At 56.2% G+C, this 50,778-nt stretch overlaps 3 protein-coding genes across 4 annotated transcripts; all 3 read right to left on the bottom strand.

The window, feature by feature from the left end:
* Positions 1-22,067: 22,067 nt before the first annotated feature.
* Positions 22,068-26,294, bottom strand: C1QB (complement C1q B chain). Of its 2 annotated transcripts, none has more exons than XM_090023382.1 (3): positions 26,195-26,294; positions 24,635-24,807; positions 22,068-23,975 (listed from the first exon to the last, which is right to left on the bottom strand). In XM_090023382.1, exons 2-3 carry the CDS (start codon positions 24,792-24,794, stop codon positions 23,404-23,406), a joined length of 732 nt encoding a protein of 243 aa, XP_089879508.1. In that variant the 5' UTR covers positions 24,795-24,807; positions 26,195-26,294; the 3' UTR covers positions 22,068-23,403. The 2 variants fall into 2 exon arrangements, with proteins under 2 accessions (XP_089879508.1, XP_089879509.1); XM_090023383.1 differs by lacking the exon at positions 26,195-26,294 and adding an exon at positions 25,828-26,175.
* A 1,955-nt stretch (positions 26,295-28,249) lies between these two features.
* C1QC (complement C1q C chain) lies at positions 28,250-31,125 on the bottom strand. Its single transcript, XM_090023380.1, has 3 exons — positions 30,945-31,125; positions 29,803-29,984; positions 28,250-29,359 (listed from the first exon to the last, which is right to left on the bottom strand). Exons 2-3 carry the CDS (start codon positions 29,975-29,977, stop codon positions 28,803-28,805), a joined length of 732 nt encoding a protein of 243 aa, XP_089879506.1. The 5' UTR covers positions 29,978-29,984; positions 30,945-31,125; the 3' UTR covers positions 28,250-28,802.
* A 1,574-nt stretch (positions 31,126-32,699) lies between these two features.
* C1QA (complement C1q A chain) lies at positions 32,700-36,406 on the bottom strand. Its single transcript, XM_090023381.1, has 3 exons — positions 36,256-36,406; positions 35,516-35,685; positions 32,700-35,256 (listed from the first exon to the last, which is right to left on the bottom strand). The coding sequence occupies exons 2-3, from the start codon at positions 35,676-35,678 to the stop codon at positions 34,688-34,690; spliced, it is 732 nt and encodes a 243-aa protein (XP_089879507.1). The 5' UTR covers positions 35,679-35,685; positions 36,256-36,406; the 3' UTR covers positions 32,700-34,687.
* Between the last annotated feature and the right edge of the window lie 14,372 nt (positions 36,407-50,778).

The following is a 50,778-nucleotide window of genomic DNA, read 5'->3' as shown; positions in this document are numbered from 1 at the left end:
GAGAACTAAATGGTTTTGTGCAGGGCAGCGGAGCAGCTCAAGTGTGGGGCCATTTTAGTTATCCTTGTACTGGGACTCTCATAGGTTTTACATTAGCTGCCTTTCTCATCGGTCCAGGTTCTTGAATTTCTGTAGCTCAGGTATTTATTTTTCTACACTGGAAGAGATGAATGCTCAGTATAGGAGAAGCTAGACAAGGCACATTGGGAGTGTCACTGGGAAAAAGTTTGACCTTGGTTAAACAGGGTGTTTTTGTGCAGCTGTCTTTGTACTGACTAAGGGCAGCCAACTCGGGCCTAAAACAAGATCAGAACTTCCTTTGTTTCCAGATAGGCTGCTGTGATGTGGGGGTGAGGGACCTCAGGTAGTAGCCAAGAGCTGAAGCCTGCTCCAAAAGACTTTCAGCTGTTGCTAAATATCCAGCAATTGGCCTCATTAGCTTCCCCCTAGCTAACTCCTGCTAGATTCCAGCAACAGAGGGAAATGCATGCACGCACCCCAAATAACTCGCATTGCATGCCTCCCCCAGCCTGCTCCAGGAGCATCTTGATTGATACAAGCTGTGTGTTGCTTATAGGCTGGGCTGCAGGGAGCCCGAACCTCACACAGGTGCTGCCCCAGTTTGATTGACTCCTTTACTCACAGCTGAGCCCCTTTTAACTGGAAAATTCCCTTGCATTCATCCAACCGCTGCCTCCTGGGCTCCTAGAAAAACAGGACTATGAGACCTGCCACAGGAGCTCACATCTAGTACACCCACCTGCTCAAGGCAGGATCATTCCTAACCCATCCTCCATAACACTTTTTCCATTGCAAAGAACTCAAAATGGTTTTGATACTGAATTCCTATTTGAAATCTCTGGGTTTACCTTGTGAATCACAGCTGTGCACTTAACTGTGCTAACATTATGTAGCAGCCCGTGGCACCTTGAAACCTTCTCAAAGAGCCCTGGATGGGAGTCATCACTGCGTCTGGCCCAAGAGTTAGGGATAAAAACATACATAACAACATAAGAAGTGCCATACTGGGGCAGCCTGCCTTGGAATCAATGCTTTAGGGAGGATAGCACTGAGTGATCTATCCCGTCTTCATTACCCCCTTGGGCATCCACCATCGTTGGTTTAGAGGTGCCAGAAGATCCACCTCTGACTGATCTGTTTAATGGCTGTTAATAGATCTGTTGTCCAGGCATTTATCTAGTCCCTTTTTGAACGTGGCTATACTATCTGCCTCTCCAGCCTCCTGTGGTAATGAGTTCAAGCAACACGCTGCCTGCAAAAGTACTTTCTCTTGTTAGTCCTGCTACTTTCAGTAGGTGCCCCCCCAGTTCTAGTGTTCTGGGACTGGCTTAATAACAGTGCCCTACTGGGTATATGTCATTGAGGAAGAATCTGGCCCATATCTCTTGTTGAAATCAAGGGCAATAAAACTCCCCATAAAAATCCATGGAAAAAAACCCAAGCAGTCATTTGGGACACAGTGGGGAGATGCCTGTCAGGAAATCTGCACCCTTGCTCATGTCTTTGCATGCAAAAAGAAAGCTTTTCAGCTTCTGGCTGAATCCCTTGGGCTCCAGAGAGCCTCAAGTGTCCAGGCACAGAGGCAAGATGGGAGGAGGAAAAACAAGTGTATTTTTACAGAAACCGGAGTCTTGCTACAGCAGCAAATCCTGTAAAAGCAAAACCCCAGTGAAAAGCAGTTTCAGCTGTTCTGGCTGTGCCTGTGACGGGCTTGGCCCCAGGCCAGCAAGTTAATTCTGCCTATTAACTAATAATACAGTATAGTCGGTGAGGAGTCTTCTGTTTTTAAGATATCGCTTATCATTTCAGCATTTAAGTCTTGGTCCTGGGACAGGCACAGATGCAGTGTGGCTCTGCAGCCGTAGCAGACAGCTACACAGTCACTAGAATAAGGAGACAAGGCAGGGTTTAACTCTTTCTTCCTTATGCGGTGTCTGAATTACCATGGCTATTTTAAAAGGAAAGCAGCTCCTTCTGTGCAGGATATTTTGCTCGCGTATAAACTATGGCAGCAGCATGTCCTGGACAAGACAGGCTGAGCACGCCCTGCTCACCTGCTCCGACAGGCATGCTCCAACTGCAGAGGCTCCCTGGGGAAGATGCTCTGGGCTGGGTGTCCCTTTGCACTATTCTCTGGACCTGTACCTAGGAGCGACCAGAAGGAAAATCCCGTATTCATAGCCCTTAACCATACCCAGTACAGCTTGGAGGGTGTCGGCAGAGCAGAAATGCAGCGATTTGCAGCAGCAGAGCTTTTTAGCTGCAGTGAAGGAGGTGCAGAAAACAAGACAATGATCTGAAGGACTTTGTGCAACACGGGATCAATGATGGCTGGGTTTAAGCAATACAGTCTTATAGCAGCATAGATACTGCGTGAGTGACGGGGATATGCCAAGAATTCTGGAGGAAACCCCTGATGAAATGTAACCTGTTTATCAAGCTGTGTTCCCACCCTATCTCAGCATGTGGTCTTATTCCACCCTTTCCCCAGGACGAGAACTGGGGGGAGTGGCTCCATCCTCCATAAGGACATGGTGACCCTGTTCTTCTGGGCTCAGGGTTTGTCATGTAGGACTGAGCCCAGTTGATGTGCCACAGGGCGATGGCAGACATTCTCTAGTCCATGTCTTGCCCTGGCCCTGGCAGATGGGACTTCTTCTTTCCATAAAGGGTTAAACGTGAAGGCCTGGCATAACCAAGATGTGGCTCAGTTCCAGCCTGAACTCCAGCATCTGTCTATTGAGCTCAAGCTGTACAGACTCGGGCTCTGAGCTCATAAAAGCTCCCCAGTTCAGCCCCTGGAGCTGGCCGGTCACTTTAGATGCCAGGGTGCTTTGCTTTAAGACAGGCAATGCCACGAGGGCACCCTGCACTCCCTCCTGCACTTGCATGGGTCTTGGTGTCTGACTCCAGTAGTTAAGAAGATGAGTGATGTCATGTCAGGAGAAGCCGCCTTTTGATCTGTTCACTGGCAACTGCTGCAGCAGTGACATGGAGAACCTGCCACAAGGATTACGCTGCAGTGATTTGCCCCCATCCTTGACACGGCGCTGCAGCCTCCTCAGATATGGCATCAGGTTTCCAGAGGACTTGGCAGCAAGAGGATGTTGCTGTGCCTACAGCTTCTACTCCCTTGCACAGGGCTTCAAACACAATGTGCTTTACTGCATGGAGAGATCACAGCAAGCACCACCGGGCAGTTTTTTGTACCCTCCCCACCTTCCACTTGCATGTCAGGTGTGTAGTCAAGGGCTTTCATGTGTCTGTAAGCATCAGGAAGGGTTGCAAACAGTTCATCCTGGTCTCACTGATAGAAATAGCTCTCTGCAGCTTTGCTGGACCCTTAGCCTAGTGCAAGCAGCCAGGTTTTGCACTGGGGTCTAATTCAGCTCACAGTGAAATATTATCCACCTTTCCATCGACTGCAGTGAGACTTGGATTAGGTTTTCAGCTTATCTGCCATACTGAAGGCCAGGCATCTCTTCCCACCTCAGCTGCTCCTGCAGTCTTAAGGCTGCACTTTCTGGGGTACTCCTCTCTGCAGGCAGGAATAGTTGGAGGAACCAATTTGTAGATATTCCTGCCTGGGAGCAGGGCTGGGTTTCATCTCCCTTAACCGTTATGTGGAGTGTGTTCAACAAACTCTTTGATTTTCTCGAGCTCCTGGCTCCCACCGGGGAGCTCTGGGCTGGTACTCACCGTACTGAACTACTGTATCATAGAAATAATCTTTAGCCCCAAGCCTAATTCAGTTCACGGGCCGTGCTTCTCCAGGAGCCTCAGCCCAGCCTTTAGAATTGGACCTGTAGGGTTTCTGTACCCATAAATGGACCTGTCCTGACAGTGTGACCCTGGACATGCTGCCCCTAACATGCACCGTCCTCTTCAAGCTGGCATCAGCCTGCAACAGCACTGGTCTTCCCTTCGTCTGAATTGGGATGTTGCTTCATCTGCCTTCAGTAAGCCCAGACCACCGGTTCTGTATGGCTGAGTTGGGACTCCTCCAGGACTTCTCAGCAGTTTGGAACGGGTCCAGAAACACTCCTAGTCTTTTTCTGGAAATAGTCTCCAACAGCCAAGGTCTGTGTTTCTATTGCTTGGCTTGGACTTTGAGGGGCAAACAGACACTTGGGGAAGGTTTCCTGGAGAGTGATCAGGGCAGCACCTCGGGGTTTGCGGGAAAACTCTGCAGACTAGCTGGGGGAGACTGATCTAGAGGTCCCAGGGCTGCCATGGGATATGGCCCAGACCACGTGGCAGGCGTGGCTTGTGGCCCCCAGCCACTCCAGAGCTGCCCAGTTCTGCTACAGGATAGTAAAGACAAAAACGTAACCATGACAATCACTTAGTGAATATGATCAGAGTTCATTGCAGAGGAATTGTTGTTAAAACAGGCCTGGCAGTAACGATCCTGGCTGTGCAAGGGAACTGCTACTAGATCCATTTTACGATTGCTCAGCACTGTATGCAGGCAGCATGAGACCAGCCTGGTGCTGGCTAGGGAGACAGTCACAAGTACCCAGAGACTGGAGAATGCACATAAAGGCTTTAACTTGCTGGAATTAGGCTACAAACAGTTGTCTCGTTTGTCCCGGGAAAAAACATTTTATCCCAGAATAAAGTGCAATAGTCAAGTTGTCCATGTCTGCCGTACTGGAATAAACCTTAGAAAGGTTCACAGCATAAGAAGTGCTGATAGTTTGTCCTGGGACATCCCAGAGTGCATCTGAATGTTTGCCCCAGACTGGCAGAAAAGCGGCAGTGTGTTCAAAACTAAACCTGGATTAGAAGGGCAATGTGTGTACATGCCAATCCAGGGACTTTTCTATTTAAGGGCAAACTTAGGCACAATTTGTCCCAGGACAAATGCAACATCTGTGCCTATCGTTAGTAAACCTTGTGCTAGTTTTGTCCTTGATGTGCTGAGGCCATGTCACTGTGGAAGGCTGGCACAGAAAGGCAACGCATGACAGCGGGGCTGCTTGGGTCCAGGCAACATCTGCAGGACTGAAAAGTAGGTCTGGCATGTGAGAAACCTGGAGTCCAGAATATGGGTCACTGCTGATCTCAACCTGACTGAGCTTGCTAGCGTGCCGGAGAGACCGGCAGGGGATGGCAGATCACTTGAGAGACGTCTGGCCTCCTACAGTCTACAAATTCAGTCCAGCTGGAGGGGGAGATGCATAAGTTGTTATCAGCAAGAGAGAATCTGTGCGCTTATGTGGCGCCTAGAGCAAAACTCTGCTCTCCTTTGGTCATCTAAGGGGCCCTTTTGGCATTCGCATGCTGGCAGTAACTTCTTCCCTGCAGTGTGGACACACGCACTCCATGTTCATGCTGACGGTGGTGGCAGGCTCAGGTGCTGATGCAGCAACAGCTGCGCTGTGCCCTCACCCCTGCAAAGGTGCTGCCCAGGGCTGCAGTCCTAGTCACCCCCCCCCGGGTTATGCTCCTCTGTGGATGTGGTGCCAAGCTTGGGGAGAGTTATCTACAAAGCGCATGGATTGCAAGGGCAAGGATAGCACAGGGTAGCACATGCATTACAAGCATTGCTCCAGGCAAATAAGGTGGTATTTCTGTGGGTGCAGTGCACCTAGGAAGGCCACACAATAGGGAAAGAAGGGTGCTCTGGGGCCTCTGAACTACAACTCCCGTGAGGGTGTGCAACAGCTCAAGAGAACAGAGCAATGTCAATCTGACTCAGCTCGGTAGTTGGATTTGTTTCAGTTCAACAAACTGAGCTCCGATTCCGACTGAGCCAGCCTGACCCGAAGAGATTTTATTTGGATTTCCCTTTAAAAATGGCAGAAAACTTCCAGTTTGCAGCAACTATATTTTGCCGGGGAAAAACAATAATTAAAAAAAAACCCTCTGCCCAGCTCTTTGGCAGTGAAAGACCCCAGTTTTTTTTTTAGCTGTGTACCTGGGAAAACTGGGGTGTCCTCTAATAAGTGAAGGCTGTTATCTGACAAAGGAGGATTATACTGTAGAAGCTCCTAGTTGTAGGCTGGGCATTAACAGGATACACTTAACTGTTTGTCAGGAAGCAATAAAGTAATTTGAAGGAGACCGGGAGAGAGTGTGTGAGTTCCTGAGTCTGTGTTAAATCAAAGCATTAGATAAGCAAACACAGCGGTAATGAAGCCCAGTGCTGGGAATAGCACTGCCAAGTGGGTATGGCTAAGGCAGAGAAGGGAGCCAAGAATCTCAGGGAGCTGAAGCGAGTCCATCTAGAAAGTGGTTTGGATTCCAGCGGAGGGACGCTTGGTCAGGGGGTGACCCTTTCGGGCACCTAAGACCCCTTTTTTGTACAGGCAGATTGACAGGTGGGCTCTTGGCTTGTCAGCCCATCTCTCCAGGAGAGCTGGGCAGTGGAACCAGTGCGTGACGTGGCACCTGCGAGAGATTGACCCGGGAGGTTGGTTTACAACCAATTAGTCAGCCTGGAGTAGACTCCAGCGACTGGAGATGGGGTGGAGAAGGGGTAGGGGTTTCAGCACAAGCAATACATGGTCCAGATAAGAAATAATGCTGAGACCCTTTGAGTAGAGTGGGGGACAGTGACAGCTTGGAGTAAGAGCCCTGGTGCAAGTCACTAAAGCAGACAAATAACTTCAGCTTGTTTGAAGCAAGTGACTTGTATTAAGACACAGGCCTGGCTTCCACCCATGGGAAATCAGCTGTTTTGTATGCGTTAATAATGACAGCACCTGGCACAATGAAGTCTTGGTCCGTGCTGGGATCCCCACCAAAGTGTGGCCATGTAAATCCCTAGACAGAATGAGAAGGGCTCCTCTCTTCCCTCCCTGACTCTGGCTCTCCAGCTGCTCTGAGCGGTTGTCATCTGTAGCATTAGCTTCTCTATGATGCAGGGACACATCAGTGCAAAACGGCACCCAAGGCACAAGTGGCATCGGTGACTGGAACAAGCCTGGAGACTCTTCCTCATGGGCTTTACAGATGAAATGTCATGTCTTCCCTGTGCTCATTACCTCCGGGCATTTGGCGCTGCTGGAGAGAGGGCAGACACTTATCAAGAATCACCTGGTTGCATGTCTGTCCCAACAGGCTGGGATTACTTGGGAATAGCTGACAGATAATTGCCCTCTTAAATGGCTGGATACAGGAGTGATTTTCTTTGCCTTGTGCTATGCAGAAGTCAGATGATCATCCTAATGGTTCCTTCTGTCTTGCTTGTGAGTCTAGCAAAACAGCTTGGTTCAGCTTCAAGAACAAGGTAGACTTCACCCATCCAGTCAAGAGAAGACCGAGGGGGTTTGATAGCAGCCTTCAGCTCCCTGCAGGGGGTTGCAAAGAGCACAGAGCTGGCCTGGTCTCAGTGGGGACAGATGACAGGTCAAGGAGCAATGGGCTCCGGTTTGCAGCAAAAGAGATTGCGGTTGGATATTAAGAAAAACTGTCTCAGGAGGAGGGTGGTGAAGCACTGGAACAGGTTACCCAAAAAGGCGGTGGACTCCCCATCCTTAAATGTTTTGAAGACCCTGGTAGACAAAACCTTGGCTGGGATGATGTAGCTGGGGCTGGTCCTGCTTGGAGCAGGGGGTTGGACTAGATGCGACCTCCTGAGGTCCCTTCCAGTGCTCATTTTCTATGATTCATACCCTGGAAAAGGCAGCTGCAAGAGATGGAAAATCACTGCACTTGGGATTTCCTGAAATAGCAGAATTAAGCAGAAAAGACCAGCAAGAAAATAACCTGCAAAGCTCTGAGAAAATCCTTGCAACAGGTAGTCCCAACTAAAAATAAAGCAGAACATCTTGCATTTCAATTAGATAATTTTGACGTAGAAGAAACAGAAATGGTTTTAATTTGACCAGAACTCATGCAAAACTCAGGCAGTTTATATAAAGCCCAACGTAAACAAACAGCTCCAGCTTTAGTCGAGAATGATGGATTCAGTAAAGTTGCAAATCTCCAATTAATTAGTCAAATATTGCTAGAAAACAGCAGTTGGCCCACAAGGGGAAGCACATTTCTGCTGACACTGCAAAGTTTCCATGGCAGTTGAAATCCCCGAGACTAACAAAACCTACATCTCCAAGGCAGAGTTCTTCGGGATGCTAAATCTAGTGTGCCACCGCTGGAGTGCCCAGCTTTGCTCAGATAATGCCACATGGGGATTAGAAGCTGCCACCTGCTTCCTGCCATGCCTCCTTCCGTTGCTGGAGTGAGGTGGAAAATCTGGTGGCAAAGAGCAGTAATTCTTTGAACAGCATCTAAGAAGCTTTGAAGCGCTCTGAGCTGCTGGAGCTGCAGACCCTGCTGGATGCTTCAGTGACTGGTGGTTGTTTCCTAGTGCCTAGTTCTACGGGCCTCCATACTCGGGCCGCGTCTACACGAGACACTGACTGCTCGGGAGCTTGTTACTATTGTGCATTTTATCCCCGGATAAAGTGCAGTAGTCTAGATGTGCATGTCCGCTGTACTGGGATAAACCTAAGAACAGTTTACAGCATAAGAAGTGCTGACAGTTTGTCCTGGGACAACTGGGACGCGACATGACTGCACGGTAGCTCGTTACTACTGCCCAGTAACCATCACCAAGAAGCCGTGCGGGGACACTACTGCGCAGCAATATCGGGTACTGCCCAGTCATTTAGTGCAAGGGTATGAAAGTATTAAATGACCGCACGGTAACAACTGTGTGCTCAGTGTCTCATGTAGACACGGCCTGGTTGTGCAAACTGTACAACTGCTCCAAACTGACCGTGATCTCCCAGGGTTTTCTCAGGGCCAGTTCCTTCCCCGTGCCGTCAGGGTGAGTGGTACTACTCAGTTGTGACTGGGGCCATAAGGAGGCAATGGTTTTTTCTGTGCAAGAAATGATCTATCCAGTGCTTCTTCCCCATCGGCCTCCTGCAGAGAAGGTGGTGCTCTTGCTAAAATTGCTTTCCCTACAGCTCCACACACGTGCTGTAAAGGTGCCTTGAGGAGGTAAAGGGAAAGATACTTGGGTATCCTAGTGGGAATAATTAACCTGGTAAAGGCCATCTCTCTACGAGCCATAATCAGGATAAAGTGCAATGAACTTGGAACAATGGGGTGCAAGCACCTACTCTGGACTCTTGCAAAAAACATTTGGATATTTTTTTGCTGGGATCACTTGATCCCAGCTGGCTTCCTGCCAATGGTGGGGGGGCTGGGTTTGATCTCACGAGGTCCCTTCCAGCTCCTAGTGTCTAGGCAATCTATGAAATGTCCCCAGTGGGCTGGTTACCAGACCGGCTGATGGACCGATCCCACCGGAACTGAAATGGTGGGACAGGGTGAGGGGCTGGACCTCATCTCGTGAGGTCCCTTCCAGCCCTAATCTCTGAAAGCTGTGAAATAGGTCCATGGGTAGGTGTAGATCCAGCCTCCATGACTATTGCCTGTCTCCTTTTCAAAAGTGACTTAGGTGCCTAGGATCCTAAATTCTGTTGACTTGCTAATGGGGATGGGCCACCTAATTTCTTCAGAGGCTTGAAACCCCCCACTCCCAGTATCGAAGTCACTCCGTAGGTGTTTTGGTGAATGTTCGCCCCGGGTCAGCCTGCTTTTCTCTATGGCTCAGCCAGCCTCTGTGTAAAGAGACTGTTAAATCTTATTCAGGGAGAGCATTTCACTGTGTTTCCTGGGAGTCTGGGCTGCAGCCCTTCAGTGTTGCTCTTCCATTGGTGCATGGCGCGTCGGGGTCACATGCTTTCTATTACATTATATCCTTCTGTAGCATTCGAGTTTCAGGGAATTTGCAAAAGAACAATTAAAAAAAAGAAAGGAAAAAAAAAATCTCCTGCTCCCTGAGCCCCCGCCTCGTCGGTCTCCTTTCACTGAGCCGTAGACACTGGGAACGGAGCTCGCCCGGCACCGCAGCGCTCCCTCCCTTCCCCCACCTGAACTGTGGGATTCCCCCCAGTAACCAAGGCTTTCATACCCCCCCGCCCCGCCACAGCCGTCAGCAGTGCTGTATTTACCGCCAGGATCTACAGGCCAATGTGGTGCGGCCTTTCTTCCTTTTCATCCCATTTTAATTCCTTGAATGCATTTTGCTTGTTTTAGTGGAACGGGAGGACTGACAGCCCCTCTTCCCCCTTGGTCTGGGGACCCTCTCCCAGCAGATGGGGCAGGGATAAGAGTATGCATACAGTGAAGGCCCCTAAGAGGATTTGCTCGATGCCCTTTCATTTCACGCCTTTGTATGCTTCTCTGCTGCTGCAGGATGCCTCCAAATTCCCTCTCTGTCTCTCCGCTTTCCACTCTAAAAGAAAAGAATGTGCCTATAAAGGCCGTGTTTGTTCGACTTCTTTAAGGGAACCATATTGCTGTAGGTGCCGAGGGCCCGGGCATGACAGAATCGCCCCTTTGAGAAAGGATAACGCACAGCTCCCTCCTGGGAGAGCGGGTGAGCGGGGTGGCTTAGCTTGGCTCTGGGAAAAAGGTTTCAGTTGCATTTCAATGTTCATTGAACTCTGAATCCAAGCCACTGCTTTCCCAGGTCTGCGCAGAGAGACAAAGCATCCCAGGGGCCACCGGGGAGGAGGACAGGGGGCTGCAGGACGAGGTCCTGTAAATCTCCTCCACCTTCCAGGCAGAAGCCCCTTTGCAAATGGACCGATGCACCCCATTTAGCACTGGAGCCTTGAAGCCACCGTTTGGCACTGTCATGCCCGCCCCGCCAGCCTCGGAGCAAGGAGCTGGCAGACCCGAGCCCCGAGGAGGGCAGGGAATGTTGTTTTTCCAATGACATCTAGCGGCAAAGCTTGGGAAAACCGTTCACTCTGTTTTTCCGGCCTGAGCATGGCCGTCCCCCGCTGGGACATTTTGCTCTTTGTGTTCCAGCTTCTAAAGAGCAGACAGCCTCCTGATTAAGAGGGAAGGAAAAATAAATGGCACAATAGCCGTGGCAGCTGAGAGACGTCAAACAGTCCACCCCGAAACGTGTGCTGCCCCTGCACACCCAGCCAGGCCGTGAGCCGGGAGATCAGTCCGAAGCGTCAAGTGCACCCGGGCGGCGTGTAGGTCTGAGTCCCGGAGAGCCGGTGCCCTCTTAGGACCCAAACGAGGGAGACGTGCAACTGCTCTTCAGCGGGGAATTGCCAATGTCCCTGCCCTCTTCCATGAGGCCTGCAGAGCTTTGGCTCTCCCTACACCAGTTGGTTTCCAGTGCATGTATTTTTCTGAGCTGACTCTGAACGGGGCAAGCAGCGTGTGCCCTCCCGCTCAAGCCTGCACGCCCGCACATGCCTAGCCCAGCCCTGCAGCCCACTCCCGCATGCAGATAGATGCTTGCATGCGCCTACTCTCTGTTCACATGCAGACACATGGATGCAGACATACGAATGCACAAGTGCACATTTCCCACCCTTCGTTCAAAACTCTGATGCAAAACACACATTGCACAATTCATAGTAACCCGGTGAGCAAGGGAACGGACAACGATTTGACTCCGACGGGGACAACGGGAGGATGGACATCCTGGAGGGAGATGTTTCTCCAGCGAAACTCCTATGGATCAGCTCCTGCCGACTGCGGATCTATTTTCTGTTAGCAACAACAACGACGACGACGACAAAGAAAGCAGAAAAATGAGCAATAATCCTCAATGTGCCCTTTCCAAAACTATTTCTTGCAGAGGATCACCTTAACATGGATGCCAGGGGAGAGGGCGGCATGCAGACGCACTGGGGGAAACAGAAATGCAGGCGAGAGGGGGAATTTGGGGTTTGTCCTGTTGCTGCATAGAGAAGGCTGAATTTGGAGATGCGGAGGAAAGGGGGAGGGGAGCAGGAAGAGAGGAGAGAGGGGAATGCATACTACAGTCTGCGCTGGCTGCTCTGCAGCTCTGCTATGGCACAAAGCAGCCAGGGCGAATTTGGCCCCAGAACAGACTCGATTGGAGCCTGGTCCTCTGTGTCTGCAATTCCTTAGAAATAACACGTGGGGACAGCTGCTTTGAGTTTCTTTCTCCTTGTTCATTTGTGATACTTTTAATCACAAAAATCCAAGGAATTCCTAGATAAAAACTGTATTAATCTGGAGTTAGAGTTAAGAATATAGCAATGATTCAGGGTAAAATAGATGAGAGGAATGCCACGGTTATCCACAGACCAAAAGCGAAACATCTCAGAAACCCAGACAGTCGAAAGGGAGAAGATGGGGGGGAAAAAAAGCCAGCGTGTTCTTAAAAGTTACTTTAATCTAGAGCCACAAATGCTGGAACGGCTTAATCGTGATTGCATGTTTACTGGCTGGTATCCCTACAGAGAGGAGTTAAGCCCATTTTGGAGCCCTACATTTGTATTTTTACTTTGACATGCATGATTTTTCATAATGTGGTTTTGCATGTTTAAATTCTTTCTGAGAAAAAAGTCAAAATTTTCCGGTTCTAATTAAAGCATTTATTCAGCTGAAAACCCAATTTCCAAAAAGTCCCACCTGTCCTCAGCCTTAGTTGCTCTTCTGTGTAGCTGTTGTCTGGGGGTATGGGCACGGGGAAAGAGGGGGGGGTGCTGGTGGTGTGGAAGTGGTAAGAGCTGCGTGCATAAGACCATAAGAGCAGCCATTTTCTGCAGCAGACCCAAGGTCCATCTTGCCCTGTCTCCCGTGTCGCACAAAAGCAGAAAGCGGATGCTGAAAGGGAGAGTGAACGGAGTATAAGCACGGATCACAGGCAGTTGAGGCTGGGAGGGACCTCAGGAGGTCACATCTAGCCCAACCCCCTGCTCCAAGCAGGACCAGCCCCAACTCCAGCATCCCAGCCAGAAATATATATCAGATACTACTATTTTGTTTGTTTTATGTTCGTTTGCTTATGCTGAATTACGGGTGTCCTCAAGGGAGGCAGGGCAGAGGATCTTTTGGGACCAGACCGTCTGAGTGGTCCCTGGAGGCACCGGGCATGAAGATATCCAGGATCCTCACAGCACGTGGCCGCTCTTGGGGTCCGGTGCTGGATTCCCTTGTCCTGCCTGATGACTTCTCCGGAGGAAACAGTCGCTCTGTTCTCCCAGCCCTCTCGGCCCCGAGCCAGCCTCAGAAACTCCTCCTGTGCCCACCTGAATAGGCAGAGTCGGAGTCAGAGACGCCCATCTGCTCCGAGCCTGTTCCACATCTCACCTTGGGGTCCTATCCGGACACCACGTGGCAGGATTTGCAGCCTCTCCCTTGGTGCTACAGCCTGCTGGGTCGTAAGCTGCGGGCTCCTCTTGGGACGGTGATCACAGGCACGTCCTGATGTGCTTCTGACACCCCTGGAGTTTGCTCCTTCTGAGCTGAGACGGGACCCCTGACATGTGCCTCTCCGCCCCTGCGCACCAGGCTGCAGCCCCTTCTCTAGCCCCTCCAGACCTCCTGCCTGAGATTTTTGCTGCATTTTTTCATATGCTTTTTTTGTTCGTGCTTTTCAAAGTCCAGCATCCTCCTCCTGGCGCTGACCAAGCTGGACATCGGAATCAGTCTGGGCTCTTCTGGGCTCTTCCGCTGGCTCTCCCATCACCTCTAACCATCCTCCTCCTGACTCCACACTTCTGATTTGCCTCCAGGAACCAGCTGCCCCCCCGCAGCTCCCCTTGCTAGAGATCAGATGGATCAATGGCTTTCACCAGATCGCATTTAAGATTGCATGCGAATCCACTGCAATGGACAAATTAATTCATTCAGTGTCACATCTGGAGCTACATGAAACTTGGCAGCTGCGAACTAAGTGAAAACATAACCCTTCAGTCCCCACCTACCTTCCCCCCTCTCTCTTATTCACTCTGCCGGACAGAGTGAATGTTTCCTTTAAATTGCTATCCAGCTTTATGGAATTAAATATGAAATATTATTAGCAAATTAGCGTGTGATCTAAAATTCAAACCAATCGGGCTTGATTCTACTATGGCACTAGGTTACCGTGGTAACAGACACCCTGGGGATGAATGGACAGGAAATGAGATTAAGAAAAGTTGGTCGCTAAGAATCGTGTTGATTCTTCTGGTCCAGCATCTGCTCTCAAGGGCGCAGGTACAAATCTGCAGTGGAGTCAGAGGAGACAGTCGGGCTCTGCCCGGATTTAACAGGGAGCAGAATGGAGATTTAAAAAAGGGAAAAAACGGATAGGCAAGCTACTCCATCTCCATTCCCCCACACTCATTCAGGATTATCTCCTCATGTGCACCCATGCTTGGGTGAACATCAGGGTAACCTGTGAATTTTCCCAATGGGCAGTCCCAAGAACTCTGCAAGGCCAAGCTTCAAGGAGGAAAATCACAAAGCTCTCGCATCTGGAGCTCGTGACTCGGTGACTTGTGTCTCTTTTATGCTACAAGAGCGGTGTGCAGGAACCCAAGCTAGCTTTAAATGCACCAGCTTGGATGCAAGATGCAGCCTAGTTATGCCAGCATGGAGCTCAGCAAGCTAAAATACACAGGGATGGGGATGTACCCAAAGTGAACTGGCTACTGCAACTAGCCTGCTTCTGGTACTGGCACTAGCTCGTGTAAAGGTTTCCCAGGTGCCTCCACACTGTGTTAAACCTACCGTAAGCCGATGCAGGTGGGGTTAGGTGCTTGGTTTGTCACAACTCTTGTTCACATTAGGATGCAACGGGACGAGCAATGGAAAATGGCCCTCTGCTTGCAGGCTGGCTGGGATCCATGCCAGGCCTCTTTGTGTTGGGAGGACGGATGGGGTGGGACAGCCTGTACCAACATGACCCCGGTAGAGCCATATGGGATGACAGCATCGATCCCTCCTACACACAGCCTCCTGTGCTTGGGTCCTGCTGCCTGGTACCCTTGGCCAAGGGGGTTGAGAGCCAGCCTAACAGGTTGCATAGGGATGCTTTGCTTTCTTTTCAGAGCTCTTGTCAGCTGCGCGCGGAAGTAGGCAGGCACCCTGTGCTGGTTGTGTTTGGATCCTATTTGCAACCTTTCCTTTCCGACTGTCAGGGCTAGAAATAATCTGATGTAATGAAAGCTGAGAGGCCGTGTCACCACGTCACTCCTGGCGACGGAGCCAAAGAGCTCTTCCACTGGCTTCGGCTGATGCTATTTCCATCCCCATGGGGTGAGGAAGATGAGCAGAAAGTGGCTCAAAACCACATCTACGAGGGCAGGATTCAGAGGGACGTTTTAGCCCTTGCCCCCTCACTCCAGTGACTGGGTGTTTCCACTATTTGTGGTGCTACTTGAATGGGAGTTTCAAGAAGGATAAAGAAGAAATGCATAAGTATCTGCAGAAGGAAAGGAAAGGCAAAGCTCTGAGTGCCCAGGAAAGGTTTAATGGCAGAAAAGCCCTGAGCCTTTCCAGTGGGAGCAGCCAGGGCACCGCGGCCGTGAGCCGTGAGCCGTGGGGGGGTCGGGCTTGTGCTGCGGCTGGTGCCATCTCAGGCGACCTCCCATCGACGGGCAGCAATCATCCCGCTCCTGCTGCATTTGTCCAGAGCTGTCACTCCTGACCTCCTGCTGCTCCTGTCTCCTTGGTGACTGCAAAAGCCAGTGTCTCGAAACAATCGCATGCAGAAGCTCGCGTGGCACATAATGAAAACCGAAGGGAGCTGCACCGCAGCCTCGGGGACTTGTTTAACAGGCAGCGGAGACTCGGGGAACGCCGTGTCGCCTCCGGCATAGCACCCCCGTCCTCCCTCCACCTGTCTGCAGGCCTGAAGATAAATCCCTCTCAAAAAAACACGTGGTTCTCCCAGGCCTGTCTCCATATGCATTGCACACATTTCCCAAAGGTCCCTTCTGGGCCTTAGTCGTCTTATCATGGCTTCACATGGCTGCGTTTCGTGCAGGCTGTGTGGTCCTGGTTTCCTTTTACGGGTTTTTTTTGGATATGTAAATGCCTTGCTTATGGAAGTGGAGGCTGCCAATTTGCCTAGGCTTCCCCCCCGCTCAGCTGCACCGAGCCGTGCACCGGAGCCCTGCCCTACCGGGCCCGCGCCTGTCCTCTCCCTGCCTCTCTCCTGAGCGCCGGGTGTCTGTTTTGTGTGTGATCTGTGCACTTTGTATGTGGCAGGGGTGCTTCCCGCATGCCCCAGGGACAGGAGGATGCTCTATATTTTTAGTCCACGTGAACACTCGCCTCTGGACGAGCAACACATAAGTCACAAGACTCCATATGCGATGAGAGCGGAGCTTGGGGCTTGTCTTATCATCTCACATCAGCTGAAGTTGCAGCTCATCTTCCCCATTCAGCAGCGTAGAATATGGATTTAAATGCCTGCTAAATCCTTGCACATAATTCATCTGCAAACATGCCCCTTATCTATTAGCATCTTTTATAGAGGGGCAAACTGAGGCACACAGAGGGCTGTGACTCCCCCGAGGTCATCGAGCAAGAATGCCATCGAGTCCAAGCTCCAGGTCCCCTGAAATAAGGCTTTACGTGTACTTCACACAACACAGGCGCCTGGCTGAGTAGGAGGGTGAATGCGTATTGCTCGCTGGGGCCTGGAGGATCCCGCCAGGTGACTTCTTGTGCGTCCTAAACCTGGGAAACCAGGGAAGCCATTGGCGATGCACGCACGTGCTGCTATTTCGTACATGGAAAGGGAGCGGACTCTTCCCAATGAGAGTTACTGCAGCAGCCTAGGATCTCTGGGGGTTTGATCATAGCCCCCAGGCTGGAGTCAGCCCCTAAGGGGCCACGGCCCTGTGCACGGGGGAAGGCAGCCGGATGGATGGGGACACAGAAAGCCCCCAGAGCCCTGACTCCAGCTTCATCCGCAGCCTGCCGTGGGGGGGCTCGTAGGCCAAGCCAAGCTGGGCCCCCGTCATGGCCATGCCCCTCGCTGCCCAGCTCGGGAGCAGAGGCTGCTGCTTGGAAGGGAGGCGCGCGCAGGCCGGAGGGCGGGAGGCGCGAGACGGAGCGGAAGGAGCTGAGGCTGACAGCGAGGCAGGCCGGACTCGCTCGCCGCTCATCCCCATGGTAACCTCAGCCCGGGGAGAGCCGCTTGCCCCCGCCGCCGCGGAGGATTCTAGGTCACAGATGGTCCTGCCGGCCCCGCCGGCGAGAAACCCGCCACCGCGGGCCCGGCAGGGAGAGGCCTGGCAGAGACCGCGAGGCAGGCCAAACCCCTGCACGTGCTCCGCGCGGCGGGCTCAGCGATACCCAGCACCGCCCAGCCGCAGAGGCACGGCCTCGGGGTCCCGGCCCCGCGTCCGGCTATCGGGGGTCAGCCCCACGCGTCCTCCCAGCTGGGTTTCCTCTCCCGTGCTCTTTTTTCCCTCAGCATGAGTCCCCTGAATGCTCCATTTGAAGCTAATTCCAGCTGAAATCTGGTTTGCTTTCCACCGTTGCCGCTTTAAATGAGAGAGATTGACCTTGTAGCAGGAGGTGACATGCAGATGCACATCGGCAGCCTGTCTGAGGGGTCGGCGGGGGCTGGGAGGGCTGCCGAGCCGCCTCAGGGACAGGCCGAATATTTTATGAGTAATTTAATATCTGGAACACAGACTTTTCATTCCCAGAGATCCGCGGAGGAAAGAAAGAACCTTTCTGCAGCCCGGCAAAGTCTGTTCCTCATAAGGAGGCAGAGCGCCAGGCAGGGCTGGGAGTTAACCTCGTCGTGGCCAGCCCCGAGCAGCCACGGGAGTATCTGAGACTCGCAGGACACCAGAGTCACAGACAATGAGGGTGGGAAGGGACTCGGGAGGTCACATCTAGTCCAGCCCCCTGCTCCAAGCAGGACCAGCCCCAACTACCTCGTCCCAGCCACGGCTTTGTCTACCCGGGTCTTAATCACCTCCAGGGATGGAGATCCTACAGCTTCTGTGTGTAGCTTGGTCCAGTGCTTCACTGCCCTCCTCATGAGAGTTTTTCCTAATATCCAACCTCAACCTCCCTGGCTGCCACTTGAGCCCATTGCTCCTTGTCCATCATCTGCCCCCACTGAGACCAGCCCAGCTGGATTCCTCTTTGCAGCCTGCTGCAGGGAGCTGAAAGCTGCTATCAAATCCCCTCCTCACCAGTCCTGTCCCCTAGCCCCCAACCATCTTCATTGCCCCCCGCTGGACTCTCCGTCTTGTCCACATCCTTTCTGTATGGTAGGTGGGGGGCACGGCACAGCTGGACACAGGACTCCAGATGTGGCCTCCCCAGTGTTGAATAGAGGGAAGAATCACTGCCCTCCATCTGCTGCCAGCGCTCCTACCGATGCAGCCCCGGATGCTGTTGGCATAGGCACATAAGGGGACAGGCAAAGCAGTGATTCCCTTTGGACCTGAAAGCAGGACACAGACTGGAGCAGCAGCAGGTATTTCGGTCTGTCCACAGAAAAAGAGAAATCCTCCCTGTTCAATGTGCAAGCGGCTCAGAGCCACAGATGGCTCCTGTTTCCATTACAGCCCCAGCCATCAGGCTTAGGGCAAGGGTTTTTTCTTTTTCTCATAGAATCATAGAAGTCGGGTCGGAGGGACCGTGTAGATCTTCAAGCCCGACCCCCTGCCTGGGTGGGAGAAAAGACTGGACTCAAATGAGTCCAGCCAGGTAGGCATCAAGCCTCTTCTTAAAGCCCCCCAGGGTAGGAGCCAGCACCACTCCCCTTGGAAGTTGGTTCCAGCTCCTAGCCGCCCTGACTGTGAAGTTGTTCTTGCGGATGTCTAATCTAAACCTCCTCTCCAACAACTTGTGGCCATTATTCCTTGTTATGCAGGGGTGGTGCTCGGGGAAACAAGGTCTCTCCCAAACCCTTCTGGTCCCCCCTAGTGAGTTTATAGACGGTCACCAGGTCCCCCCTCAGCCTTCTCTTGTGAAGGCTGAACAGGTTCAGGTCCCACAGTCTTTCAATGTACAGTCTGCCCTGCTGTCCCCGGATCATGCGGGCGGCCTCCTCTGGACCCTCTCCATGTTGTCCACATCCCTCCTGAAATGGGGCGCACAGAAGTGGATGCAGTACTCCAGCTGAGGCCTGACCAGTGCCGCACAGAGGGGGAGGATCGCCTCCTTGGCCCTGCTTGAGATGCATCTGTGGATGCACGACAAGGTGCGGTTAGCCCTGCCAGCCGTGACCTCGCTTTGTCGGCCCACGTCCATCTTGGAGTCAATAATGACTCCGAGATCCCTTTCTGCCTCTGCTCTCAGGAAGGGAGTTTCCCATCTTATGAGCGTGCTGCTGGTTACTACTGCCCACGTGCAGCACCCTGCACTTGTCAGTGTTGAAACGCATCCTGTTTTTGCTAGCCCACCCCTGTAACCTATCCAGGTCTTGCTGCAGTCTTTCCCTCCCTACTAGCGCGCTCACCTCACCCCAACTTTTGGTATCACCAGCGAATTTAAACAGGTTGCATTTCACCCCGTCGTCCCAATCGCTGATGAAGAAATTGAACAGCGTGGGCCCAAGGACCGAGCCCTGGGGAACTCCGCTGCCCACTTCCCCCAGGTCGAATATGACCTGTCCACCACCGCCCTCTGAGTGCGACCCTCCAGCCAATCTGCAATCCATCTGACTGTGTAGGCATCAATGCCACAGTCGCCTAGTTTTATAATGAGGATGGGGTGGGAGATGGTGTCAAAGGCCTTGCTGAAGTCTAGAAAGACTACGTCCACGGCGACACCTGCATCCATTGCCTTTGTGACCTGATCGTAGAAGGCAATCAGGTTGGTCTGACATGACCTGCCCCTAATGAAACCGTGCTGGTTGCCCTTCAGCATCATCCCTGAAGCCGGCCCATCGCAGATGTGCTCCTTGAGGATCTTCTCAAAGAGTTTCCCAAGGATAGAGGCAAGACTGACGGGCCTATAGTTGCCCGGGTCCTCTCTCTTCCCTTTTTTGAAGATGGGGACCACATTAGCTATCTTCCAGTCATCTGGCACCTGGCCGGAGCACCACGAGCGCTCATAAAGGCATGCCAAGGGCCCTGCAATAACCCCAGCCAGCTCCCTCAACACCCTGGGGTGGAGAGTGTCTGGACCCGCTGACTTGAAGACGTCCAGCCCCTCCAGAAGCTCTCTAACCTGTAGGGTTTAGGGGTGAGGATAAATCCAAGGAGATAAATCTCCTGTTCACCTGGAGGGTCTCTCTGGTCCTGGACTCTGCACCAGGCACCCATTTGCACTGCCACAGGCCTCCCACCACGAGAGGGAATAGGACTTGGCTCTCAGAGTCCCAAAGCATCATCTCATCCCACTTTGGTTTAATGAGGGGAATCCAGGGGCGTGCCACCTTCCCGGAGATGAAGCAGATTGAATGTGACCCCAGACCTGGAGGGAGCATCCCACGCGAGGTGCACTACTGGCATGCTGCATTTGTCCCTGGGGAGCACATGTTAGGGACGGGAAGAGGCTTTAAAACACATAGCTTTGCTGGCTCTGCTAGAAGTGGGTTTCTAGCAGGCTTGGCTAGAAGTGGGTCTGGACGACAGGTCTGTGGTAGCCTGTGCCTGCGCCTTGCTCCTGGAGACCAGCGCCTTCCCCGCTGAGCTCGGCTCCATCCGGCTGATCCAGGAACTTGTACGTGCACAGGGCAGCAGCCCGGGCCCAGGGAGCACTAGGGAGGCATTTGGCTTCTGTTGGACTTGCAGTGTTGTGTCTTGGAAAGACAGCGAGGCACCTATTCACTCTCCTCTGGGTGAGGCAGGCATGCACGGTGCCACGGCCTGAGCCCCTGAGATCCCCTGCCAGTCACTCCCACTCCTTGGATTTATCCTCACCCCAAAACCCCACCCGTTTGCAGCCCGCCTGCCACCCTGTCCCCGTCTTGTTGCCACCCGAGAGAGCCTGCAGCCGATCTAGAAGGTGTACCAGCAGCCTGTCCCTGGCGGGTGAGGGGACCAGGCACCCGTGCAGACGGAGGTTGCTTTGTGTCATTGCTAAATCAAATCCGGGCTTGGCCCGAGCAGACGAGCAGGACTCGGCGGATCCTGGGAGAGCGCACGTCTGTGCGGGCTGCGTGTGGCCGTGCTGCCGTGAAGCAAGCTCTCCGCGGTGTCCCAGCTCCTACCTCGCCTTCTGCTGGCAGCTGGGCCCCACGGCCCCGACAGCCCGTCTGTCCGATGGGCGACAGCTCCTTATCTTGCGGAGCCTGGCCAAGGACACGGAAAAGGTGCTGGGTGTGAAACGTGCCGCCCGGGCCCAGCCGCAGCCCGCCATCCCGGCTGTGCAGCGCTGGATGGAGAGGAGCAGCCTCCAGACTGACTCTCTGGTGTCACCTGCTGGTACACGGCTGAGAGCCACGCCGAGCCTTCGAGCTTTCTCCTAAGGGTGAATTTTTTTATTGCACTTGTCTTAGATCACACTAAGGGCACTTAAAATGCAAGCTGAGGCTCGTTTGCTCACGCTACGTGCACTCTGAGCATCTTAAACTTACATCACTTCAGACAAGGGTTAACTCTGGGTCATGGTTCCTAGGTTGTGTTAGAGTAAACTCAGCCTGCTGCAGAGAGAGAAGATCATCTATCTACCTATCTATCTATCTATTGGTAACTGTGCAAACCAGATCCGTGCTTGAGGAGTTTGATCTATGCTCTCAGTCCCCAGCATCCAGCTTATGAAGATCCAGACCTATTTCAGCACAAACAGCTTCACATAGCTCCCCAATCCCAGACCAAGCCAAGCCCTGTTATCACCAAAGGGCGTATGGGGATGGCTCCCATCTACTGCCCTCCTCCAGCCTCCAGGGACCCAGCTGTCTTGTTCTGACGTGCAGCGAGGTCGGGAACCTGTGTTTTCAGCAGTTTTAGGCCTGTTTGTTGCTTGCCTCAGAGACGGCTGTCCCCGTGTCCTGCTGGGGAGGAGGGGTGCTGTTTGCGGCCCCAGTTGCCCCAAAAAACCGCAGGTGCCGGGGCTGTCCGGGTCCATCTCAGCGGGGCAGGAGCACATCTCAAGCTCCCTGTGGTCTCCCAAGGTTGCAGACCCCAGCCAAGGACCCAAAGGGCTGAAGAGGAGTCGAAAGGGAGGCAGAGGCCATGTCTGTGGCTTGAGAAGATGGGCAGTCGCCCTGCGGGTGCACTCGCATCTCTGTTTACTAAGCCAGGTGCTAGAGGCTGTCCAGGACTTCCCCTCCCCACGGGTGCCCGCAGATCACAGCCGACGCGCTGTCAGGCAACCTGCTCACTAAAACAGAACAACAAAATCAATAGCAAACATTGCATTTATTGACTAGCTTTGCTCAGCAGGGGCCCTGGCAAAGAATGAGACCCACGTTAGCATGCACAACGCCCTGGGACAGCAGCACCAGCTGCAGGAAGATGGCAGGGACCCAGCACCGTGCTGGCCAGGGCCTACTTGTGTCCTCACGGACGTGGCAAAGCCGGAGACTTCCTCCCTCCTGCCGGCTGCAGCAGGGGAGCTGCACGGTGTCAGGCCCGCTTCATTCAGCATCTTCAGGTTCAGCTGATGAGCAAAATTGAGGTCTTTCCGAGTCCCAGGCCCACGTTGTTCCTGGGGTTGGTCCCTCCTGGGGACTGTGCCTTACACCTACTCACATCACTGCCCTGCAGCGCCAAGGCCCGAGTACATCACAGCCAGGTCTCGCTACATCCAGAGAGGCAGGGGGTGGAGGGGCCTCTAAATGTCCACCACGGGCTCTGACGGTGTGGTCTTTTCTTACTGTCCCGTGACTTGCACAATGGCATTCATGATGGGTAATCCCCATTGCCAGAAGGACTCCCTCCTGGCTAGACCTTCTGGGACCCTTTGCTGTTACTGGTTTTGCTTATTTGAAAGGGTAGCATCCGCCAGGAGCAAGAAGAAGCCATATGAAAGCTGCAGGCTGAGGACAGGGGCGGAGAATCCTTCTCTGGACTGGAGACAGGAGCCTCTCACAGCACTGCCCAGGCTGGCTCCAGGCCAGAGATGCCTTGACCTTGGTCAAGGAAAGTGCCATTTCTGCACTGCAAAGATCAGCATTATGCAGAGGGCTTGCTTTGAAGCACCGTGCCAGGCAGGAGCTCAGGGGAGTCCGACTGGAAGCACACCGCCGTGACTGCAAGCATGCAAGCATGAGTAAGGAGCTATAGTGGAAAAAGCAGCTGGCACAGCCAAGCGGGCCACCCCACCCCAACAAATGATGCACTCCACTGCACAGTGCCCACCGGTCCTGTTGAGATGGGCTGAGAGGATGAACCACCTCGGGAGTCGCGGGCATTGCGCTGAGACTCTGCCATAGCTCTCCTGGGGCTGGGCCTGGGCGGTGGTTTCCACAATCTCTGTTGTGAAGCTGCTTGCTGAAGCAGGAGCTGAGCCAGGAGCAAGTCCAAGCAGTGAGACGGGCACACAACACAACGCGATGCAGAGCCTGGTGCGATGGGCCTGGCAACGGGAGCCCCGCGCGCAGCTCACAGCAGAGCCTGCATCTCCAGCCTGCGCGGCGCCCGGCAGGGCTTAGCAGGCTGCAGAGCAGATAGTTTGGCTGATGCGTATGCCGTGGGGAGCCCGCGACTGACCCTCCCGGGGCTGCTAGTTGTCAGGGAAGAGCAGGAACCCCGAAAAGATGCTGTCGGCCCCTTCAATTCCCACCAGGGAGTTTTTCTCGGTGGGCTCCAGCCAGACGGACTCGCCTGCCTTCACCTTCAGCACCACCCCACCCGTGGTGACCTGGTAGGTGTTGTGCACGTAGTCGCAGAAGGTCACCACCGTGTCCCCCCGGGTCCCTTTGCCCTTCTTGATGTTGATGCAGAGGTTGCCCCTGGATGTGGCGTGGTAGGTGAAGTAGTAGAGCCCCGGGATCTGGCAGGTGAAGCGGCCGTACCTGTTCTCGTAGTGGCTGTTCTCATTGGTGATGATGCGGTCAAAGCGGATGGGCTGGTCCCGGCGGGGGAGCATGTTAATGGTCCTGGCGGCTGAGAAGGCCGATTTGAGGGAGATCTTGTAGTCCCCGGATTCACCCTTGGGTCCAGGGGCACCTCTGGGGCCTGGAGCACCCCTAGAACCAGCAGGACCCTTGGGGCCGACCTTCCCGGGGAAGCCCGGGAGTCCTGGGTCTCCTCTGTCCCCCAGCTCCGCTTGATCCTCCATCTGGCCAGGCGGACCTGGGGAGTGAGGAGACAGGAACCGTGAGTAGAAGACCCACGACAGCTGGTAGCTTCATATCGCCCTTTACCTGCCAAGGAGTGAGACGACCCCCAAGGCCCTGTCATGGTCCACAGCCACCTGCTAGGAGGGGATGGGGCAGGCACTCTCGGCCCACTTTACATCAGCATTTCCCCTTAAACCGGCCACTAGTGCGACCACTCCTGCAACCCCAGCACGCATGCCACGGACACCCCCTGGTCCTCCCATGTCCACCCTGTCTGCCACGGTTATGTAGCTGCTCTTCTTGCCCTTAGCCCTTTGCATCCCCTGTGTCCGGTGACCCGCATCCATTCCCCTCCATTGGGCAGCTCTTCTCAGACTCCCCACTTCCCTGCCTCTCATCCCCACCTCTTGGCGATCTCCCCAGAGCTGAGCTGGGGGTGCTATTCCTTGTCCCTATGATGGGCCAGGTCCTTTACTGGAAGGGTGCAAGCTGCCTGCTAACCAAAGAGCATCCAGGCTGGGAGCTGCTAACGCCCTGGATGTCCGGGAGGAAACCACAGCCCCAGCAGCAGGGCCTGTCCAGGGGGGCGAATGCCTGGCCCTGCACTTCACACCGAGGCTGCCCTTGCACGAGGTTGCAATACAGCCAACAAGTTCCCGGCCTGTGTCTTACCTCTCTCTCCCTTATGGCCGTTCTCGCCATCTCTGCCATTGGAGCCGGGCCGTCCCGGCACACCGGGGAGTCCTGGGATTGCCGCAAAGCCCTTGCAGGTACTGGCACTGGCCCCTGGCGTTGCAGCCAGGCAGATGAGCATCACCCACACCGCCCGCATGTTGGCCACGGTGCTGGAAGGCAAAAGGACACAGCAGAGTTACAGGGACTGTAGGAAGGCCCTAAAATTTGCTGATCCAAGTGCTTGAGGACGGCTCTGTCCTGTGCGATCTGTCTGCCCTGGCAGTTGCGTGCGCGGTGCCACGAGGAAATCCAGGGATGAGAGGAGGGGCAATGCCGGGGAGGATGTGCTCTGGGAGGGGAGGTGGGGTGCAATCCCCCCTGCTGCAGAGGGAGGTGTACCTTGTGTGCAGGAGAGGACTCAAACTCTCGCTCGGCAAGTCGGGGGTTTCCGAGCTCGGGCCCCAGTGTCGTTTAGGCAGACAGACAGAGCTGTTCTGCAGCCCAGGTGCCAGGGAGAGAGGAGACGAGGCAGCAGAGCCCTCTTCTTGTGCCACGTTTGCCCTGCCGAGCGGAGAGCACTAGGGGAAAGCCCAGCGCTGCTCTCCCCAGCACGGCTCAGGCCAGCGCCGCTCGTGGCTCCCACCGCCCTGGGCTCCAGTGACGACCTGGGCTGCCGGGCGGAGGAGAGCTCGGGCACTCGCGACCTTTAGCGCCAGCTCCTTCTCAGATTTACACCTTCAGCAACTACAGCGGCTGTACAGGAACTGCTCTGAGTTCACACCGGCGTAACTGGAAGCAGCATTCAGCCCTTGTGAACAGAAAAGACAAGCCCCTCTCGCTGCCTGGGCCCAGGGGCTGCCCCGGGGAGTAGCCACCATCTAATGAGCCTTGTCATCGGGGCACGTAGCTGATGCACAGCTCGGCTCTGCTGTCTCTCCCGCTCGGCCTCCCTGAGCCCTGTGAGCTCCCTCCGCTTCGGAAATCTCAGAAGTCAGCTCACCCGCTCCCTGCTCGGAGGCAGGATTCAGGGCGTGCAAACCGCCTCTGGTTCAAAAACCTCCGGTGCTGTGACTTGCACATTTCTTCCCGACCGGCTGCTCCAGGGCTTTACACTTCCCTACTATGCAACCCAAATCTGCCTTTGTGCCCCCCAGCTCCATCACCTCCCTCCCACGTGTGACCAGACTCACCGACGGGACGCAATAGGTATCTCCTGTTCCTACTGCACAAGATCCCGGTGCCCGCTGGACCCCAAAACACTGCGGCACGACAGACTGCCCCTCAGAAAGGCCGGCCCTCGGCAGGGCAGCGTCCTCGCACCCAATCAGACACCCACCACATTGAGGACCACCCTGCCCAGTGCCAGGCGGGACCCACTGGGCACAGCGTGTGCCTTCGAGGCTGAAGTGAAGGCCAGTTGTGGGGCCCTTTTGGGGACACCGGGTTCTGGCACCCCGTGCAGCCCCGTAGGGAGACGGCTCTGCGTAGCCTTGCTGCTTCCAAGCACGCAGCTTTCTCTTGGCTCTTGGAGCATGGTGTGAGGGGTCCGGCACTTACCTTGCGGCGTCTGCAGCACTGACGGGGAACCGGGCACGGGAGGCGTCACCCTCCTGCTTGGAAATGGGGAGGGGGAAAGAGGAAGTTTGCTGCAAGCGGGAAGGCCTGAGCATTGGGACAGGGCCTGGTCACATCCCTTTTTCTTATCTTTAGCTCCTGTCCCCCTGCACAGACACTTTCGCTTCCTCTGTCATTCCCGGCGGGCCGCAAGCGCTTTCTGCAGGCTCAGCAGAGCACCTCGTGCTCGCGCGGCTGCTCAGCATCCTTTGTGCATGGGTTTGGGCCCCTGCCCGGAGCAACGCATGGCCAGGAGATGCCCTGGGTTGTCCCCTCCGTGTGCCGCCAGCTCGTGGCCCTGGCCAGGACAATGCTGCCCACCGCCTGTCCTTTCCCACCACAGCACACATGTTCAGATGCTGTTAGGGTGACAAGGAGCCCTCAGACAAGGGACCAGGCTGTTCTGCACCAAGAAGCCCCAGGGTTAAATCCAGATTTATCCTTCTGTGGCATGGATAAAAGAGCCCAAATCTGACAAAACAGTACGGGCAGAGCTGCTGTGGCATCAGCCGCCAGGGACTGGCGGGTCGGTCCGTCACGGGTCGGCCCCGTGATGTTGCAGCCAGTCTGTGTTCAGCCAGGGCTGCACGCCGGACCAAGGTGGCAGGCTTGTGGGACCGGCTGGTTCACGTCCTAAAACGCTCCCTGCACGTTCTCATGTCTGGGGGGAAAATTAAGAAGCCGGCTCAGGGCCTGGGGCTGCTGTTACCTACTGTTCTTGCTGGCTGAGACAGCCACCAGCTCCTTTTTCCAGTAGGAGCCATGCCTACCCTGTCACACGCAGCGCTGAGTGAGCACCCTCCGCCGCGCTCAGGGTCTTTGGGCTGGGGGAGGCCGCGAGACCGGCAGTGGGTGCAGGGAAGCAGCCCAGGGTTGTTGGTGAACGTCCCCCCTCCGGCTCTGGGTTCGCTCATCCTTCCTCCCGGCCTCTCGCTGTGTGCAGTAGGGCAGAGATGGCGTGAGCCGGGCTAGTCTAAAGTCAAGCAGATGTATAGATCTGGGGGAATATTATTTTCTTTTGGCAAATGGCTGAAAAATGCAGTGTTGGCTCCCCTAGGACTGCCAGTTTGGGTCCAGTTTGGGAAATGGCTCCAGGTGAAGAAACAAGGGAGCAGCATCCTTTGGCCTGCTGCTGGGTAGGGATGCTCTGTACCTGCATGAGGACCGGGTGCCTCTCTCTTGCAGCAGGGATTTGAGCTCAGTTGCCCCCATGCAGTGCCCGAAGGGAGGCATCTCTCTCTCCTAAGCTGTTCCACTTAATACCGAATGGTGAGAGATTTTGTGGGCCAGATACAGAGCGAGGGCACGTGCCTGGCCAGTGGGACATCTGGGCTCTGCTCTCTCAACTGATGATTATTTTATGCCAGATGAAACAGTATCAGTAGGAGAGGCTGAGAGCAGCTCATCCTGGAGAGCACTGAGTCCTCCAGAAGGTAAATCTGCCCCAAACAATTGGAGATACATCACGTTGGCCTGTGTTCACTACTTGTTTCTAAATCAGGACAGCCAGACTTGTCCTGGATCCACTTGGTCACGTGCCCTCGGCCTCCTGCCCCTTGAGAATCCAGCTCTGTGTTTTTGTTTAAAAATATATACATATACATAATCCTGAACATGAAACAATTTGCTTTAGGTTGAGTGAAAGTTTTCTTGCACCCAAAACAAATAGGTTTTGATTTGCCAAAAATTCAGGACAAAGAAATGGGTTTGGTTTGACCTCAAACACGGCTTTTTTTTCTTGGATTTTCAGTCTTGGCTCCCAGCTGAGTAACTGGCCTGTTACAGGCTGCACCACTGTCCTGCCCACCCTCAGCTGCACTGTTTTTGGCTTTGAAACAAGGCGGTCTCCCCCAGTTGTGCCCACCCACCCCTTCAACCACAGGTGTCCAGCAGCTGTGGACACTGGTGCCACCACATGTGCACAAACATGCATATGCACATGTAACGTGTGTACGTGCACACACACATGCTGGGCTCAGACAAACACAAGATAGCAACTGCCGGGTGCAGAAAAGGATTTATTCAGCGCTTGCGCGAATGAACCACGGGAAAAAGTTTCCTCTCCAGTTCCCCCCAGGCCGCGTCTGGTTGTAGTCCGTGACCCTCTCGGTTAAGTGGAGAGACCGCAGGGTGGCTTCAGTGCTTGAAAGAAGGGGGGTTAATGAATGCAAAGAGCACAGTAGTAATTAGGCATGGGTGGATTTAGCAGTAGCAATAGAGCTTTTATGGGCTGGCCTCTTGCTAGGCAGGGCCAGAGACTCACCCCATGTGTCACACCTGATGGCCCTCGAGCTACCCACGCTCCAACCCCAGGGCCTTGGCTTGTTTCTGCATTTGGGCAGGATTGTTCTGGGCAGATGCAGGGCTCTGAGCCCTTCCCAGAGGCTGCCAGGCCCTGGGTAGAAACCTGCAGCCCGCAGGCCCTGAGCGGAGACCTGGGTCCACTTCCAAGACAGCGCGGGGCAGGGTGTGAGCCAAGGGGTGCGTTGCAAGGCAAGGAGGCTGGCATGTTTGCAGTCCGCCAGCATCTACCCGGGCTTGTCCAGGCCACCTACTCTGGAAAGAGCAGGAAGCCAGAGAAGATGCTGTCAGAGCCACCAATGCCCACCATGCCATTGTAGTCGTTGACGGCCAGCCACGTTTGGTGCCCAGCCTCCATTTTCAGGAGGATGCCTCCAGAGCTGACTTGCTTGCTGTTGGAGATGTGGTCGCAGAAGCTGGCCACCTTCTCCCTGTTCTTGTACAGGATGACGCAGAGGTTGGCGGTCTGGGAGGCATGGAAGGTGAAGTAGTAGAGGCCTGGCACGCGGCAGGTGAACTTGCCGGTGGCGGTGTTGTAGTCGTCGTTGATGTTGGTGATGACGTGGTTGAAGACCACGGGGGTGTTCTTGGCCGGGTGCTGGGATGTTTGCCGGGTCACAGAGAATGCCGCCTGGTGCCTCTGCCGGTAGCTGCCAGGATCGCCAGGCTCTCCGTCCAAGCCCGGTTCCCCGGGGTCTCCCGGGGTGCCAGAGGGGCCAATGGGACCAGTCTTCCCAGGCAGGCCAGGGATGCCGGGGTCTCCTTTCAGCCCCTTGGGCCCCTGGCTCCTGGAAATGGCTGGGATGCCTGTGGGGGTCCAGAGGACACGGTTAGGACAAAGCAGCAGGACCAGAGGAAAGGCCCTGTCTGCTCCATGCACTGGGACAGGATGTGTGCAGCCTCATCCCCCATTGCCTGGGGCAGCTCCCTACTGCTCCCGGGTCTGTAAAGGGCGGATAACCCGCCCAGCTCAGGTCCAGCACCCGGGGACTGAGCACACCTCGTTGCAGCTGCTGGGCCGCTCCAGGAAGGACCTGGCATGGAGTTGCTGGCACTACTCCTATCATGCCTGCCCCGTGCGTGGGAGTGCTGGACGGTAGGATTGCCCCCTCCCTTGGCCCTGGGCTTTGTTCCTCTGCGTGTGTCTGACCGGAGGGATACAGACCTCCCCTGCGGAGATCGGTGGGCCTCAAACAACTTCTGAGGCTCTCCCAAGTGCTCCCAGGTGAGTCTTGCCACAGGGCACTTACCCGGCTCGCCTTTGGCTCCTTTCTGTCCATCTCTGCCATCCTTGCCTGGCAGGCCGGGATTGCCGGGCAGCCCAGGGGTCCCGTAGCAGTTGTGGGGAGCCTCCGCTTCCATCTCCCGAGCCAGGAGGAGAAGGGCCAAGCCCAGGCCCATGGCGTCCCAGAGACCCTTACCCATATTGCTCCTGTAGAGAGAGGAAAGAAGACGGGTGCTGGGGTGCAGGACAGTGGAGGCACCGGCAGGCTGGGGACGTGGCTGGGAGATGCACCGCCAAGGCACCCTGCTGTCAGCCAGAGAAGGGCCACCCTTGGGAAGCGCTCTTGCCTATCTCTGCAGCCTCTTCCCTCCTGTCGCTTCAACTCCCTGGGCATGCAACCACCCGCAGGCAACGTGGAAGAGGCCGGAGGGGCTGGTCTGCCTGTGGAGAGGGGTGCAGCGATTGCGGTGGGCCAGGTCATGCACACTGGGATCCAGGGCCTGCCCGGGGCTCCTCCGCATCTGCGTGTTCCCAGTTGGAATTGGTCTGGATGCACTGAAATGATGGAGGCCGGTCCCAGGCCCTAGGCCTGAGCCTTCCCTGGCCAGAGCACCTTTGCCCCGCTGTGCTGTGCTGCACCCCACAAAGCCCTGCCAGGACTCTGGGGGCAGTGGGTCTGGTCCCGTGGAAGCTACGCGGCGGCGGTAGAGCTGAGGCCGCCAGCGGCATTGACCTTGGGGTCACAGAGCTGGTCTTCCTGGCACCACTGCAGTGGTTGGAGACTCCTCTTAATGCCAGGGGCATGACAAGCAGCGGTCCAGGACACCATCCCGGTCTTGCACGGCTCTGTGGGTGCAGCCCTGCTGTCTCCTGTGCCCCTATCTGTGTGTAGAGGGCCACCAGCCAGTCCCTTGCCCCCCAGTAGCCTCCGCAGGGGGCTTGCCACCCCACGCACTTGGGCTGAGCCGCGCATGGAAAACCTGAGGTGGAGCAAGCCCCTTGCCCGGAGCCTGGGACCAGAGCACTGGCCACTCCAGGCATCGTCCTGCTGAAGACCAGCCAAAAGCAGCCATCCACAAGCACGCTCGGGGCCTGCGGTCAGGACAATGCCCCTCATATAAGGAGCCAGCGGGATGCAGGGGATACCCCGGCTGGAGCCGCCCTTACCTGTGCGGTCCGGCACTGTGCAGGGGGCTCGGCGTGCCGCGGGCTGCTGGTCAGCGTGCCGTGCCGTGCCGTGCCGTCCAAGGCTCTGCCGCTGCAAGGAGGAAGTTGGTGGCCAGCTGCAGCCAGGAGCAGGCCCGCGGGGAGGAGCAGCCGCTTGCTGGGTCCCCGGCCGAGTTTTACTTCCCCCTTGCCTGCCTGTTTCTTCGGAGCAAGCACTTTCCTTGGGGCTGGGCCCTTCTCAGCCCTCCCCCCTGCACAGAGCGCCGGGCGGGGCAAAAACGAGGGCCCTGGGGGCAGCTGCAAGAGGACACAACCCTACAGACTGCCGGGAGGTGATGTCCCAACAGCACTGCTTGGAAACCTGGGACCGCTGGGGCCACCCAGCCCACTGCAGGGGTGGGGTGGGGGGCTCTCGATGGGCATTACGCTTCCCCAGCCTCGTGCCTTTCGTTGCCACTCTGGCCATCTGCAGCCCAGCCCACCTTGGAGAGAGCAAGCCACCACCCCTGCTCAGCCCTGCTGCCCCGCGAGGGTCTGGGATTGAGTGCCCTCTGCCCTGACCCAGCTCTGCCTGCGGCTGGATGTCCGTGGGGCTGAGCTACAGGGGGCCCGTGGTCAAGGGCTCGGCTCCAGTGTTATTCAGAGAATCAGAAAATGAGGGTGGAAGGGAGCTCAGGAGCTCATATCTAGTCCAACCCCCTGCTCCAAGCAGCACCAGCCCCAACTACATTGTCCCAGCCAAGGCTTTGTCTACCCGGGGCTTCAAAACCGGCAAGGATGGAGACTCCCCCACCTCTCCGGGGAGCCTGTTCCAGTGTTTTATTTAGTGAGAGTTTTTCCTAATATCCAACCTAAACCTCCCTTGCTGCAACTTGAGCCCATTGCTCCTTGTCCTGCCACCTGCCCCCCCTGGGACCAGCCCAGCTCCACCCTCTTTGCAACCTCCTGCAGGGAGTTGCAGGCTGCATCCTCTTCCCTCTTCGCAGCCTGGCATGGGTTATCTTCTTAGAGAAGTTGCCCCGTGCACACAGATCCTGCTCCCCACCTGCCAGCCTGGAGCCGGGGCTGCACAGATCCAGGTGCTATCTCCGGGAAAGAGAGTCGCTGGGGCAAGGGGGAGCAAAGGCCCTGGAGCAGAAGGGAGCCAGGTCCACGCATGCTGAGGCAGGACCCAGTCCGGATCAGTGCCCCGTTGTGCTAGCTGATGGCTTTGTCCCAGTTGCGAAGGAGAAGAGGGTTTCCTCCAGGAGACTCTTGCACCTGGCTCACCTGCCTTCTTGCCCTGTCTCCACGCTGCAGCCCATGGGGAGGAGCAGGGACTCTGCTGTGTGCGGTGTAACAGGCAGTCTTGCCTTTTCCTGCCCTTTCCCATCCCCAAGTCCCCATCCTGCAGCTGCACATTTGTCTGCTGCCTCCTTTTGGGCCCAGGGGGCTGTGAAGGGCAGACCTGGCCCAGGCATCCCTTACACATCCCTGGGGAGAAACCTCCCTCCAAACACTGGCTCCTGGGACCTCCTCCGGGACGGTGCACTCTGAGCATGAACTCATTGGCCAATATTGGGATGGGGGCTGAGGCTGGGCAGTGTCTGCAAAGACTGGTGAGCTCGAGCCCGGAGGCCTCCTGCCCCTTGCTCTCTAGGCCGCTGCTATTCAAGACGCAGATGGGATGACATGGAAACGGTTTTGGGAGTGTGCCCGGGACACTGACGGCGCCACGCAGATGTGTGAATAGGACAGAAGAGCCAAGACACTGGATGGGAAAGCAAGCCAGCAAGGGGACGTTTATTTGTCTGTTCGTTGGACGGGTGTGAAAGGCAGGAGAGGCCGGAGCCAGCTCCCCGTCTGCAAGGCTTCGTACAGCGGGAGTCACCCTCTCCAGCAAGTCCCTCCAGAGAATAAAGGCTGGACGATGGCACTGGTGACAGCCGATCCCGTCTGGCACGGCGTCTCAGAGCACGGGGAGGATGCGGGTCGCTCTCACACCGGGGAGAGCCGAGCATCCCTGCACTGTTACGGAGGAACACGCTGTCTCCGGGGAAAGGGACGAGGCCTGGACGCAGCGTGCGGTACTATGTGAATGCCCTCGTTCCATGGGGGAGATGCAGGACAGCTGCCGGGGGTTTTGTGTGCCACTGACCCCTAGCAAGGCCCTTGCTGCTGCTGTCCTGCAGCGGGCATCTGCCCATCAGCGCTGCATGCCACACGTGGCGACGCAGGGGTGCTGGCGGGAAGATTAGATGCTGCTTCCCAGGCTGCTAGCTGGGATTGCAAGCCCCTGAGCCCGGAGCACCTGGCCTCCCAGCAAAGATAGCCCGTGTCTGTCTCTGCCCTGTCCCCCCTGGCATGGCTTCCTTAGCCAACCACGTCCACATTAGGGACAGCGCTTTCTCCGGGGCCACCCCTGGAGATGTGCACTCAGACCCGTGGCTGTGAAGCGCCAGCTGGGAGATGAGTTCTTCCTGTGATGAAGCTCCGGGCAGCACATTCGGGGGTCTCACCTGCTCAGCACACCTAACCCAGGTCGGGACAGGGGATGAAATGGGCTCTTGCTCCATCCCAGGGCTCCGTGCACTAAGGTGCGTGCGTGTGTGTGTGTGTGTGTGTGTGTGTGAGAGATGGGTAGGGTAGACACGGCAGTACCAAAGGAGACAGGTGCTGTAGTACATGAGGTCCTATCCTGGCTGCCGTCTGCTGCAGCAGGTGCAGGATGATCGCCACGTATGTGGCGCCCGTCTCATGGCTACTACACATCGGCAGAAAGCCCTGACAGCAGCCCGGGGGGTACTGGCATAGCCGCATCCTGTGCTGTCACGTACTTACCTCTGTGCTCAATGAGGGGTTAAGGGAAAAGTCTCCTCCCTCACCACCAGTATAAATCTGGAGTAAATCCACTGGTGTCAATGGGGTGACTCTAGATTTGCCATGGTAGACTTGGGAACAAAACTTGGGTCAAGTGCAAGACACCTGCCAAGTCTGTCTGCCAGAGCCCAGGGCTGAGTCCTGACACGGGGATGAGCAATGGAGCCAGCTGACGAGCTCGCTGGTCCTCCAAGGGCCCCGCGTGGCCCTAATGCTGATCCACGTGGCTTAAAGCATTAGCTGCCCATTGCCCCATGCCGTGGCCCCTGGTTCTTGCCAGTTAGAAAGGAAAATCTTTAAGGACCACAACGAGGCAGTGCTAAGCATGGGAGGCTTTCTGACTCGCACCCGAGCCATCCCATCACATGCGATGGCACGGCTCTGAATCACATAGGACCAAAGTCGGGGTCCCTTGACGTCAGTGGAGCAGGACCTGGCCTCTTGCCCCTCGCAGCTGGGTGCTTTAGCAACCTACTGTAGCAACACAATGTTGCCAAACAGGCCCTTGGGAGCTCAGCCTGTCCCCATCAGCGTCCCCACCCGGCAGGCACCTTGCATCCTCCCACCCCACGCGGTGTGCCCGGGCACTGAGCTCTGCTGCCAGGCGGGCGGGCACGGCTTTGGCCACGCTTCGCACAGCCCCGCATTCGGCTGCTAAGTTATACGGTGACTCCCAACCAAGGAGGGGGCAGCAGGTGTCTGTCCAGACCCCCCTGTCCCTCTCCTTGCACGCTCCTCTCTCCCACAAATACGCACGTGTGTGGTGCCCTCAGGCCAGGGCACTAAGCTGCAGTTTCTTGCTAAGACCTGGGTTTCTTTGCTATTGCAGGGGGCTTGATGAAGCTGCGTGGATGGGGGCTAGGTAGCAGCGTGGGGGCAGTCCATCACTCCCTCTGCTGGAACAGCATGAAGCCGCTAAAGACACTGTCGGCCTCGGCGCCGTCGAACACCCGGTTCCCGTTGTGCGGGTCGCTCTCAATCCAGACCTGGTCCTGCGCCGCCAGGCTGAGCACGCTGCCCCCCGAGTTCACCTGTAGCAGGCCGCGGCTGTTGTTGTCACAGAAGCTGGCCACCTTGGTGCCGTCCTTGACCAGGCTGAGACACAGGTTCCCGATGGAGATCACCTGGAAGGCGAAGTAGTAGAAGCCCGGGGTGGCACAGGTGAAGCGCCCTGTCTGCGCGTTGTAGTTGCGATCCTGGTCGGTGATGACGTTGTTGAAGACCACAGTGTTCCCATGGGACGGTGGGTTCTTCCTGGAGGCGGAGAAGGCTGGGCGTTTCTGGTCCCGGATGTTGCCAACCTTGCCCTTGGCGCCCGGCTGCCCTGGCTCGCCTGCGGGTCCAGGGGGGCCGTTGAGGCCTCGGTAGCCCTGGCTCCCTGGGTTTCCAGGCAGCCCGGGTTCCCCAGCATCCCCTTTGACTCCCTTGATCCCGGTCCTTCTTCCTGGCAGCCCTGGAAGACAAAGAGCAGGTGGATGATGACCCAGCCTTGGCCTAAGTGCCACACACCGCTCCACAAGCCCTTCCCAGCTCATGCCCCTGCCCCTGCCCCTGCCCCTGCCCCTGCCCCTCCGAGCCATCCCAGCCCATTGCCTCCAGCTCCCCCACTGGGGGTGTGCTGGCCAGGCCAAGCTATCCTCCGCTCAGGGCAGCAACAAAGTCCCAGGGACGACCTGTGCTCCCAGCCCCGTCAGCTCCAGCTCACGTCTTACCTGGGGCTCCAACATCGCCTTTCTGGCCTGGCCTCCCTTCCAGGCCGGGGACTCCTGGGTAGCCGTCTTTGCCATCTGGCGCTCGGCACACGTTCTCCTGAGGAAGGACAGTGCCCAGGATCGTGGCCAGGGCGCCGGCCACCAGCCAGAAGCTGCCACCCATTTTGCCTCTGCAAGAACAAGAGCCCCACGGGGCAAGGTGTAGGTTTGGGACCCCGTCGCTTCCAGCCACGGACACCAGCAGCCCCATGGAGACGGCAGAGCATGGGGGAGCAAGGACCCCTGACGCCGGACAACCAGATGCATGTGGACAGACAAAGCTGGGGTTGTAAATGCACACACAGCGACGTGCAGACACAGACCTACACGCACAACGGCATACAGACACGTGTGCACACACACACATGCTCAGACCCAACTCATACCCCTCCAGCCCCATCCGGACCTGAGCAGGACCTCTCTGCCTCCGGTGCACAGGACAGATCTGAGCTGGACGTGCCCTGCGCCGTATCGCTCTCAGAGCTGTGTTTGGGCTCGAGGAGAGAAACTGGGGCAGAAGCGGCTTTCCCCAGTCCACAGAGACCGTGCAGAGCGGGGATTGCAAGGACGAGCTGCACATTGGCAGGGAGCGGTGTCGGCAGCCCTGTTGCAGAGGCCTAGGGTAAAAGGGGGCTGGCAGCCTGGGGCATGGGGAGCCCTGGCCTGGGGACAGCGTGGGCCGGAGGCAGAGACCGACTTACCTCTCCCGAAGCAGCGGCTGGAGCTTTCCAGGCAGGTGGCTCTGCTGGCTCTCAGCCTTCCCCAGGGAGGAGGAAGGAAGAGGAGAGGAGAGCGGGGAGGGGGAGATCCGCTGGGGGCTCTTGCAGATCCAGGGCAGAAGCTGCTGGGTTTCACTTCCCTGCTCATTTCCCCTTTTGGGGCTTTTCCCTGCTTTGCACAAAGCTGCTGGAACAGCGTGGTCAGCAAAAGCCCTAAAGTTAGCATCTGAGCCGCAGCGGATGCAGGCAGAGTCTCCCAGCAGTGCCCCCCCGGCACAAACCCCCGGCCCAGCTCCGTGCCCGGATCCTTGTCCATCTCAGCTCCCCTGCCTAGCCCTGCCTGTTCTGGGAGCATCTCCGGTGACCGCGAGAGCTGCATTGGCTGTCCTTTTCTCCATGGCCATAGAAGTATGGAGCTGCCAGCAGTTTGCACGCAGCTTTTGATCATCTCGCCAGCCATGCACACGTTCACCTTCCCGGCTGTCCCACGTGACACGTCGTGGGGTGAGACTGTTGCCGCCTGCTCCTGACAGCACCGACCTGGCAGAAGCCGCCGTGCTGCTCTCGGTCCAGGTCTCTGAAGTGCCGCGTCTCCTTGGAGGGGTCGCAGCTCACTTCCCTGGTCCCAGGAGGAGAAGGGGGTGCAATTACCTTCCCATTAACAACCACCGTTTCAAAGCTGCTGCCCAGGTGCAGTCTAACGTTCTGTGCTCATTTCATACGGGACAAACTGTGGTCAAATGGCCGTCGGGTGTGCAGGGAATGACCAGTGAACCAGACCGGTCCTGAGAAGACTGCAGTCGCTAAGGCGAATGAAGGGAAGAGGCAGGAGCGATGGAGGAGGTGTTAGCTAGGGGGTCTCTGCAGGATTTCTGGCCTGCAGGACAGTCCCGTGGTCGGGGAGGGCTGCCAGGCTTCCCCATGGCCAACCTCTGTGGTACAAGGCATTAAAGGGACCTGGTGGGGACGTGTGGGAGGGAAGGAGGATTGTGTCCCACCATCACGCCCCAGGCCCCCTCCAGACCTGCGCGATTAGCCACCCTGAATTGCGGCCAGCAGCGAGCCCCCTTTGCAGACACGCAGACTCCCTTGGAGGTGGCGGCAGAGAAATCTTCTGGGGGAAGCGTGGCCAAGAGCACGGCGCGAGGACAGCGGGACAGGCAGGTTGGGAGCAGACTGCCCGGAGGAGCTGCGAGCAGCGGAGGCCAGAGGCGGTCTCCGGTGTCAGGGACTAGGAGTAGGGTGTGGAGCTGTGACGGGGACAGGCCGTGGCGCTGCCATCGGACGAGTTGCGCAGGGCGTTCACTGCCTCCGTGCCACCAGGGAGGATTTATTTCCTATGGGGTGACAACGTTATCGATCAAATGCAGCCTAGCCCCCACGATCCCCCAGCCGCTCCCCTGCTCTCTCTCTTCCAGAATCGGTCCTTCCTTTTGCCGGGCGGGGGAGGCCCCGGGTCGGGGGTAGAGGACATGGCGTAGAAATAAGCGGTGTTGCCTCGTCTCCTGTCCTTCAGGCCCGGCCGCGCAGGGCGCAGTGGACGCGGGAGGCAGCCGGTGGGAAATGGAAACCCACGAGGTGGCAGTGTTGCCTCAGCCACGAAACTGGGAACCGCCGGACGTGGCAGCCCGGCTGAGACGGGCGTCCAGGGCCCTCACAACCACCGCCCCGTCGCCCCCGCGCAAGAGGAGCGCAGGCCGCAAGAGGAGCGCAGGCCGCACCGGCGTCATTCTCCAGCTAGCTAGCTAGCTGCATGTCCGTCCGTCCGTCCGCACAGCTGTCCGCCTGTCTGTGCATCCGTCCATCTAGCCGGCTAGCTATCAGACTCACGGAGAAGTGGGACCCAAGGGACCCCCACAGGTCACTAGTCCAAGCCCCTGCCTGAGGAAGAGGATCAGCCCTATTCGAATCACGCTATGCAAATCCATGATGTAGCCTCTCAGTAAAACCACCCATTCAACCCTGACACAAGCACAAGACGTAGGATGCTGACACAACATCCTAACCTGCCACAGGTAAAGCAGGGACACTATCTATCTATCTATCTACCTACCTACCTACCTACCAAGCTACCCACCCTCTGCCCAACCCCCTGGTATCGAATAAGGCTGGCTGTGGCTATGGCCGGGAGCAGCCAGTGGCGTTGCCTCCTGCCCCGCTAACAGCTACAACTGGACAGGACTGGGAAGGGACTGGGGTACTGCCAAGACCACTGCCGCTGTGAGACGGTGCCTGCTGCAGGAGGGGGCTCGTGCGGGAGTCTCTGGAGACCCTCAGCGGCCGGGGAAACGGCGCTCCTTGGCTTGTGAAACAATAGCCGGGAAATGTCAAAAGCAAGGCAATCTGGCGGGGCCGCCTTTGATGCAAAGGCGAGATGGAGCTGCGTGATGCATGAACACGCAGCAGCCGCAGGACGCCGGCAAGCTGCTTGGAGTTAGCGTGTGACAGAGCGGTAGCACAAGGTGAAGTGGTGCGGGGCGAGGAAAGCGTGTCTGCGGAGTAGGGCCTGGGGGGCACGGCGGGAGCGAAGGGAAGGTCAGGTTGGCAGGCTGTCTGCTCAAGTGTGTCACTAGCAAACCCGTTCTCCGCGCCGCTCACCTCGGGGGCCGGCAGCATTTGACTCTGCAGAGAGAGACGGGCAGGAGATGAAAAGGAGAGGGCATGCGGGGCAAGGGACCTGATGGGGGGTCCGCTAGGGTAATGAGCTCCTCCACTTCCTTTTGTCATTGGAAACGTGTCAAGTGCAGGAGGATTTCTGTAGGCTCCTCTTTGCTGAGACCTGAGTGGCAGGACAGGGCAGGAGAGGCGAGAGAATAGGAACAGGACACTGCCGGCTTCGGCGCAGAGAGGGGAGACGAGGGGTCTTCTCCAGTCACCAAGCACAAAAAAGTCCCCATCCGGGTGGTTCTGGCCCAGCTGGTTTGACCCCAGCGAGGGCAGAGTTCAGCTACCGGGGGATGCCAGAGCCCTGCTGCAATCCTCTTCCCCAAGGCAGCCCCAGGAAAGGACCTCCTGCCCCAAAGTACCTGGGCTAGAAAAGCCTAGCTCAGGGTTAGCACCCAGGGGACAGATCGTGCCCCATGCAGAGGGGCACACGCCGCAGGCAGCAGGGAGAGGGTGTCCTCCACCGGGCAAAGCATCGGGTCACCCCCTCTTCCTTCCTTGCAACCCCAGTCAAAGTGGTGCTAGGGCCGGGCAGCAAGCAGATGGGCACATGCCCACAGGGCACAGCGTTGCTGGGGTCCTGGGCCGCGTGGCGGGGGGCAGCCTGCATCTGGGGAGCCTCTTCCTTGCCCTGGGCCTCGTTCAGCCCTGGAGCAAGCCAGAGGTGAGCTTTCTCCCTGCCCCGCGCTGCCCGCTACAGCGCGCTCAGCCCGGGGGGGATGGCAGCACCCCGAAGCCTCCCCGTTAATCCCCGGCCCCTAAACCAGCTCCCTCCCTCCGTGTCTCCCTCTCCCCCCGCTCCCCCCTTTCTCCTTCAAATGCTCTTCCCCCTCTTTCATCTCTCCACTCCTCAGCTTTTGGAGGAGCTGGATGTGATTTCTCCCCCCTCCCTCGTCTCACTGTGTTTTATAGCCTTTGATTCCCATCTCTTTATCTTCCCTTCTCTTTACCCGGAGTCCACTTTGCGGCACGTCACTCCCGTGCCTTTCATGCGGCTGTTCCCCGCAGCCTGTCATCTTTGTTTCCGCGGATCCGTGCCTCGCGTGCCCCCTCCTTCCCCCCGAGGCGGCTCATGGAGACCCAGGGCCTTTTCTCCCCTCCACGCTAGCCCACGCGGGGCTGTGCAAGCCCCTGCACCCCCCGTGCCGTGGGGCGCCCGAGCCCTGCGCTCTCTAGCAGCTTCCCTGCTGCGATGCTGGGGCTAGAGCAGGGGAAGTTCACCTTCTCGTTTGCCAAAAATATGTCTTTGAAAGTGCTCTGCGTAAACCCCTGCAGAAGCCCCTCTACCCTAGGCTGCCCTGTGTCCTCACTGGGAAAGCAGGCTGTGGGACTGGCAGCCTGGCTGGTGACGACAGTCCCCCACAGAGCCCTGGAAGCATCAAGCCATGGCAGGAGAGATGCTCGCAGAGAGAGGGAAGCCGGCTGGACAGGCTGCCGGGAGCCTACAGCCTGCCCGAGACCCCCTGGGCTTTGCTACGTGCAGCCCAGGACGCTGTTGGGTTTGGGTTTTGTTGCAGCAAGCATTGCCTCTCCAGCTGCAGCTGCAAGGGCGTCTAGGGAGAAGTCAGTCACATGTGGATGGGCAGGAAGGGTGATCTTACCCGCAGCAACACGCTCGGCTTTGCACATCCGTACAAACATATGCGGCCTGGCTCGTGGTGGCCAGATGTATTTTTATCAGGGGCGCTGTTGCAGGAAGACCAGGGATTGCACCGAACACCCCTTTACCTCTCCCATCTCACCCCTGAACCCTAACCCTAACTGCCCCCCACCCCCAAGGACTGCTCCGACCTGCCAAGGGAGGCTTCTCCAGGGAAAACAGGACAGGATTAGAAGAGGAGAGAGGGGAGAAGGAAGTGCTGTCTTCTGCCCTTTCCTCTCCTGCTGCCAGCCAGCCCCTTCCCACGAAGGGCCAAACCCAGCCGAGCTCTCCCGGTCCCTTCCACCGTACAAGACGTGGCACTGTCCCGCCAGCCCAGCCGGGGTCGGGAAGCTGTCCTGATCCACGCGGGGTTCCCTGGGCCAGGGCAGGCTCTCCTTTCCTGCAGGACATGACAGCAAGGAAACCTTCGATTTACTCTCAAAGAGGGGCACCGTGCTGCGGGGCTGGCTGAGCACCATTGCGAGAGAGGCTAGCTAGGCACCCTGGCAGGACGCGGCAGGGAGCTGGAGCGCCCCAGACGGAGGCAGGGACCCTGATTAGGGTGCCGGCCTGGGCCAGGGCCCTGAGCAGCTGCAGCTGCAGCGAGTCACCCGCTAACGAGCCCCGCGCAGTGCAGGGACAAGGGCTCCTGGCTGGCTGCCGGGGGCTCCTCCTCTCCATTTCGTCCAGCCGGGGCTGGGGTCTGCCATGGCCAGCCTCTGGGTGCCTGTTTGCTTGGGGTGTCCTGGCTCCTGACCCTGGCTTCAGCTTTTCCCAGAAATCGGCTTCCTCATTGCAGACCCAGGCGTAGCTTGTGGCCTGGACTTTGCCTTGTGGATTGCCCCTCGGCCGTGGTCACTTGGTTGCTGCCTGTCTGGATGCTGACCCTGTAGATGCTGCTCCAGTGTCTCCTTCCAGCTCTGGTAATTAGCCCCCAGCCCCTTCACCCTCCCTCGCAGGCCTGACTCCCGCGCCCTGGGCCGGTCCCAGGCTCTGGGGTGTGCGACGGCCCCTGGGCTCCGTTCCAGCAGTGCGGGGGGACCTGGCCCGTCCCGGTGTCTCTTGCCCCTTTCCGGATGCGAGCCAGTGTTGCAGTTGTGGGGGTTTCCTTTGCAGCTGTCTCCTGCCCCTTTCCTAGTTGTAAGCCAGCGTTGCAGCCGGGGAAGGCAGATGTGGGAGGCAGACATTGCCCCCCCGTTGCTGCATGCCCCTTGGCAGCAGAGCATAGTGACCGTCCTGTCTGCGCTGCAGGTGTTTTGGGGCTGCAAAGCAGCACGGGTTCAGAGCTGGACTCGCAGTGGGATTGCTGTGGTGGGATCTGGGCCAGATTGGTGGTTTGTAGCATACCCGCAAATCGGCAGTGTGCTGCCTCCTCGGGCCCTCTGCAAGCTGTCTAGGGCTGCGGTGGTCAATTTTCCAGCTGGATGAGTGGCACGGCCCGGTCCGCTGGCTGGATCCAGCATGGGGTAGGTGCTTAGGGTGTAACTCGGTATGCCAGCCTGGTCCTGCATGCTGGGGCTGGCGGGGACAGATCCAGCCTGAGTGCCAGATTCAGCCTCAGAGCAACCTCAGGATCCAGAAATTTGGCAGCATCAGTTGCCATGGGCTAGAGCCCTGGTCCCACACTGAGCTAGAAGGGAAGATTGTACTGCCCGCTCTTCCTGCCGCACAGCTGGTTTGTAGGAGGCCTTACAAGTCTCTTCAGACCCTCCTCTGCTTGCTTCAAAATTAGGAGCGAGGACGTTTTGGGGCAACCTGTTTGTGAGTCGCACAATACAGGAGACAAAGACTCTCATTCACAACAGGCGGGGGGGTTGCCACCGCCAGCTACTTCCTTCGTAGCCAAATGGACATTTTGTGAGCTTGTCCTACAAGACTGAGCACATGCTGGCAATGGGACCGGGAGCAAAGAACTGCTCCAAAACTGCTCCTGTGCTTGCTTGTGTGTCTACAGAGCCCTTAGGATGGGCAGCAGCGCTGGTCTGTCTGCCCGCCTCACCACACCCGAGTCCCTTGCAGATGGAGTCAATAGCAATTATCCTGGCTCCCAGCACTCGCTGTTGTCCTGCAAGCAGGTTGTACAGCCTGGGCTTGTCCCGGTGAAGGCCAAGCAAATCCTTGCGGAGCAGCGCTGGAGCTTCCACAGGCATTTTGTACCATGTTTGGGTTGGGGACAGGAGAAACTGGGACATTTCTGGTGGCCTAGAAGGGTTTGCTGAGACCCCAGCTGAAACAGCAGGATGTGGGATGGTCACTTTTTGCTGGGTACATAAAATATTCTGAATTTGCTGCTGCCTGGGGTGATCCCATTAATTGCCTAGTTAGACAGACCAAGTGGGCTGGAGGGCAGAAAACGAGCAGTGCTTTTTAAAGCCGTTTCGTGCTTCTGATCGCCTTCTCTTTCTCTGCCCTGAGTTTTTTGGTATTAAAATGTGTTCAGGGCCTGACGGGCCTCCTAGAGCTGCCGTGGGGTGCCATGGGGAACATGCCGCAGCCTCCAGTCCTTGCTCCAGATTGTCAGGGCCTGCAACTATTTCATTTCCTTGGCTAACTTGTTTGATTGTTTCCCCTTGCTTTAATGTATTTGTTATTTATTAGCTCGCTGCAGTAATGAGCAGCTGTGGATTGATGGCCTGCCATGGAAGTTGGCCTCCACTGATGTCTGCCACTGAAATCTGTAGAATGGGAGGGTTTGAAATCAAAGGCAGACGCATTTTGGGCACGAATAGTGGAGAGGAGAGGAGAGCGAGTCTGCTTCGCAGGTGCAGTGGGATCGGGGCAGTGTATCTGGATGCTGGGGCTCGTGCCCTCTCCTGCTTCCTCTAAATACTCTGGTGCGGCCAGTGGAGATGGCTAAGGTGTGGCAGGGGCAAAACGGGAAGATATGCAGGGGAAGCAACTCATCTGGCATCTTCCTGAGGTGAGGCCTGGAGTCGGGGTAGTCCTGAGACGGCCCCGGCACTGACCTGCCAGCTTGGGATTTATTACTTCGGCAAGCTCTTAATTTCAGAGCAGCGCCGAGGGACAGGGAAACGCCGGGCTCATAATTAATTACTGATTTTCCTGTAATTGAGGTGATTTACTGCAGAACTCTCTGTTTGATTATAGTGTGGAGGAAGTCATTCCCCGGCATTATTTTATTATTATTTTTTGTCAGTGACCTAATCGGGGACCTGGTCCGCACCCCAAAGCCCAGCCCCGAGCCCCCTGCACTGAAGTGAAGCTGGGCAGAAGGGTTTTTTACCCTATTTCCTGCATACAACATACACCACAATTTCCAGCAGCTCTTTTGTGGGGGGAGCATATTGTCTTACAGTTTTGCCAACCACCGGTAGCCAAACAAAGCTAAAGTCTGAGGATTTGGCATTTTCCCATGGACCAAGGTCCCATCAGGAAGTTCTGACCAGTTGCAACACATGCCATGGGCCTGAACATCAAACTGCTATTGAAGGTGAGGGGATGATGGCACGTGGCGTCCCTGAGATTAATACTGATTGCTGAGGGAGGTGGTGGCTTCACCAGCTTTTGATGTCTCTTAGATCAGGCCCGGGAAAGTGCGCCTTAACAAAACAGCTGTTCCAAACCAGGGTGCATAGGTGAAAGTCAATGGCCTGTGCTATCCAGGAGGTCCTTCCTGGTCTTCGCCTCTAAGGATCTGTGCACGGTCTGAGAGATGGTGCGTGCAAATGACTCGAATCTGGGGAGAGCATCTGCAAGTGCAAGACATAAGTCTCCCAGCTCGGCAGGGAATGAAACTCCAGCCTGAGCCCTGGCAAAGCCTGGTGCGTGCAGAAGGCGCGGGGCGGTCCAGGGCCTGTCAGATGAGACAGTTGCAGGGAGCGTTTCTAGTCCTTCGGCGCTGCGGACGGTTCCTCCATCAGACGCATGCATGTGGCTGCCTGATTGCTCACGGAAGCGACTAATCCGGGCGGAAAGGAGCCCTGCCTCTTCCGACAGTCCGCACACAGCCCAGCTTCCACCTCAATGCATAGGCACAGCGGAGGCCATGCCCTGCTATGCCGCTGTTGCGTGGCATGCTTGCACCCACCCCAGGGGAGGAGAATACTTAGCTGGTTCGTGAGAGGAGACCCAGCAAGCAGGACCTGCAGCTACGGGCCAGGGCTCGGCAGCCTTGGAGGAGCAGCGGGCCAAATGAATGCAGCTCAGACCCAGGCAGCTTGCTCGCCAAATTGCTGGCACGTACCTGCAGCCCACTGCAGTGCAACCTGGATCCTCCCTGCTGCCAAATTGCTGTAGACGTCCAGGTTTTGTGACATGCCCTGGTGCCGCTGGATCCGGCCTGTGAGCTGTGGGTGGCCGACCCCTGCTCCAGGGTCTTGGGTTCACTACCTCAATCCATGAACACAGCCGGGCTGCTTGCTTATTCGTGGTCCAAGTCTTCCAAATTCCTGATTTGAACTGGGTGATGGGTCACCAGCATCACGTGCTACCTCTCTGTGCCATGATGGGGTGACTGCTACCCCTAGCGCCAAGTTTCCGCTGTCAATGACGGAATAAATCTGCTGCCTTCAAATATACTCAATTTATTTCTTAGAATCGGCTGCTTTTGGCAGTAAACTCAGTGCTAAGAATACAGGCAGATAGTTAATGTGAAAAGGATGCAACAAAATGATGTTACTAATCCCTACAGATTTTATTATACATCTTGCCATAGTTGGTGCATTTCCCAAAGTCCCAGCTCCTGGAGTCATGTGACTAAGGGACACGCAACTATTGTCTGAAGTATAATAAATACTGGGCACTCCTGGTCATGTAGAAGAGACTGAATGCATTGCCAGCCTTTTCAAGGCCCAGATGCAAGAAGGCAAACACAAAAGATTATAACATTTTATTTTTTTTTAAAAATACTGTGGGTTGGTTTTTTTGGTGTGTTTTTTGTTTTTAAAAGCTGGTCTCAATTTTTGGGTCTGCCTTATGGTTTCTGAATGGTTGCAGCTGGTAGAGCTGCTCAGCACAGCTGAGTCCCACATTCAAACCGGTCTTCCCAGAGCGTTCCTGCAGCAGCCAGGGGCAAGGGTGGGTTGGGAGATCAGGCCTCGCGGAGTCCAGCCATTACCCTTGCTTTGGGCAGCGGATTGCAAGAACAGCCCAGACACGCCATACTCAAGTGGCGCAAGCTTCACGTTGGTTATCCTAGCCTCTGATTCCCCCAGAGCTGGAGAGCTCACAGATGCACCAGCCCCTGGGGCACTGCCGGGCGCTGCCTTTCCCCGGTTAACCTTGGGGTGCAGTTTGGAAAGTGCAAAGTGGTGAGTGGGTGCCCCTGAGCCGGCTCTGAGGCAGGTGGGCATCTGGGCTGGGCAAGAAGCAGCCTTGGGGGTGGCACTGGAGAGGGCTCTGGTAGCAAATGGCCTGACTCAAATTAAACAGCAGCAAAAATCAAGTGTGCTATTTACTAAAGAGCAAAGGGGGGACACCTAGCATGCCTTGAACTGCTTAGCACCGGAGTTGGAGGGTGTGGATGCCATGAGGCCCAAAGGATAAACCAGGAGCAGGTGTGACCATGCTCTGGAGCCTGGTGGCGAGTCTCCGTGCCAGAGACTGGGTCGTTGTGCACGTGTATACGCATGCAGAGCTCTGCAGACAGCCCACAACCAGCGCGGCATTGTCTCCTGCAAAGACATCCTCCACCCCTAACATCCTGACACCAAGACGAGAAACGAATGGGCTTTTGGATCAGGGTTGAGAACAAGTAGATAATCTGCATGCAAAGTACTTGCCTCACAGGCATTCAGCTCATGTGATGGAGGCAGGAGACGGGGAAGGTTTATTATACCTGGGATTATGGCATTATTTGACAACAGCTCGCCGTAAGCCGATCAGAGGTCCAGGAAACAAATGCTGCTCTGCATTTTTATTAGGGCCCAGCACCACCGAGCCGCATCATCGCCGAGGGCGGCTGCTCCCTGCCTGGTGCACGGGTAGGGGGATCTGCCAGATGAAGGCAGGGGAGGAGAGGGGTATATCACGTGTTACAGCTGCAAACACCCCTCCAGTCCCTCGACATCTAAGACTAGCATGGAGGCATAGACCAGCCACACACGCATCAACGGCTACTGCTTGTCTTCATGGGCAAAGCTGAGGGCTTGATTTTCTGTCCAGGTAGAGTGACACTTTCCTGGGTCTGCCTGGGCTTTGGAGCATGGGGCGGGCTCGGGCGCTTTCCCTTCGCTGCGGAAGCGAGAGGGCCTGCTTGCTCCTCTCTGCCGTAGCTCAAATGGGCCGCCACCGCCACCGCCACCGCCACCGCCACCACGCCCAGAGCGCTCGGGGCTGCCTGGCTGGGCAAGCCTGGGACAAGCTGGGAACAGTGCTTTCTGAGCCATTTTTTAGCTACTCATTTGGAGCTGAGTTTCGCGAGCAAATCCCTCCCGCACGCTGTTTATCTCCGTTAGCGGAAGGCTATGATTACCGGGAAATGAGGCCACAGACACGTGAATCCTCAGCCGCACGAAGCCAGCCGTCGAGGCAGGGGACTGCCGAAAATGTTCCCACCAAGTGCCGTTATTAATTCACGTTCGCAGTCATTGTAATAACGACTCCAGTTGCTGTGAATTCAATTGGCATTAGCGGCTCAGTGCCAGCAGCTGGGATTTGCTAAGGAAAGGAGATTATGCAAGCACAGGCTTGGAGCCCTTTGCGATGGGCCCGCGCCTCTGCCAGGGGGTCGGCTCCAGTACGACACAGGCAGGGCCAAATGCAGCCGGCGTCCGGCAGTTGTGGGTTGCAACGGGGCTGCTCGCGGGCCCAGGGCCACGAGCCGCTGAACAGAAGCCGCGGCAGCGCAGCCTGCTCTGCTCCGTGGAGGGGGAGACCGGCGTGGCCCTCGGGTGGGCCGAGCGGATGCTGCATGTGGGCTAATAATGATAATTTAGCACTAGAGGCCCTTGGCTGCCTCTGCTACCTCCACCTGCTCCCGCCTGTTGTGGGCCGTCCTCCATTTTTAGGTCTGAGTCTGCATCACCTTCGTCTTGCTTGTCCGGGCGGTCTTCCCTGGGTCTCTGGTTGCCACCGTCCTTGTTGCACTCTGATTTGGAGGTTTTTAAGACCTGTGGAGGTTTTGAAATCCTGGCTGGACAAAGCCTTGGCTGGCATGATCTTGTTGGGGCTAATCCTGCTTGGAGCAGGCCCCTTTCAACCCACATTTTCTGTGGTTTCCTGCACCGGGGTTGGGTCTCTGTACGGTTGAAACACCTCGCTATTGGCTCTTGTGCTCCGGTCCTGTGTTATGGTGCGGCAGAGGTTTTTTCCGTAAAACCGTCTTTCAAAATGATCGCGCAATCTTGTTTGCTTGTGAGAGAGCCCAGATTTGACTGCCGTAGGGTGCATGTGGCCTGGTTAGGATTAGACAGGCTCCAAGCTTTGTTTTTTCCTTGGGATGAGCTCGGATGACAAGAGTTTGTGTGGTGCAAAGCCGGCTGTATTTCTTGCTTCTTGTCTTCCTTTAATTTCTTCCTTTACACTAGCATGCCGTGCTGTGATGGAGCCTAACTACCTAAAGTAGGTCACTTGCTTAAAATCTGTGTTGATAATGGTTATGGGAGGTCCCTGGTTTCCCGCTCCTCTGTTTACCAGCAGATGCTGTGTTTTACATCTCATCAGAGCTCGTTCCCAAAGTGAATGTCGCAGGCCAGCTGGGACACGTGGAGACTGCAGACCTAGCAAAAGTCTGAGCGGGGCTGTCTAACTCCCATGTAAGAACATGCAGGAGGGCTGGGATAACTCTGAAATAAGCTAGCGCAGCAGTGGCACTGCAGCTTGGGGCTGAAAGGTAGGGACAGAGCCCTCCAGGGGGAGAAACCCCTTAGCAGGGCGCTGCATTTAGAGACGTGGCCCCTTCTTACGCAGCAGCTCTGCTCCTTCTCTGTTGTGCCCCTTTCTTTCCTGGCCAGAGGCAGCTCTGCAGAGCCAATGCAGCTATGGCGTACAGGGCTATACATTATATTTCTTCACGCAAAAGCACAAGGTCTGTAAGGCTGCTGGCTCCTATAGTGCCAACGTGTTACACAACGAGGAAGCTCTGTGCGCATGGGAGCACTGCCAGGTTTACATGTATTGGCTAATGTAGGGCAGGTCCTGATCCATGTCTTTCCATAGGAAAAACTTTCTCAGTAGGAGGGAGGTGAAGCACCGGACCAGGCTGCCTGGAGAGGTGGTAGCATTTCCATCCTTGGAGGTTTTTAAGATGAAGCCTTGGCTGGGATGATGTAGTTGGGGCTGGTCCTGCTTGGAGCAGGGGGTTGGACTTGATGCAACCTCCTGAGCTCCCTCCAGCCCTCGTGGTCTATGAATCTGTGGGGCACACGGATGCTGGTGACTGGCAGCGTCCTAAGGAGCGTGCTCGAGCCCAGGAGCATGGGCAGCCGGTCTTCTTGAAACGGGGCTCCTCTTCGTGCGATGCCTCCTGTGATCCCTTCCTTGGGCTTTTGAGAAATAAAGTCCACCTCCTAGCATCAAGCACCCATATTTTTCAGTAACAAGAACAGGAATGCAATGCAGCTGGTTACAGAGCTGGAAACCTGCTGCCCAGATCTATCCCTGAACAGCGGAGGTTTGTCTTACATGATAGGAAGACCTGAAACGTGCCATGTGCATCTTCTCATCATTCTCGAGCACGACCGGGGAGAAGATAGATCGGCACGTCCACGTGTGGTGTCTGCAGAGATCAGCATGGTGCTGGAGACGTGGGTTAAACCTGTAGACAGCACACATCGCTGTTGGTCTGTGACCTCGGTGTCTCGTAGCCCTGAGAGTCATTCTTTTTCAGTGAGTTGAGATTACAAATATCTTGCTAACGAAGGTATTGTGGGATGGCGCACTTTGTCCAAACGAGATGTATTTTGGGCGCCGTCTGTCAGTGACAAACTTCCACCCCAAGAAGGATGCTGAACATCGGAAAGGGGCCGTGGGAAGAGCCGAAAGAACAATTCTGCTTGGAGGACCTGCCTGGAAGGAGCTGAAGAGCACCATCTAATTTATCCAAGACTGTGTTAAGAGGTGATTTGGCCACGGCCTGCCATAACTGCAGAGGGAGAGATGCTGAGAGCAGGGGCAGAGAGGCAAAACGAGATGCAGTGGCTGGAAAGGAGCTGGACACATCCAGGCTAAGAAATAAGCCCTGAACTCTTACAGCGATGACCATTCACCACTGGAACAACTTGCCGACGGCTGCGGCGGATACTCCATCACAGAAGTGCAGCCCGATGTCTCTCCAAGACTGGCCCCAGCTCTGGCAGGCGCTCCGAGTGACTGCGGGCGGCTCCCCGGCCTGGAGCCGATCGAATAATCAGAACCGTCTCTTCTGGCTGCCTTGCAATCTATGAAACGATGGGTACTCCCTGTCCCGGTAATGCATTGCCGGGGCTCGTGGCTGGTGGCCCCTGTCAGCAGGTTTGAAGGTCAAGGAGTGAGTGATGGGGATAGGATGTGACACTCCATTTTCCACATGGCTTATGTCAGTTCGGGAGAGGCAGGCGCAGCTCCATTAGCAGAGGGGGGCTCCTGGCTTCCCACTGCGGCTAAGCCATGCAGAGAGATTTGTCAGACTTGGTGCTGAAGTGATGTTGTTGCTGCGCTGGTGCAGGAGACGGGCGAGGATGCTTGTGAGCGATAGCTTTGATGGGACCAAGTGGATGGTTGGTGCAGAGGCAGAGATGCTTTTGGGCATCACGCTGCCCTTCCTCAGGCCTTTGAGACGGCAGCGTACAGCAGAGGGAACAAAAGCTTTATAATCTCTCTGATACTCACCAACCCCTGCGATAATGGTCCTGCTTAACAAGGTTTTTGTTTTAAACTATACCCCTATTCCCAGTCTATTCAAGGCCTTTGTGAGCTCTTTGTGGCAGGGAGCTTGCTGCAGGTGCTGATGTTACCATGGCTTTTGCAATTGCAAAGGGCCTTTCGGGCACAGCTGTAACACAGATCTGAAGAATAATGAGTTATCTGAGCAAAGCTAAAGCTGACAACACTATGGGAGCCTCCACTGTGACATCTCCGCCACCCGAGACACCGCCGCCTACCCCAGACCAGACCAGAGGCAGCACAGCCGCCTTTGCACGGAGCTGTGTCCTTGGGCCCAGGGGAGCGGGGACCAGCAGCACTTACCCCTGCCCACGTCCAGGACCCCGTGCAAACTGCCTCTTTTCTCTTTAAGCACCGATTCCCCAGGGCACCGCGGC

The sequence above is a fragment of the Crocodylus siamensis genome, chromosome 12, assembly GCF_052110815.1.
Source record: "Crocodylus siamensis isolate JL-2025a chromosome 12, ASM5211081v1, whole genome shotgun sequence".
Lineage (NCBI taxonomy): Eukaryota > Metazoa > Chordata > Crocodylia > Crocodylidae > Crocodylus > Crocodylus siamensis.
The sequence above is the reverse complement of the archived record's forward strand: the minus strand, read 5'-3'. Positions and strand labels throughout refer to the sequence as shown.

Bases quoted from the DNA above. Each gene is read 5' to 3' on its own strand.
- C1QA (XM_090023381.1), bottom strand. From the start codon at position 35,678: ATGGGTGGCAGCTTCTGGCTGGTGGCCGGCGCCCTGGCCACGATCCTG. The intron at 35,257-35,515 runs GTAAGACGTGAG...TTTGTCTTCCAG, and splicing joins AGGCGATGTTGGAGCCCCAG to GGCTGCCAGGAAGAAGGACC.
- C1QC (XM_090023380.1), bottom strand. From the start codon at position 29,977: ATGGGTAAGGGTCTCTGGGACGCCATGGGCCTGGGCTTGGCCCTTCTC. The intron at 29,360-29,802 runs GTAAGTGCCCTG...GGACCCCCACAG, and splicing joins AGGAGCCAAAGGCGAGCCGG to GCATCCCAGCCATTTCCAGG.
- C1QB (XM_090023382.1), bottom strand. From the start codon at position 24,794: ATGCGGGCGGTGTGGGTGATGCTCATCTGCCTGGCTGCAACGCCAGGG. The intron at 23,976-24,634 runs GTAAGACACAGG...CTCACTCCCCAG, and splicing joins CGGCCATAAGGGAGAGAGAG to GTCCGCCTGGCCAGATGGAG.